Here is a 72,089-nt window from a genome sequence, read left to right on the forward strand (position 1 = left end):
CATATGTTTTTAGAGGCATGAGTCTTTAAGCTAGCTACCAATGCTTGGTTACATGTGTCAAGGCAAGTAGTACGGCAAATCCTGGGGAGGAGGAGATCAGGTGAAGAGTAGCAGTAACAGAGAGCGATTTCTGCTGGACACCTACCTAAATAACTTCCTATACACCCACTATCCCTTGTGGGTTTGTGTAAATCCATTGTATGGTCCTCAGGCTGATGTCAGTCATATGCTAATTATGTTAATGGCCCAATAGGTTCTTATTCTGGTGAGATAAATTTAACACTTACCTATGTCCCATTGCCCAGAGCAAGTCAAAATTAATGAGATGGAGACTATGCTTTGCCTTGAGAGAGAAAATGAGTATCTGGGAATAAATAATGCAATCTATTACACAGACTGAATGGTCATGGAATCTGGAGAACTAGGACTCTTAGGAAAATGTTTCCTGACAGGAACTTTGCTTTGAGGAAACAGCCAGTCAGGGAGACACAGGAGGAAACTTGGGAGGTAAATGCTTCCCGAGATGGAAATCTCTGGCTAGTTTCCCACATGTATTTAGTTGCTCAACTGGAAGCTAGAAATCAAGAGAACCGAGTCTTGCAGTGCATTCCCTAAGACAGAGAGTAGGGTGCAAGTTGTAAGAGAGTACTTCTGGAGAGGCAAATTGCAGATGATTTGGTTTCTACTTAAGGACATTACATCTGATTCATAATAAGGACATCACGATTGCAGAAAATTCATCACAAATGTTCTTTAAAAGATCAGCAACTTCTCATTCCTAAATGACTTAGGAGGCATTCCAGGCTGAAGTTTCATAAAGATGAAATGGGGGAAAAATTAAGATGGCAATAAATCTTTCTTGAGATTACACTGTAAATCCAGGGGAAAGCCCTTTTGGGTGACATAAGGCACAACTTCTGACAGTTAATAGTCTAGAAACTGTGTGTCTCTGACTCTTCTAAGTTCCTAAGTGGTTTCCATTGCAACATTGTCATTTATCTTGTGATATTTACTTTATTGTGGTAAATTGTGATATTTCTTTTCTCTGAGAGTCGGATACAATAAACTTACCAGAATAAGATGAATACCATTTTTTTTTTAAAAAAACAAGTACTACTTATAAAGGAGTGGAGCCAAGCTGGCTCAGTAAGATGGTCAAGCTTTTCACTTCTCAATATCAATCTGCAGAAGACAGGCATCTCTGTGTATTCAAGTTGTTACGATCACATTGTAAGTGTTCTAGATTCTGAAAGATTCCTGAGCATTACAGCAAAAGAGGACAAAGGATATTTGCAATACCTTCTACCTTTCTGTCAATTGTCCTCTCACCAATTCTTTCAGGATATGATGTCCTTATACTTCCCCAGGATGTCTAGATATTTTAGATGCAGAAACTAGAATTCTTCATCGAGTCTACTCTGTAAGAGGAGGAGAATGCTCAGGTATACATATACATATACATATACATATACATATACATGTACATATACATACACATACATACATATATATGTATATATATATATATATAATTTTGAGGATGGAGAGACAGAAAGAAAGAAAACACCAAAGCTTCCTTCAGAGTGGGCTGGAAACTGGGTTGTAGATATTGCTAGCAGTGCACTATCCAAGTTAGTTATTTTGCTCATCTCCTCTGTCCATATATTTTTTAAGACTTTATTTATTTATTATTGCGACAGGAGAGAGAAAAAGAAATAGAAAGAGAACCAGAACATCACTCTGGTATATGTGCTATGAGGACTGAATTTGGGATCTCACCCTTGAGAATCTGCAAAGGCATGCTAAACCCAAAGGTTTAGACAAAAGTCATTATTTGTTCTTCCTTCTCCTCTCCTCTCCTCTCCTCTCCTCTCCTCTCCTCTCCTCTCCTCTCCTCTCCTCTCCCTCTCCCTCTCCCTCTCCCTCTCCCTCTCCCTCTCCCTCTCCCTCTCCCTCTCCCTCTCCCTCTCCCTCTCCCTCTCCCTCTCCCTCTCCCTCTCCCTCTCCCTCTCCCTCTCCCTCTCTCCCCTCTCCCCTCCCCTCCCCTCTCCCCTCCCCTCCTCTCCCCTCACCCCTCTCCTCACCCCTCCCCTCACCCCTCCCCTCACCCCTCCCCTCCCCCTCCCCTCCCCTCTCCCCTCCCCTCTCCCCTCCTCTCCTCTCCCCTCACCCCTCTCCTTCCCCCTCCCCTCCCCCCTCCCCTCCCCTCCTCTCCCCTCACCCCTCTCCTTCCCCCTCCCCTCCCCCTCCCCTCCCCCCTCCCCTCCCCCTCCCCTCCCCTCTCCCCTCCCCCTCCCCTCCCCTCCCCTTCCCTTCCCTTCCCTTCCCTTCCTTTCCCTTCCCTTCCCTTCCCCTCCTCTCCTGTCCCCTTTTTTAATCCTCCCCTTCCTTCCCCTTTGCTTATGTTTGTGTTGGAAATTGAATTGGGACTTCAGAGTCTCAGACATGAAAGTCTTTTCTGTGTAACCATGTGTTGTCTCCCTGTCCTCTGTCCATTTACTTACCTTTGCCCAAAGGAGGGGAATAATTCTACTTGCTCTTTCATTATTCTTTCTACCCACTCTCTAGCTTGCTCTTCTTCACCTCATTACAAGAGAATATGGGGTCCAGGCAGTGGTGCACTTGGATAGGTGCTCACATTACAGTGATCAAGGACCCAAGTTCAAGCCCCTGGTCCCCACCTGGAGGGGAAACTTCATGAGTGGTGAAGCAAGGCTGCAGGTGTCTTTCTGTCTCTTCTCCTCTCTATCTCCCTCCCCTCTCAATTTCTCTCTGTATCTATCCAATAAAAAATGAAAAAATAAAAATATTTAAATAATAATAAAAAGAGAATATGATCCCATTATGGATGGTCAGAGCCTGAGACATGGATGGAACGCTTCTGTTCTCTCTGTGTCTGACTTCCATGTTTACGATAAAGTTTGGGTTCCTGCTCCTGTGCAGTAACCACCACATCAAAGGGTCTCTGCTACTGCTGGCCAACCTCGTTCTCTTTTGTTGGGCCTAGGAGCTTGAGATTTTTGTTTGTTTGCTTGTTTGTTTTTTCCACCAGTGTTATCACTGGGGCTCGGTGTCAGAACTATGAATCCACTGCTCCTGGCTGCCATTCCTTTCTTTCTTTCTCTCTCTCTTTTTCTTTCTTCCTTCCTTCCTTCCTTCCTTCCTTCCTTCCTTCCTTCCTTCCTTTCTCTCTTTCTCTCTCTCTCTCTCTCTTTCTTTCTTTCTTTCTTTCTTTCTTTCTCTCTCTCCCTTTCTTTCTTTCTTTCTTTCTTTCTTTCTTTCTTTCTTTCTTTCTTTCTTTCTTTTTCTATTTGACAGGACAGAGAGAAATTGAGAGGGGAGGGGTAGATGGAGGAGGGGAGAGAAAAATAGACACCCGTAGACCTGTTTCACCATTTCTGAACTATTCCCCTTGCAGGTGGAGAGCAGGGACTCAGACCCAGTCCTTGAGCATGGTGATATGTGTGTTTAACTGAATGTGCCACTGTCTGACCCCCTTGAGTTTTTTTTTTTAATTTCTTTATTGGGGAATTAATGTTTTACATTCAAAAGTAAATACAATAGTTTGTATGTGCATAATATTTCCCAGTTTTCCATATAACAATACAACCCCCACTGGGTCTTCTGTTCCTTTTTGGATGTGTATTTTCTCCCCTCACCCCCCAGAGTCTTTTACTTTGGTGCAATACACCAACTCCATTTCAGGTTCTACTTGTGTTTTCTCTTTTGATCTTGTTTTTCAAATTCTGCTTGAGAGTGAGATCATCCCATATTCATCCTTCTGTTTCTGACTTATTTCACTTAATATGATTTCTTCAAGGTCCATCCAAGATCGGCTGAAAATGGTAAAGTCATTATTTTTTATAGCTGAGTAGTAGTCCATTGTATATATAGAACACAACTTGCTCAGCCACTCATCTGTTGTTGGAGGTTGCTTCCAGGTTTTGGCTATTACAAATTGTGCTGCCAAGAACATATGTGTACACAGATCTTTTTGGATGGGTGTGTTGGGGTCCTTAGGATATATCCCCAGGAGAGGAATTGTAGGAACATAGGGTAGGTCTGTTTCTACCCTTCTGAGAGTTCTCCAGACTGTTATCCACAGAAGTTGGATCAACTGACATTTCCACCAGCAGTGTAGGAGTGTTCCATTGTCCCCACAACTTCTCCAGCATTTGCTGCTGTTACCTTTTCTGATGTATAACATTTTCACAGGAGTGAAGTGTTATCTCATTGTTGTCTTTATTTGCATTTCTCTGACAATCAATGACTTGGAGCTTTTTTTCATATATTTCTTGGCCTTTTGGATCTTTTCTGTGGTGAATATTCTGTCCATGTCATCTCTCCATTATTTGTTTTCTTGCTGTTGGGTTTGGCAAACTCTTTATATATTTTGGTTATTAGCCTCTTGTCTGATGTATGGCATGTAAAGATCTTCTTCCATTCTGTGAGGGATCTCTTGGTTTGGGTAGTGGTTTCTTTTTTTATTTTATTTTATTTTAGTTTCTTTATTGGGGAATTACTGTTTTACATTCAACAGTAAATACAATAGTTTGTACATGCATAACATTTCTCAGTTTTCCATATAACAATACAACCCCCATTAGGTCCTCTGTCATGCTTCTTGGGTCTGTATTCTTCCCACCCACCCACCCCAGAGTCTTTTACTTTGGTGTGATACACCAATTCCAGTTCAGGTTCTACTTGTGTTTTCTCTTTTGATCTTGTTTTTCAACTTCTGCCTGAGAGTGAGATCATCCCATATTCATCCTTCTGTTTCTGACTTATTTCACTTAACATGAATTTTATGTCTTTGATGTTGTCTAGACTAGAGAAATTCTCAGCTATCATGTCCTGAAGAATGCTTTCTTCTCCTCCCTCTTTCTTCCTCTGGTAAGTCAATAACGCATATATCATTTCTTTTGAAGTCATTCCGTAGGTATTTGTTGTTGTTTTCAGTATCTTTTAATCTCCTTTTGAGATCTCTTACTTCTTTTTTTAGTTGTCTCTAATTCGTCCTCGATTTTGCTAGTTCTGTTTTCAGCCTCATTCATTCTATTCTCTCTCCCCTCTACTGTTTTCTGGAGTTCATCTATTTTGTTACCCTGTTCTGATACTGTTTTAGCTTGTTTAGCTATTTGTGTTCTTAGCTCAGCTATTTCAGCTTTCAGTTCTCTAATAACCTTGAGATAATTAGTGTTTACTTCCAAAGTCTCATTTGTTGTTTCTGCATTTCTGATGACAGTTCTTCCAAACTCTTTACTCACTCCTATAATTATTTCTTTAACTAGTGTTTGGATGTTGACCTCATTATTCTGTGCTTCACCCTTTGGGGGGCTTTTAGCTGGACTCTTGTCCTGGTTCATTTCTCCAATATTTCTTCTTGTTGCTTTAACCATTCTATATCATTCTATATAGTATGTTATGAGTTCCCTCTCTCAGTACTTTTCAAATTACTGATCATTCTTGCCTGGATTGACTTGTGTCTAAGTAAGGTAATTGAAGGTTTCACAGTTGTGGAAATTGACAGTTGTTTCAGTATTATTTTAATCCTTGAGTTGGAGCACAGAGGCTTAAAAAACCTCTTTTGTTCTTTTTCTTTCCTGTAGGCTATGGGAGCCTGAGGGCTTTTAAAATATAATTAGGCTTCTTAGCTTAATCACTGACTCCTGACCAAGAGATAAAGCAGGGTGGTAGAGAGATAATCCAGTGGTTATGCAAAGAGACTCTCACAGAACCACTGCTAAGCCACAAAGGTATAGATATCCTGAGTTTCCTGATAAGTTCTCTGTCCCCTGGTGTCAGCACAGGGCTACTTCCACTACTCTAGCTTCTGAGGGCAGTAGCAACGGAAACTCACCATTGCATTTGGTGAGTCTTAGGGGAGTCTTCTCCTCCCTTCAGCTGTCTTTTTGTTGGTGAAACAGACTGGAGGTGGTGTCTCAACTTGTAAACTGCTGGACTGTTAGCAGCCACTTAATCTAGGCTCCTCTCTGTCCACAAGCAACAGGTATTTGCACTCACCGGTGATTTGGTGGGTTCCTGAAGTAGTTCTAGTCCTGTCTTGTTGTGGTCCCAGATGATCTCCTTTGGTATTCCTAGTTGACCTGGGAGAGGAGAGGAGAGAAACACAGCTGCTGCTGCTGCTCTGTAGCCCAGCCCTCGGAAGTCCTCCTTGAGGTTTTTTTTTTTTTTTTTTTTAATGTTATTTTAACAGTGGGATAAGATAGGGCACAGTAAATTCATTAGATTTCTGTATGTTTCTTTACCTTTTCCTTTCAGCCCAGACTGAAAAGTAGATGAGGAATGCAAATGTGTAGCATGTGCTATGGACTCTGGCCCTTACCTGCTAAGACTTGGAGACTCATGCTTCTTGAAGAATGAAGCCTGGCTTCTGCTCAGTGACTACCCAGTGCTCTCCAGAACCAGAAATGCTGTAAGTGCAGGTGCTGCCTATCTAATTCCCAGTTTTCTGATCCCACAAGGGGGCCAGAAATGTGAGGTGTGTGTATATCTGTCAGAGAGGGAGAGAGGGAGGGGGAGAGAGATAAAGAGAGAGAGAGAGAGAGAGAGAGAGAGAGAGAGAGATTTTTTTTTTTTTTGCTTCCAGGGTTATCACTGGGGTTTGGTGCCTGTGCTAGGAATCCACTGCTCCTGGAGGTCATTTTTTTCCATTTTTGTTGCCCTTGTTGTTGTTACTGTTATTGCTGTTGTGAGAGAAATCAAGAGAAGAGAGAAAGACAGAGGGGGAGAGAAAGACACCTGCAGACCTGTTTCACCGCCTGTGATGCGACCCCCTGCAGGTGGGTTGTGTGTGTGGGGGTTGGCTCAAACCCGGATCCTTACTCCAGTCTTTGTGCTTCATGCTATAGGGCTTAATCCTGGCCCCGAGAAAGAGATGCTTTGCCTGAAGCCAGAAGACGATCACCTATCAGCCTGTAGGGCACAGGACAGACTTTCTGGAAGGAGTAATGTTTGAATCTGAAAACAGAAGCTAACCAATTGAGAATGGGGGTGGGGAGTAGAATCCATGCAGACAACATCATGTGTGTATTAAATCATAAGCAGTTGTGTTACTAGAAAAACAGTTGGTAGGCTAGCAAAACAGCTCATCTGGATAGTGTTCTTGCTTTCTCATGCATATGACCCAGGTTTGAGCATTGCTCCCACCATACTGGAGGAAGATTTGGCACTGGTATCTTTCTTTCTCTTTTTCTGAGAGGAGCAATGGTGCAGCCCTGATGACGATTCAACAGAAAAGCTATCGCCGAGGTATGGTTTCAGAACTATGGTAGTTCCTGAAATCTTTTCAAGGAGTCCATAAGGTCTCAATATTTCACAGAATTTTCCAAATGTCATGTGAAGTGTGATATTAGAATAGATTAAATACAGAAATAGATGTGAGAATCTAGCTATCTACTACCTAGACATTTAAGAGATTTGTAGGCTGTAAAAACAATACCATTCTTTTCACAATGTTTTTTTTTTCTGCTTTGCAAAACATATTTATTTTTCCTAAAACATTTGTTATTTATTAAACATGTAATGAATTCATTATTTTATACTCAAAACAATCAAAATGTTATGTAACTTCTCAGTTTGAATCTCAAGTACAGTGATAAATGGATAGAATTCATATAAACAATAGCTCCTTGAAATCTTTGACAATTTATATAGTGTAAACATGTTACATTACATTATGAAATGTTTATAAGTGTTATTAAGGATTTTGCAATGAGTTTTTCCTGGATTGTCTGGGTGGCTCCAAGGTAAGCATAAGGGTTCTTATCAGTGACAGGCAAAAAGGTCAAAATCAGAGAGAAGAAATGGGATAATGGAAGCAGGCCAGAGGGATGTGCTTTTGAGACAGAAGAAAAGAGAACAAAAGATTACAAGTGGTTCCTAGAAGCAGAAAAAGGCAAGGAAACAGAGCCTTCCCTTGAGCCTCCAGAAGGAATGGAGCCCAGCTGACATCTTGAGCTTTACCTATAAGACTTATTTTTAAAACTGCAAGATATTCAGTTCGGGTAACTTTAAACCTCTATTTCTGTAGTCCTCGATTATAGCAACAGTCAGAACCTAGTGCACCTGTTCCATAACTTTACCCATACTGAATCTAACATTACCTCCAGTGTCTGAGGGACTAAGCAGTGCTCAGATCTAAGTAGACTGGAGAATTCCTGTTACCTAGTTCCTGTTTATAAATATTTCCTCTTTGTGGAATCCCACATACCTTTAAATTCCATTGTCTGCCAGATTTATTTACACTCCTATCTTACACTTAGTTTATCTGAACAATAAAGTGATAATCATCAAGAATAACTGTAGAGTATGAAATTATTAGCAGACTTTTAAAATTTTTCTTCTTTTTTTAAAAAAATTATTTATTCCCTTTTGTTGCCCTTGTTGTTTTATTGTTATAGTTATTATTATTGTCATCGTTGTTGGATAAGACAGAGAGAAATGGAGAGAGGAGGGGGAGACAGAGAGGGGAGAAAAAGACAGACACCTGCAGACCTGCTTCACCGCTTGTGAGGAGACTTCCCTGCAGGTGGGAAGCCAGGGGCTCGAACCGGGATCCTTACACCGGTCCTTGTGATTTGAGCCACCTGCGCTTAAGCTGCTGTGCTACTGCCCAGCTCCCCAAAATTTCTTTATTGGGGGATTAATGTTTTACAGTCGACAGTAAATACAATAGTTTGTACATGCATCACATTTCCCAGTTTTCCACATAACAATACAGCCCCCACTAGGTCCTCTTCATCATGTTCCAAGACCTGAACCCGCCCCCACCCAAGTCTTTTACTTTGGTGCAATACACCATATTAGCAGATGTTTTTGAAAATCTACTCTACCCCAGGTTCTTGTCTAGGCACTGAGGATAAAGGAGGGGAAAAGACAGTTCTGGGTTCTGCTCTAGCAGAATTACATTCTAAGAATGAGAGACACAAAGCCAGTGAACTCATATATAAATAACATCACATCATGGATGGGGGTAGATAGCATAGTGATTATGCAAAGAGACTCTCATGTCTGAGGCTCAAAGTCCCAGGTTCAATTCCTTATACCACCTTAAGAGCAGAGCAGTATGCTGGTAAACAAAATAAAATAAATAAAAAATATATTTAAAGAAATAACTTTACATCAGACTGTGAATATGTTCTGTGAAAGATACTGATGTGATGGAGGGTGGATTGGCGTAGCATTTTGATTATGGTTTCAACATTAGACTTCTTTGAGCAGGTGACAATTAAGTAAAGACCTAGTGGCTGGAAAAGGACCAGCTACTGGAGAGATTGAGTACCAGTAATCCAGATAGGTGGACCATAAAATATAAAAAGCCTTGAAAGTTTAATAGATCCTGAGGTGTTTGAGGGACATAAAAAAGACCAACATGGGGGAAACAGGGACTTACCAAGAAAGAATCATCCTACTAAGTGTAGTTTTCTGTCAGGAAATGGTCTTAACGACAGACAGGCAGGATAAGGAACTTGTATTTTATTTTAACTGCAGTGGGAAGCCACTGGGATCTTTCACACAGGATAGTGAGATAATCTAGGTTTTGTTTAAAATTATTACTCTGGCTTCTCGGTAGAGAATGGATCATGGCAAGGCAAGAATGGGAGTAGGGAGACACATTCAGCTAATTTATAGTAGTCCAGGGAAAATGATAATGGTGCTTTGGAATAGGAGAGTTACCAGGGAGGTGATTATAAATGATCCAGTGCATGATGTCTTTTAGAGAATAGGCCTACGGGCATAGATTACAGATTGGATATGTGCATGGGAAGTGTGGGAGAAGTGAGGGCACAGGAGAGGTGGAGGAGGATTCCTAGGGTTCTTGATGCATGACAGCTCCTTTTATTAAGATGGAAGCAGAACAGAAGATCATGAGTTCTCTTTTGGAAGTAGTGAGTTTGGGGTAGCTTGCAAGAGATACATGCCAAGATGTCAAGTAGGGAGTTGTACAGATGGTTCTAGCTTAGAGAAGAAATCAGGTCTAGGCACCAAATTTAGGATTTAAGAAGACTTTGGCTCTGTTTAATGTCCTAGGTTTGAATGAGATCACCAGTGAAGAAAAGTGCCGACCAAGAGGCCAGATTGTAACAGAGGTGGGTGAGTTGGCACTTAGAACCCAGGCATTATGAAGACATGCCAGATGATGTGCTGGTGGTTGGCAGGCATTATTTTATTTAACCACTTAAGCCTCATTTCATTCCATAGTATGTATTGTTGGTCATCTTGACACTCTGCTTCTCATATCTGACCATAAATGGATAATCTCATCTACCCTGCTCAAGCATTTTTAACTGTTGGCTGAATCAAACAAAGGATAAAACTTTTATGACTCCAAGTTTTTCACTTTAGAGCTGCTTCCTGGAACTTAATGTGAAAAGAAAGAAACAACTGGGGGAGGCTGGGAGGTGTTTGATTAAGTGGAAACCTCCTCACCTCATTTAATAAAGTACTTGACAGTGAACTCAGGAAGATCAGGAGCATTTTTTTTGCTGTTGGAAATATATGGGATGTGCTTCCTCAGGTTGAGTCTTTTTTTTAAAAATTCATTTATTATTGAAAAGAGACAAATTGAGAGAGGAGGAGGAGTTTGAGAGGGAGAGAGACAGAGATACCTGTGCAGACCTACTTCACCACTCATGAAACTTCCCCTTCTGCAGGTAGGGACCAGGGGCTTGAACCTGGGACCTTGTGCACTGTAACAGGATTGAATCTTTAATCTAGCCACTGACTTGACACCAGTAAAGTAAGTAGACAAAAGGTCACTGCAGTAAATGTGACAGATCAAAGAGGAAGGGAAGTTTTGCTTCTAGCTCACTTCCACTCTTTCAGGATGGTGCTATAGTTTAGGTCAGTAGTTCTCTGAAATATCTATATTTCCCGCTTGTTTTTACTCCCCAAAATTTCTGAACTCAGAAGTAGAAGATCTGGGTTCTTTTCTTATTCCTCTTTCTATCAGATCACCTAGGATAAGTCATTTGACCGGCCACCATGTTAGATACTAGAGAAGAGAAGACAGTTATAAGATGCTGGACAACATTCCTGCCTTCATAGAGATGACAGAGAAGAAAAGGTGGTGGGAGAGTGCTCTAGAGAGAAAATTCAGAGGAATAAGCCCAATACAGATGTTTAGGTAAATGTATCAAGAAAAGTATCTCAATCAACTTGTGCTATGATAATAAAGAATCAGTGAGAGGGTGGTTTAAACAATAAACATATTTTCTCACGGTATCACAAGTTTTAAGTCCTAGGTCAAGGTGTTCTGGCCAATTAAGTTCCTCCAGGCAGGTGGATAGGTGCCTTCACACTGCTCACATGGATGGGGTGGAGAGAAATATAGAGGTAGAAAGATAAAGCTAGAGAGATAGACTTGGTCTTCTTGTAAGGGCATTAATGGTAATGTGAGAGTTTTATCCCTCATGATCAAATAATAATAATAATAAACGGGCTGGTAAGTAGTGCACCCAATTGAGTGCACATATTACTATGCACAAGGGCCTAGGTTCAAGCCCTCAGTCCCCAGCTACAGGGGGAACACCTCACAATTGGTGAAGCAGGATTGTGGGTGTCTCTCTGTCTTTCTCCTTCTCTATCTCTCCTTTATTTCTCAATTTCTCTTTGTCACTAACAAAATAACATGAATAAAAACATTCAAGAGAGCTATAGTGGTTATCTTTGGGGATGGGGAAGGAGACACAGATTTTTGGTGATGGGAGTGGTGAGAAAAAAAAACTATACTTTAAACCAGTAACCCCTCAATAAAAAATAAGTAAAAAAAGAAATAATAGAATAACAAAAAAATTATAAACATTATCAATTAAAAATTGGAGAGAGAGAGAAAGAGAAAGGGAGAAAGAAGACACACACACACACACACACACACACACACACTGAGAGAGTGTGTGAGAGAGAGACCATAGCATTGTCCACGCATGGTACTCCCATGGAATGCCAGAGTTTGCATCCAAGGCTTTGTGCTTGGTAAGGTATCTTTATGGTACAACCAGTGGTGTCATAAGCTGACATAGGAGAGAAGAAATGACAGAATAGACAGTGAAAATCAAGTTCGTTGTCTCTTTTAAGAACATACTTACTGGGAGTTGGGCAGTAGCACAGCTGGTTAAGCGCACGTGGTGTAAAGCACAAGGACTGGGGTAGGATCCCGGTTTGAACCTGGACTCCCCACCTGTAGGGAAGTTGCTTCACAAGCAGTGAAGCAGGTCTACATGTGTCTTTATTTCTCTCCCCTCTCTGCTCTCTGTCTTCCCCTCCTTTCTCCATTTTTCTCTGTTCTATCCAACAATGACAACGACATCAATAACAACAACAATAACTACAATAGTAAAACAACAAGGGCAACAAAAGGGAATAAATAAATATTATATATATATCATATTTACTGGGTGAGTGATCTTCTAGATCCCCCTCATCTAATTATAATAATCTCCCAAGAGATCCATCTCCAAATACCATGATTTTGGGAGATAAGACTTGACCATATGAACTTTTGGAGGACACGCTTTCATCCATAAGCGAGATTTTTGGAAGAAGTAAAGTCTAAGCTCAGACCACTTGGTGGAGTTCATTGGGTGGGGTGAATTGGCTAGGGCAAAGCTAGGGATAAGAAGTGAGTACTGTGTCAATGGAGCCTCCCATATGACTTACTAGGGTGACTTATTTTTCCTCCTTCCTGGGTTTCTAAGCAAGATGTTCTGAGCCCCTAGGGAGCCTTTCTTCCTCCTAGCTTTGTACTTGTGATCACTATACCACAATTGCATGATGTCCTCTTCTCCAAGTGCCTCACCTCCACTTCAGGCAAAGTTCACTTCACTGTTCTCCATGCTCCTTAGGCAGATGCTTTGTTTTCTGCAGAACTCATTTTTGTTCCTCCTGACTCATATTTATTTCTGCATAACCATTTCCTTCACAGTGTTGTACGGAAGTAAATATGTGATGAGATGGACCAAAGTGAATGGAGGCAAGAATTCTTTTTGTTTCTTTAGGTATATCTTCAAATTTATGTGTCTATATATTTTTTAAATTTAGTAGTGATTTAATATTGATTGACAAAATTATAAGACAACAGGGGTACAACTCTGAACCATTCCCACGACCAGAGTTCTGGATCCCCATTCCCTCCATTGGAAGCTACAGCAATTCTCATAAAGTTGCAGATGTGGGTTGACTATTATTTCTACAACTATCTGTCTATATTTGTAGGTATTTGTCCTTTTTTTTTTTTTTATGGTCCCATCTTCTCTTCCTTTCCAAGTCACACATACACCTATTACTACATCCAAATGTCCTTCTCATTTTCCTCTTTTCTCTCTCTAGTTCCTCATGGAGTTGGAGTTCAGAGCCCTTTGGTCACCTTCTATTATTTCTCCCCCACTGGGAGAATGGATCAAAAATATTTTGGGCATGAAGAAGGTGGGAGATCTGGTTTCTGTAACTGCTTCTCCACTGAACTTGGGCATTGGCAGGTTGATCCATATCCCTAGCTTTTTCCTGTCTTTCCCTAGTGGGGTACAGCTCTGGAGAGTTGGGGTTCCGGGATACACTGATGAGGTCATCAGCAATTGAGGGAAGTCAGAATGGAATCATGATAGTGTCTGCAACTTGTTGGCTGAAAGGCAGCAAGATATAAAGCAGGGCAAAATGATTTATGAACAGAAACCAAAAAGTAGGGACAGAGCAGATGAGAATAGGGATCTTAGGGTAGAAAGAATCTAGGAAGTCCATCTTAGGCATGTTCCTAGGGGCCCACAATTACCATGGTTTAGACAAAAACATTGTCTGAGAAGATGGTATCAAAGTAGAGAAAAGGGCTAGAAAGTTGGATTAGGGCAGGGAGTAGGCAAGTACTTTTTTTTTTTTTTTTTTTCCAGTTGTAAGATTTATTTATAAGGGAGAGAGGAGAGAGAAACAAGAGCATGATTCTGGTACATGTGATGACAGGGAACAAACTTGGATTCTCATGTGTGATAGTCCAATGCTTTATCCACTGGACCATCTCCTGAACCACTAAAAGGTCTTTTTCTTGTGTATGCCTCCCCCAAAGCATCAAGCAATCTTCAGGATACTTGTCAATTTGTTCTTGCTTAGCAACAAAGCATCTTCCATACTTAGTGGCTTACAACAACAATACCTTTATTTAGCTCTTGTTTCGTGGTTGCCTGGGAGGCTCCTCTGGTTTGGGTGAGGCCGGATGAGGTTTGCTGTGCACTTTCACATGACTCTGGACAACAAGCCTGCAGACTGATGGCTGGCTGATAAAGGGCAGCACCACTCACATATCTGGTTATTAATAGTTGCAAACAGGGGCATCTTAAGTTTTGTCTGTGTGATCCTTTATGAGCAACCTCTGATGACCTTTTCCATACTTTGTCCATGAATCATGTGGGTTAATTGTTCTTATTTGTCCGTGGTACCTTCAGAGGGCAGACACCATGTTTGTTTTGCTAGGTGCCATTTGACTTTTATTGAATGAATGAATGAATGAAAAGTCTTTGTTGTGCTGCCCGGAAAAAGCAGTCCTTATTGACGGGGGCAAGATTGAAGACCCTAGTGTACCATTTTGCACCTCTATAACAAAGGGCCCACACCCAGTGTTTTACACCCCCACTGCCTCATCTTGAACCGTCCAGTTCAGATGTCATCTCTTTGAAAGCTTTCCACTGTTTCTTAGCCAAATTAATCAAACTGTCTTCCATGTATTCATAGCACTTTGGACAGACCTTTATTGTTACTTGAGTAATATGATTACACACTCATTTATTTACTTATCAGTGTTTTGCTCATCTCTGGCTTATGGTGGTGCTGGGGATTGAAGTTGGAACTTTTGGTACCTCAGACGTGAGAGGTTTTTTGCTTAACCATTATACTATGACCTCAGCGTTATTTATTTTTAGATAGAGACAGACAGACAGAGGCAGGAAGAGAAGATAGATAAATAGGTAGATAGATAGGTAGATAGATACATGCATACATACATACCACATCACTGGAACTTTCTTCAGTGAGTGAAGGTGGGACTCAGACTTGGGTTTGTACATACAGCCAAGTAACCCCCTCTCTAGGAGAATAATCTTGCTGCCCCCTGAGCTGGCCAGTTGTTTGAGTCCCACAACTAAACCTGAGGTCCTTGAAGTGATGTATTAAGGGGAAATCTACCCAGAATGTGTCATTAGTACACCTGCATTTAAATTCTGAATTAGTTCAGTTGCTTATTGCTATGTGTCTCTAGAAAATGGGATTCACTCATCAACATTTATTTGATAACTTTTTATTGAGTTCCCACTGTGAGCCAGGCACCAGGCTGGCATGAGGGATGAAAGGCAATATACAAATTGGAGAGAGCACACCTCTTCCCACAATAGGCCCTGCTATGTGGGGAGCAAATCTGTACTTTTGTCTCCTGTTGCCTGGCCACTGTTTAATGGAACCCTTTCTCATATCCTTCCATACTCACCTGTCTCTGAGAGACAAAATGTGAATGACAGAACTTGGTGCTACACTCAGAACTACATCTGTTTTCCTTCGAGGAAGGCTTTGTCACTGGGCCAAGCTTGTCTGTTGACCCTCTTTGCACTTAGGAAGGGAGCTTCCCAGGAGATTTCTTAGTTTCTTATGCATATGTCCTGCTGGCAGCCCACTCCCAACAGCTTCTTTAATCTGTTAGATGTTATTCGAATCCCAGAGGTGAACATAGCTTAGACTAAGACAGAAATGCTCTGTAGGTCTAAGTCTGCTTTCTGTGCTTTTCCTTCCTTCCTGCTCAAAAGCCTTTGTTTTCTCTTCCTTTGGTAAACAAGTCTGGCAAAGGCATTTGAGATATGGATTATTGATGCAACATAATATTTTACATCTGCAAGAGATGAAACTTGAAGTCAAGGGAATGACTCCTGGAATGTGCAAAGATGCATATTTTTGGGTGCTCTTGAGCTCATGGGAGTTATATCTCACCCATGCTTAAAGCTATTATTCTTTTGTGATCTATGCACTTAGAACTGCCAGGGCAGGCACTTGCTGGGAGCAAATCCCATTGAGTTCATCATAAGCTAAATGCAACAGGGTTGCTCTGTCAGTTTATTAGTCGTGACAAGGTGAGCTCTGCAACAGGGCATGCCTGGTGTGGAATTCCACTTGGCTATTTACTAGGTTTATACACACAGGGCATTTCCATTCTCTGTGCCTTGAGTCGTAGTCACCTGTGAAAAGGAAAGGATAATAGCTGAGAGTGATAACTTTAGAGTCAGCGTCTAGCACATATTTATTCTTAGAACATTTGTTTATTAATGAAGGGAGAGAGAGAGAGAGAGAGAGAGAGAGAGAGAGAGAGAGAGAACCAGACCATCACTCTGGCACATGCAACACCATGCACTGAACTCAGTGCCTCATGTTTGGGAAACCAATACCTTACCCACTTTCCTACCTCCTGGCTTGCAACTAGAGTTGCACCACTTAGTGAACTGGAACAAATTATTTCACTTCTCTGTGCCTCAGTTTCTTTGTAAAAAAAAGTGTAACTACTTTATAGGTTTGTTTTAAGGATTATATAGGTTGTTATACAAGAAGCACTTGAACAGTTCCCAGGGGCTGGGGAAACAGTAGAATGGTTATGCAAATGACTTTCATGCCTGAGGTTCTGAGGTCCCAGGTTCAATCCCAAGCACCACCATAAACCAGAATTGAGCAGAGCTCTGGTGTTTCTGCCTCTTCCTTCTTTCTCTGTATTTCTCTCATTAAAAATAAATAGCATATTAAGAAATAACAGCACCTGGAGCATAGTAAGCACTACACAAATATTTTCTTTCATTGTTGACATTATTGCTATTAGTACCCATTTCAAAAGTCAGGTAATATATAAAGGCTGTCAAGACCTTGTCAGTGCTGGATGAATTTCAGTCAACACTCTTATTGGTAAACAATGCCGCACACTTAGCTAGCGCCTTGCCTGCACTAAATTCTATGTGCGCTTTTCAAGGTGAAATTTAAAAGTTTAGGAGGGGGTGGCCTCTCAGACTTGCTTTTTCAGTTTGCTACAATCACTCAAATGACTTAGTTTAAAAAAATTTTTTTTTTAACCAAAATCTCTTGTGAAGAATGTCAAAATCTTTCATGCATGTAGAACTGCCTTTAATCCCTGATAAGGGAAACAGAAAGCACAGCCAAGCTGTGGTTGATCCAGGTGGGCTTAATATGTCACAGAAGGGTGTTCCGACTTCTCTGCTCTATGAAGCACCCTGTATAAACTATAAAATATTAATATTTTTATATACCTAGAAGTACTTGGTGGTGAGAGTGAAGTGATTTGCTTGATCTCCAAATCCATGAGGCTTCAGGGGTTCTGGGTTCGTTTCACCTGATGCAAACCGATAGATAGTCTGTGGATTCTACAGAAAGCACATTTTTCTGCTTAAGCTATTCTTTTTATTTTATTTTTTATTTTTTTCCCTTTGTTGCCCTTGTTATTTATCATTGTCATTGTTATTATTGTTATTGCTGTCATCATTGTTGGATAGGACAGAGAGAAATGGAGAGCAGAGGTGAAGACAGAGAGGGGGAGAGAAAGATAGACACCTGCAGACCTGCCTCACCGCCTGTGAAGTGACCCCCCTGCAGGTGGGGAGCTGGGGCTCGAACTCGGATCCTGATGCCCATCCTTGCGCTTTCCGCCATGTGCGCTTAACCCACTGCACCACCGCTTGGCTCCCTTAAGCTTTTCTTAGTGGTGGCTGGAGATCATATTGACTCTGGGAAAGCTGGAATAGAGGCTGCTGTGGCACTCTGAGTGAAGTGTCGCTCAAGTTTTTGGTATCTAGGGTGGTGGGGGAGGTGTGTATATCTACATATATATATAAATTAATTTTTCTGTTTATGTAAAAGGAATTTTAAAGGCATGCAGCTTCTAAAAATTTCTACATGCAGCTGGTTAGTTTTCTGAGCCACCATGAAGACAGAGCTAACAGCCTGCCAAAGTGTAATCATGAACTGATAGCTGTAGCTTGGAATGGGAGAAAAAAAAAAATCTATCTGATTTAATAAACTGACAGATAAGTCAAACACCCACAAATGGTAATTCACAATTGCAAAGTCACCCCCACGAATTATATGTTACTGAAAAAGTAACTATGCATCTGAGAAATTATGTTCTTGGGTAGCACTTTAGACAATATTTTTTTGGCTGTGTCACCTCACTAAGGTTATAAATAACCCGCCTTTCTGCTTTTATTTTCCTAGATTAGCTAGTTGCCATTAGCTTCAGTTTTCAGTGACTGAACTGCATTCTGTTTAGCTATAAAAGCTTGATCGTTCCTAGTATGACCTTGAGGAGATGTTGTGGGGTGTGACTGTGGAGACCCTCACTGATCCAGTATTCCCCTGTCATTCTCCCTTACCTACCCAATAGACCACAGAGTTGACAGGAAAACATTTGTTCTTAGGTGCTAGTTTAATTAGTTTTTTTTTTCCAAGTATGCTGAGGATTGAACCCAGAGACATTCTCATGTAAACCAAGAATTCTATTTTATTTATTTATTTTTAAATTTTTAAAATTGTTTTTATTTATTTGATAGAGACAGCTAGAAATTGAGAGGGAAGGGGGTGATAGAGAGGGAGAGAAACAGAGAGATACCTGTAGCACTACTTCACCACTCGTGAAGCATTCCCCCTGCAGGTGGGGACTGGGGGCTCGAACCTGGGTCATTGCACATTGTAACATGTGTGCTCAATAAGGTGCACCACAACCTGGCCCTTAATCAAGAACTCTACAACTGGGCTACACTCCTGATTTGTCTGTCATCTTTTTACCGTAGGCCTATGCTATGTGGAGCATTATGCTCAGAAGTAGATTGTAGCTTTTCAGGAAGACATCTTGTAGGACTCACCTAGGCTGTGTATCGACCTGGAGAGAAAGACCTTATATCTGATTTACACACACTAGCTTCACTGGCTAGTGAAAGATCCTAGCTCAGAGTGCTGAGAGCCTGTGGGAGAATTTTCTTCCTGAAGGAATATCTTCACTGCATTGTCATATAACCATCAAACACCACGAGGATGGGATTTTGGGTTTCCAGACTTTTCTGCACTCTGCTGTTTTAGTTTGCCTAAACAGGGATTCTTCTTCATTTCTAAGTGCAGTCCCAGGAGAAGAGACTAGGACCTCATATCTGCAAGGTAAATGCTTCTCTGCCAAACTATTTCTCCAGTTCCTAAGAAGCTTTCTTTCTTTCTTTTTTTTTTTTTTCTTTTTTTTTTCCTCCTCCAGGGTTATTGCTGGGCTCGATGCCTGCACCATGAATCCACCACTCCTGGAGGCCATTTTTCCCCCCCTTCTGTTGCCCTTGTTGTAGCTTCGTTGTGGTTATTATTATTGCCCTTGTTGATGCAATTCGTTGTTGGATAGGACAGAGAGAAATGGAGAGAGGAGGGGAAGACAGAGAAGGGGAGAGAAAGATAGACACCTGCAGACCTGCTTCACCGCCTGTGAAGCGACTCCCCTGCAGGTGGGGAGCCGGGGGCTGGAACCGGGATCCTTACGCCGGTCCCTGTGCTTTGCGCCACATGCGCTTAACCCACTGCGCCACCGCCCGACCCCCCCTAAGAAGCTTTCTTAAGAACAACAATATTTTGGCTCAGGAGGTGCAGTGGATAAAGTGTAGGATTCTCAAGCATGATGTCCCAGCAATACATACACCAGAGTTTTCCTCTGGTTCTCTCTCTCCCCCACTATTCATAAATAGAAAAATCAGTCTTAAAAAGAAAGAATAATACTAACAGCATCAATGATGACAACACTAACAACAAACAGAAGCAGATTGTCTGTTACAAAATTGGCTGATCCTTTGAGCAGTTCCAAAACACATAGTTGCCATGCCCTATTATAAAGATGGAACCTTTGGGTCCCCTTAATGCTTTGACCAGCTGGATCTGATGGAAGAGACACTGCATGTATGTGAGAAGGCTGGCTCCACATTCACCTTTTTGGAGATTAGTTGTTATTTCTAGAGTGAACTTATCCCGTAACCACCAAATGCTGAGAAACCCAAGCCATTTGGGAAAGGTCAGGAGAATAATAGGTAATATGCCAAGGGTCACAGCAAGGAAGGAAATGCAGACACATGTTTGAAATAGTATCTACCAATAGATGTTCTGGAGACATCAGATGAACCTAGCTATAGCTACCCTGCCTGTGGCTGCTCTTCAGAAACATCATCTAGCCAGACTTGTCCAACTGAACTTGGTTGGTACAGAGACTCATGAGATAGAAGACATCTCCTCCCCCTCCCGCATTTTAACTAGAGAACCCCGTCTGCCTATTGTCCATATCAGGGAATAAACTTGGGACCTCTGGCACTACTGCTTCACTGTCTAACCTGACATTACTGTTTGAAACTCCTCAGTTTGTGGTGCCTGATTGTACCAAACTCTCATTCTGCCACTTCTTTGAAAAACAAAACCCCATTTTTAAAACTGACTACTTTTTTCTTCCTTTCTTTCTTTCTTTCTTTCTTTTTTTTTCTTCTCACTATTTTATTGCCAAGAATTAGAGCCCAAGAGAGGAAAAAGAAAAAAAAAAGCCAAAAAACTAAAAATATAAAAAACAAAACAAAAGGCGGGGGTAGATAGCATAATGGTTATGCTAAGAGACTCTCATGCCTGAGGCTCCAAAATCCCAGGTTCAGTCTCCTGCACCACCATAAGCCAGAACTGAGCAGTGCTCTGGTTAAAACAAACAAACAAACAAACAAACAAAACAAGTAAAACAACAACAACAACAACAAAACAACAAAGAATATAGAATGTGACAGGATGAACTCTTGTTGCAACAACTACCGGTAAACCGTGTTCAATTTTTTCTCCCAGACAGATATTTTAACTGTTTCCTTTCTTCCCAATTTACCCACTTTTTACCTGCCCCTCTCTGACATAAGGTAGATGAGAACATATGAACACCATTCATTTGTATATTTATCTAATTGTTTGGACCTGGATGTGGCAGTCATGGAGAGTACAGAACTTCTAGCTATGGGGGTGGGACTTATAGAAAAGCTGTCATCCTCCTTACTTTTGAGAGACTGGCCATTGGCTGGGGAGACATGTACCTAGGAAAAGTGAGAGGCATAGCAATTTGCTGCCACAAGACATTTATCTATGAAGTTCAGTAAGTCTTCACCATCACTGACAAACTCTTGCAGAAGGACATCCAATGACACAATGTATAGCAAAGGCAAAGTGCCGAAGACTCTGTTTTGTTCAACATCAGACTTATAACGAAAGCAGGTTGAACAGAGTACTATTCAAGGACTTGCTGTATTTCAGGCAAAGAAAATTATCTCTCATTGCTATCACCTCATGCTCCCACCTATTTCTCCCAAGGCCAATGTAAAAGAAAACTCAAAGAACCTTGACTGGATTGAATCCGTTCTGCCAAACTGTACATGGGACTTTCTGTGAGGGACAATTCTTACCTTATGCTTGTTGAGGATAGTGTAGCTGGACAGTCAGTCAGCTTATTAGCAGTGCTCACTTGGTGACTGGTTTCTACCTTGACCATTTGGAACCATTCTCCTTCCCAGACTACCTCCAAATACCTCTAGGCTCCAACTCCAGTGCCATTTATAGTCTGAACTTCTAGGTTTTCCTTGCTTGGTATTGCTCATTATCTCATACATAGCCCTGTGACTTTAGTGAAACTAGAAGCTTCTGGAGGGTTTTATCCTTCCTTTCTATTCCTTGCATGGGCAGCATTGGGTACCTAGACCTCAATAATTGGTAAATCGTCAGTTGACAAATTTGGAACTGGATTGGGTGGATGATAAAAATTTAGAAATAGTAAGAGTTTAGATACCAAGAGAAAATATTTGAGATATTTAGTCATTTGCAGAATTCTTAGCTTGAGTCAAGGACCGAACACTTTCTGGCTATTAATTTATAGGATCTTCACAATTCAATAAAGTAGGTAGCTATTCTTATTTTGTAATGGAATCCTAAGGTGGTAAATTATTCTGGTCAAGACTGTGGATTATGCATTTCATTAGGTGGTAAACCAGGTTTACAGACCCAATGGCATTCAGCTCTAAAGTTTATGCTTCTACCTTGACCCTCTACTGCCTTGCCTTTGGAATCTGATATGCTAATCACTTAGGGTTGTCTGTCAAGTATAGGGCAGTGTTTATGTGTCTGGTTTGCCAGTTTCCCTGTACTTTCCAGTTCTAAAGCTTATGTGGTTGGGCTTAAATCTAGCAATCTCTAATTTCCAGCTCTTAACTTAGTTTGGATATTATATCCAAAATTTGGATCCAATGTGTATATTTCTTGTGGAAGCAAAAAGTACAAACCTCCTAGCATCTGTTACTTATAATTGCTCTGCATTAAGTTACAATTTTGGATTTAAACTTGAAAAAAATGCTTTTCAGTACAAAGACTTTGATGTGGAAATGAACAAGGGTAGGAAGTAACGGATACCCTCCTTATTTTTCTTTAATAGATGGAGATGTGTAAAGAATTCAAAGTCAAGGGAAGGCATGTTGGTAATTGTTCTGATTCTTTGGAGGAGATTGTGGAATGTCATAATTGTGCTGGTGTTGAGATTCAGAATGTACACATACCTCCTTAAATCTAGACAGGGCAGCCTCAAAATTTTTAACTCAAGTGCTGTCTGGTTCATGCTGTCAGTCTCTGGTTGTTGCTACAATCATTCTCTGCTTCACTGAGGCCCTTTCTGGTTGGGAGATTCACTAAGAGCTAACAACACATGACTTTGTTTTCCAATCTGTGTCCTTTGGTCAACACATCTGTTCTTATAAATCAAGATAAGGTAGCTGGATGTGGGGAACAAATACACAGCAATAAGAAAAAAGGCTAATTAGAACTAGCAAAATAGTTGGATAATGTTCTGCTTTGCCATGTGTGTAACCCAGGTTCAAGCCTCACCACACTGAAGGAAATTTCGGTGCTGTGGTCACTGTCTCACTCTCAGTCTCTGTCTCTGTTTATCTCTTTCTTTGTCTCTAAAGAAAGAAAGGAAGGAAGGAAGAAAGGGAGAAAGAGAAATGTGAGTAAACAACAGAACAGAGACTGTATTCATTTGGACTTCCATCAATGTCAAAGACTTTGTGGATTAAAAAACAAGCAAACAGGATATTTCTTTCCTTTCCTTTTTTTTTTTTTTAATTGATTTAATAATGATTGACAAGATTGTGGAATAAGAGGGTACAAGTTCCATACAATTCCCACCACCAGAGCTCCATATCCTATCCCCTTCATTGGAAATTTTCCTATTCTTTATCTCTCTGGGAGCATGGACCCAGGATCATTATGGGGTGCAGAAGGTGGGAAGTCTGGTTTCTGTAATTGTTTCTGGACATGGGCATTGGTAGGTCGATCCATACTTCCAGCCCAAATAGAATAATTTCTTATAGTTTAGGAACCTGGAGAGTCCAGGATCAAACTGCTAACAGTATATGATTAATTTTAAATCCTCTTGCCATAGAGGTGACCACTATCTTGCTACTTGCTCACTGAGATCAATTATTTGTGTGAAGGGCAGGAAAGAACCATCTTTCTGTGTTTCTTTGTATAAGAACACTAATCCTATCTGATCAGGACCTTCCCCTGTGCCCTTATTTAGCATTAATTACTTCCTGAACACTTGTTTAAAATCTAGTCACACCAGAAGTTAGTGCTTGAACATATAGCTTTGACCATCAAAGATGGTGGTGGTGGTGATGGCGGTGGCTGTCTCATAAACATTGAGCCCACAATACAGGACATTTACAAAAGGAGTAGTGCATGTGACCATTAAACATGTATTTATTTATTTATTTATTTATTTACTTATTTATTTATTTTTACTAGCACTACTCAGCTCTGGCTTATGGTGGTGTGAGGGATTAAACCCAGGACTCTGGAGTCTCAGGCATGACAATTTTTTTTTTTGAATAACCATTATGCTCTCTACTCCCACCCAAGACATCATATTATTTTAAACAACAATAATTACTATATTAATTTGAAGATTATTGTATCCTCAAAGTTGTTCTTAACACTTGCTATCTATTTACTTATCAAGTGCTTATAAGATCTCTATGTCAAGGGAGGATCTGTTATTATCACATTTAACAGAGGAGATACAGAGCAGTGAGGCAATTTGGCTAGGGTCAGACAGACAGGAAATGGCAGCACCAGAACTTAAACTCAAAATCTGACCCCTGACCCTGTGCTCTCAACAACTATCTCAGACACTTAGACTTACTCATAGGTACAAACTAGAATAACACACAAATTTTTAGCCATTTGGATGGACAAAGTAAAATAAAATAAAATAAAATATTGAATATGTCCCAAGTTATCTGTGTTAGCAAGAGTGAGGAAAATAGCACTTCTTACTCACCTTTTTTTTTTTTTTGGAGTGGAAAGTTTTGAAAGGCAATTTCACAGTGTCTATCAAAATTAAGTATGAGTGCATTTATGCTGTGAGCCAGAAATTCTATTCTGAAAATTCACTTTATAGATAAAAACAAATAATGCAAGATATCAATACAAGAGTATTCACTGCAGTTCTTTTTTTTGTGTGAATTAGTAAAATATTTAGAGTCAGTGAAAATGTCAACCAATAGGGCAGAGTTTAAGGAAATAATGATTTGTTTGAGGAAATATTAATACCTATGGCAAATATTGTGTAGTTGGAAAAGTCATGATGTATTTTCTTCTATTAAAAAAGGCATTATGACATTTCCAACAACCCAATATAATGAGATGCATTTATTTTTGAGAGAGAGAGAGAAAGAGAAAGAGAGAAAAGCACTGCTCAGCTCTGGCTTATAGTGGTGCCAGCCACCTTTCTGGCCCTCATAGTCTTATATTAATAACTCAAATTTATTTTATTAGGATTGCCATATCAGATATCACACATGGGTGGCTCAAACAACAGACATTTGTTTTCACATAGTTCTAGAGAGTGAAAGTCCTAGATCAGGTTGTTGTTGGCAGGGTGTAGTGTCCTCTGAAGTATCTCTCACTGGCTTGCAAAAAGCAGCTTCTTCCTGACTCTTCACAAGGTTGTCCCTGTGCAAGTGAGCCCTGATGTTTCTTCATGTGTCTTAGTTCCCTCTTATAAGGCTGTCAGTCATACTGGATTAGTGACCCATTTTACAGCCTTCACTTTATATTAAGCAAATCTTTTTATTTTATTTTGTTTGTTTATTTATTTTTTATTGCCAAGGGATTATTGCTGGGGTTCGGTGCTGACACTACGAATCCATCGCTCCTGGTGGCTGGTGGCTATTTCCCCCCCCCCCCCCCCGTTATATTTGATAGGACAGAGAGAAATTGAGAGGGGAGGGGAGATAGAGATGTAGAGAGACACCTGCAGACCTGCTTCATCAATTGTGAACCTTTCCCCTTGCAGGTAGTAAGCGGGGAAGGGACTCCAATCCAGGTCCTTGTGCATAATATATGAGCTTAACCAGGTGCCCTATCACTGGCCTGAGCACAGTTTGAAAGACACAGTCCTCAAATACTAGCTCATTCTGAGGTGCTGAGAGTTGGGGCTTCAACATACAAACTTTGGGTGATATGACTCATCCTATGGCACTGCTAAAAAGAAAGATGGCTTACTTTGTGACTAGTACTTTCTTTTATATGTGATTTAAAATGGTAAAAGTTGGTGTATACATTAGAAATTCATCTGTAAAGCTCTCCAAGGAACTCTAAACAGATTTACTTTGGGGATAAATGATCTGAAAGAATCTGGAATAAGGTTGAGGGTAACTTCTTATTTTACTTTTTAATTTTTCTGCACTTAATATTCTTTTAAAAAATTTTTTATTACCCTTTTTTATTTATTGGATAGGGACAGCTAGAAATCTAAAGGGTAGAAGGAGATAGAGAGGGAGGCAGAGAGACACCTGCAGCACTGCTTGACCACTTGCAAAGCTTTCCCCCTGCAGGTAGGGACCAGGGACTCCTTGAGCACTGTCACATGTGCACTCAACCAGGTGTGCTACCTCCTCACCTATGTGCTTGATATTCTAATCACATGAGAGCATCATTTTAAAAAATATTTGTTTTCTCTTTTGTTGCTCTTGTTTTTTTATTGTTGTTGTAGTTATTTACTCATTTATTTTTAAAATTTCATTTTTAAAAAGATATTTATTTATTTATTTATTTATTTATTTATTTATGAGAAAAATAGGAGGAGAGAGAAAGAACCAGACATCACTCTGGCACATGTGCTGCCGGGGATCGAACTCGGGACCTCATGCTTGAGAGTCCAAAGCTTTACCACTGTGCCACCTCCTGGACCACAAGGGAGCATCAGTTTTTTTTTTTTTTTAAAAGCTTATTGTTCAAATGTCAGTAAGTGCTGCTGCCTAGACAGCAGGATTATGCTTCATTGATTTTTTTTGTCCTTTTTTGCCTTTAATTTTTTCTTTAGGTAATCTTCAGGAATACTATTAAGATAAATACAATCTACAGAAAGCACGAGAGAAAACGGAGGGGAAACATGCAGCATGCATTTGGAGAGATTTATTGGTTTATAATTAATGTTCATTGTTTTTAGCATGTAGTAATGGCTAGTCAGTCTTCAAAACCAATAGTTTCAGCTCTCTACTTTTGACACTGTTTTGATTTATAAAGTTCTACTTGGGCAGAAGAAATAACTTACCATGTATGGTTTATATCTTGCTTTGTGGATGACCCAGGTCCAGTCATTGAAACAACATGGAAGAAGCAAGATAGCACTGGGTGTTTCAGTGCTGTGGTGTCTTTCTCTCTGGATGAAAAAGTGATCTGATTGTAGTGGAATTGCAAATGCATGAGACCCTTTTCCACACTAAAAAAGTAGTTTTAACGGAGTCAGGTGGTAGCGCAGCGAGTTAAGCTCATGTGGCACAAAATATAAGGACCGGCGTAAGGATCCCAGTTTGAGTCCCCAGCTCCCCACCTGCAGGGGAATCGATTTATAGGCGGTGAAGCAGGTCTGCAGGTATCTATCTTTCTTTCCCCCTCTCTGCTTTCCCCTCCTCTCTCCATTTCTCTCTGTCTTATTCAACAACAACAGTAATAACTACAACAACAAAACAACAACAGCAACAAAAGGGAATAAATAAATATTTTAAGAAAAGTAGTTTTTTTTAAGAAGAGTGCTATGCCTGTTCTTCCTTGGAAAGTCAAAAAAGAAGGAGGAGGAAGAAGAGGAAATCAATTACTATTACCTTCTGACTATCTCCATTCTGTTGATCTGCTTTACAATTAAACGAGGAAACAGAATCAGAGAGGAAAAGGAAGAATTCTATAAAGTCTAGCAACTTGTGTCTCAATGAACTGAGAATCAATTACCAGGTGGATTTGGCAGCCTCCTTCAACAGTTTTCAGAGAAGGGCTCTCTCTGCAGGGCTCTCCAGCTCCTATGCTTTAGGGCTGGTGAGATGGAGCAGAATCTCAGGCATGGGTGTCCTTTGGAAATTGAACAATGGAACAATCTTCACACATCCCAAGGGAGACACCCTTTAGAACCCTCTAGTGAGCTACTTTAGGGCTTTCTGTTAATCCCTTCCTTTTACAAAGGAGGATAAAAGAGGCTCAGAATGGTTAAGTGATTTTTTTCCTTATCTATCTTATCTATCTATCATCTATCTATCTATCTATCTATCTATCTATCTATCTATCTCCAATTTCTTCTTTCTTTTCCTTCTTTTGTAGATTTAAAGAATGAGCTATAGGTAGGGCAATGCAAGGTAGGGCAATGGCTTGCCAACAGATTCTCTGTAGTTTGTGTGGCCTCATTCTTTACCTGCTAGCTGCCTAGACAGACTTTCATATCATGCTGTGTTTTCACTAAGAAAAAAAATCTTTACTCCCCTCCCATAGATCACCATGGAAAAAATTAAAAAGCTATAGACATATAAAACTAGAAATGAAATTCAATGTCATTTCTCATTCTAGAAGTAAAGATCTGGGGCTTTACCTTACAAATATACATATATAATTTTTTCTTTCCAAATATTTTGCTTGATATAAATGAGCATATCCCAAGTCAAACCACATCAAAACTTGAGGCATAAACAAACAGTCAGCAGCAACAAAAAACCCAGCAGTACTGATCTTGTCTTTAATATTTTGATACATCATGGATTTTTAAAAAATTTAATTTAATTAAATTAGTTTATTTATTTATTTATTTTGCCTCCAGGGTTATCGTTTGGGGCTCGGTGCCTGCCCCATGATCCACTGCTCCTGTTGGTCATCTTTTTTATACCATTGTTGTTACTGGTGTTGTTGTTGCTGTTATTATTGTTGCTCTTGTTGCTGCTGTTGTTGTTGAATAGGACAGAGAGAAATCAAGAGTGGAGGGAAAGACAGAGGGTGGAGAGAAAGATAGACACCTACAGACCTGCTTCACTGCTTGTGAAGCTACCTCTTTTCAGGTGGAGAGCCAGGGTTTAAACCGGGATCCTTATGCCAGTCTTTGTGCTTCACATTTTGTGTGCTTAACACACTGTGCTACCACCTGGCCACCTATGGATTTTTTTTTTGAGGGGGGCATACTCTGATTTTTAAAACATCATTTCCAATATTTAAAATATTCTTTATCTGCATTGCTAAATTTTGTGGTTTCTGTTAAACCTTGCTTTTGTGGCACATTCTATTCTGACTCATTTATCTCATTTTGATCCTGGGATTATTAAAAGTGCACTAAGTTATAATTAAATTATTAGTATTATTTTAACTTTTTAAAAACATAAGTACTTTTATGTTTTGCTATCTTTATTTATTGGATAGAGACAGCCAGAAATTCAGAGGGAAGGGAGTGATAAAGAGGGGGAGAGAGAGAGAGAGAGAGAGAGACACCTGCAGCCCTGCTTCACCACTTGTGAAGCTTTCCTCCTGCAGGTGGGGACCGGGGCCCCGAACCTGGGCCCTAGTGCATTGTAACATGCACTATGAGCCAGGTGCGCCACCATCCTGTCCCTATAATTAAATTATTAAGGACACTGGGGCCTTGTTTTACAAAACAAAGGATCATACTATGAGTGGAATTTCCATATGTTTACCAGTCTTTATAGTTCTGTCAATCACTGTTCTTTCTGCTTGATATATTTCTTTGTTTTTCCTGACAATGCAAGGAAGTAGGCTCTTCTTATATTGTTTCCATTTTGCAGGTGGAGAAATTGAAACATAGCCATAGTTAAGTGCACAAGGCCACATAGTTAGTTTGGGGGCTAAACTGGGGCTTGACCTCAGGCAGCAAGACTCCGTGGTAGACATTCTAGCTGATTGTATACTTTTCTCTCTGTATACCACCTACATTTTTTTCTTACTATATCACAAGCAGTTTTAAATTTCACTATGAAAGACTCTCCCCTGTTTTGGATTTCTTATATAAGCAGCAATAAACATATAAGCCTCCAGCATCTCCCAACAGCACTTAGACAACCAACCCCTCTCCTTTAGGTTGTCTCCCCTCCCAACCCCTCCTCCTGTCGTCTGCCTCTCAAATCTGTTTCTCTCAAGATTGGACCTTTGACCATAGTGACTGTGGCTTCTCTCTCTCTCTCTTTCTCTCACCCTCTCTCCGTCTCCCCCCCCCCCGCCCCCTCTGCCAGTGCTCTTATTTTGAAGATAATTGGCTCAAGCCAGCAATCTGGCTGCTGTGTATGCAGAGCAACCCACCTCTTTACAAGCTCAGGGGAAACATTTGGAGCACAGATTGCAAAGCACCTGAATTTGAAATGTTTATTTCTTGGCTGGCTTTTATTTTCTTCCAACTATCAAAGGAACTCTGGCTGAAGTTGATGCATTAATCATTTGTCTAATTTCATTTCTTAAAACCTAGTTATTTTTAAATGATAAGTAACATGATTTACTGCCCTTTTTGATTTAGAAACCTGCTCAAAATGCAGAGTGGTCTCTGCTTCTTTGTTAGCTTACTCTTGGGATGCCTTTTCGCCTCCTTTTTTTTTTGCTGATAATTAAATGTTTATGGTTCATTCACTTAAAGTGCATGTTCATTACTGATGTCGTTCATGCTCTCTGGACCTCTTGATTTAGGTATTGGTTGTTTCTAATAAAATGCAATATGGTTATTGTCTCTAGATAAATGGGCTAAGAGGAATACCTTGACCCATCCTGATTATTTTGTTTTGTGGGTGGTTTGCAAATTCTGCTCACAAAATCACCACCGACACAGTCACCAGTGTTTCAGGTCGATGGTTGAAGCCTGCATTCTGACTCTGTGATATGGAACACTGATCACAAAGAATGTGTGTGTGTGTGTGTGTGTGTGTGTGTGCACTTATTCAAATATTTCACCACTTCTTATGGTCTGAGTAGATCACAGGCCCCTTTAAATAGAGGGAGTAAGGAAGAACAGCTGACTTACTCCCTCAGTACCACAGTGTGAGATTGGGTGCTGGTAGAGTACTGGGGGGAAATTAGGTGGTTTTAAAATCTTAACTCTTAGCTTCTCAGAAGGTGGCTGTATTTTCAGAGAGAATCTTTGAAATAGCAGCTGAGGCCGAAAGGAACACACCCACTCACAGAAGGAAAATTGTGCAAACACAGGATGAAGATGGCTATCTATAAGCCAAGAGGAGGAACTTGGGACAAACCAGCCTTGCAACTCGGTGACCTCAGATTTCTAGCTTCCTGAACTGTGAGAAAATATATTTCTGTTGTTTAAGCCACCCAGTCTGTGGTAGTTTGTGGTGGCAGGCCAAAAAAAAAAAATCTAATTCAGGTAGAAAATAGGCGAAACAGAGTAAACTTTTGAAATGAATTGCATACATTTTTGGTAAGTTGGTCAAGTTAAAGATATTAATTTTACTGTCCCTATAATTTACCTACCTATAAATAGATTTCCTGATCTGGAATTTTTGTGATTCTTCATGTTATAATGAAGCAGCTTTTGTAGTCTAAATGGACTAAGTGTACTAGGTAGCTGAAAAATGCCATGATTCATCTCTAAGGAACGAGCTATGGAGCATTAAGGAGTAGAGCTAGCCTTCTAAGGTTGGGAACGGGAGAGTACTGCTTTCTTTGTGTACAAGAGGATTGATTTACTGCTCTCACATGCTAAAGCTTTGTGCTGTGAGTCTTATACATGAGCACCTTTAATTTTTGCATACTTAAAGATAGAAACAGGCTGGAGATATGGATCAGCCTGTGAATCTTGTCCAGCAGAGAAGCAATTACAGAAGCCAGACCTCCCACTTTCTGCACCCCAAAAAGAATTTTGGTCCATACTCACACAGGGGGAGAAATGTTAGGGGAAAATGACCAGAGGGCTCTGAACTCAATTTTTGTCAGGACCCTGAGAAAGAAGAGGAAAAAAGGAGGAGTCGGGTGGTAGCGCAGTGGGTTAAGCACAGGTGGTGCAAAACATAGGACCAGGCAGAAGGATCCTGGTTCGAACCCTGGCTCCCCACCTGCAGGGGGGGTCACTTCACAAGTGGTGAAGCAGGTCTGCAGATGTCTATCTTTCTCTCCCCCTCTCTGTCTTCCCCTCTTCTCTCCATTTTTCTCTGTCCTACCCAACAACAACAATAATAACTACAACAATAAAACAACAATGGCAACAAAAGGGAATAAATAAATATTAAAAAAAAACAAGGGTAACAAAATGGAAAATAAATATTTTAAAAAAGGGAAGAATATTTGGTAGTTGCAGTAGGTCTAGTTGTGACTTAGAAAGGAAGAGAAGGCAAAAAAAAAGGCCAAATATATGTAAATATAGACAGTTATAGAAATAATAGTCAATCCATATCTGTGATCTTGGCGTAAACCACTGCAGTTTCCAATGTGGGGGGTGTGTGTGGGGACACTGAACTCTGGTGGTAGAAACAGTGCAGAATCATACCCCTGTTATCTCATAATTATGTAAATCAATATTAAATCAATAGGAATTAAAAAAAACTTGTACAATGTGTTATATTATCCTTGTTTTACAGAGAACAAAACTGAGAGCATGGCAATTACAAAAGTTAGACTTGAGCAAGTCTGTTTGTCTGCATTTGGCCTCATATTGCTTTATTGTTGTTGGTACATTACTATTTCTAATTATTATTTCATTTATACTGTGTTTGCTCCAAAAAGAGGGTAAGAGAACAAAATGCTGGAGGCTGGAGAGATAACATAATGGTTCTGCAAAGGACTTTCATATCTGGGTTCAGTTTCTAGGCCCTCCCCCGCCCACCTCCATAACCCCCATAAGCTATAAGCCAGAACTGAGCAGTGCTCTGGTCTCTCTCTATATCCATCTTATTAAATAAATAAATAAGTTAAATATTTAAAATAAAATAAAAAGAGAACAATGTGCTAGAGTACCATTTCACTGGAGAATTAAGGAGTTCATTTTCATTAAGACATGCTAGTTTAGGAGACCATTAGAAGACTTCTGAATAGTTTGGGGGGAGAGGGGAAGCTGAGAAAAGCAGTGCTATCTTTTCCCACCTTATCCTCTATCCACTTACTATGTCAGGAAACCTAGTTGAGTGCACATGTTACAGTGTGCAAGCCCCCAGTCCCCATCTTCCCGGAGTGAGAGGTAAAGTAGTATTTCAGGTGTCTCTGTCTCTCTCCCTCTCGTCCATCCCCTCCCCTCTTAATTTCTGGCTGTCTCTATCCAATAACTAAATAAAGATAATAACAGAAAATTAAAAAAAAATAATGGAAAAGCTGGTGGGAGGGTTGTATCAGTTGAAGTTTAGCAAAAAAGTAGGAGAGTGTTAATTCCCAGAGAAGCATGCCGGTCCACCTTCCTTTGTTCTCTCTGGTACTTACTGCACATTAAGAGTATGGTATGGACCTAAGATTTCATATAGAGAATAGTCAGGTTGCTCAGGTAGCATCTGCAGCTTTATGGCTGAAAAGCATTCAGCCATAAAGCAGAAAAAATTGTTTAATAATCAGGTACCTATATGTAAGAATAGAGCAGATGAGGTTTGAAGTCTCCATGTTGGAAAAAGCTAGTAGGTCTATTTTAGGTATATTCCAAGGGGCCTTTACTAATTTTTGTCTGAGCCCAACAGTTAAAATGCTAAAGGTATTGTCTGGGGAGATGGTGTCAGAGTTGGAAATAGGGCTAGAAAGCTGGATCAGGGCAGAGAGTAGCTCCCAAATATGGGAAAAGTACATAAATATCATTAACTGTAAGCCCCATCTCTCTGATCCAACGATTAAACAAAATTCTAAAAAATTCATTTTGAAAAAAAAGTAATGACATCTATAATCAAAACCAGCTTTGAGTGAGTAGGGCTATGAGGGTAGGGCAATCTATTCGTACCAGATATTAGAGGAGGCCATAAAATCACATGATGCAGACACCACTGAACACCAAGCATTGTGGTCAGTACTGAAGGCCTTCCAGAAGCATATGAAGAAGCTCAGACTCTGCTGGTGACACCATCAACATCAGGAGCCAAGAAGTGTTCTTACCAGTTGGTGCAACAATTTTGCTCCTAGACCTCTATCTCAAGGGAAGAATTTTGCTTGACAAAGGCTACATGTAAGGATACGGTCATTGCATTATTAATCTTTTTTTTTTTTCAATCTGTGTTTTAAGAAGTTCTAGACATATCAGTTTTTCGCCTCTCATATTAATTAAATAGTGGTTTATATAATGTTTACACTTTAATAGGATTGTACATAAACCATTCCCACCACCAAAAGACTGTGTCCCATCCCCACCCCTCCCCCCCCGCACCCCCCTACCCACTGTGCCAGGAAGCCCAATGGCCACCCTCCCCTTCACCACAGGGTTGCATTATTAATCTTAAGTAGAAAAGATGGTACTAAGTTTATAAATAGTTATTCTCTTTAATGAATGACCTTTTTGTTATACATACTCAATGCCTTTCCAGCCACTGGTAAGACTTGAAAAAATAGGATTTTGCTTTAAATCAGTGAGAAAAAAAAACAAACAAAAAACTAAAAGCAGAACTTCACTGTAATTGAATATTGCCTGCCACTGTGGAATCATAATTGTCTATGCAGATCTGAACAGAAGTTTCCTTTTTTCTCCCTGGTCTGGAAAGCTCACTGTGATTATTAAAATGGTTTTCTTAACTCCAAAAAAAAAAAAAAAAAAAAAAACCCTCAATCCTGCTTGCCTTTGGAGATTGTCTTAGAGGAAGAGGAAAAGGATTAAAGTATAACCTAGCCTCACTAATGTTTGCCACTGGCAAGCAGAGGTGCCCCAGGAAGGACACCAGATGAGAACCTGATGAAACTCCACTGTGATTTGTGTGTGCAGAGAACTCTGACAGGGTAAGAATAGCTTAGTTCCTTCTGCAAGTCAAGGGCATCTTTGTTGTTCTACCTTTTGTTTTAAGATGTGTGAGGTGAATGCCTGGATTTCTTTTGTAGAGGTAGGAATAGACCCTGCCTCTTTTTCTTTCCTCCCCCCTCTATCACCTTCTCCTCTTTTTTTTTTTTAAGTGAGCAGAAGCATTGTGCAGAAACTTGAGGGGGGTGGGTGGGGGGCAGACTGAGTATTTGGGCAAACAGTTGTCTGGAGGATGTCTGCTAAGTACATCCACTGGGTGGTGCTGGTGAGCAAAAGAGCAGGGGTGAGGAGGGCTCACCCACCTGAGGTTCTTGTCTTGCAGATGACTGTAAGTCTTCCTCAGGAGGGTGTAACTTTGTCTAGGGCTTTTTCTTGAGTGACCACAAGGAGACCAGGCAGGCTGTCCTCCGAAACTTTTCTTGAGGAGGAGTCTACACAGCAGCCTGGCCAATATATATATATATATTTAAAATGTCTGTCTGTAGAAGACACTTGTGGGAATAGATTTACCAAAAGAAATGGCAATAGAGACAAAAATCATAACAGCAAACACAATAATTATAGGCTTGCTAAAGACACAATAACAAGCCTTTCCCAATGCCTCCCACTGTCCTGGCTGGACTCCCTGTTGCTGGGGCCCTGAGGCCTGTACTTGTAACTGCTGTGGTCCCTGCACTAAGTGCTGGGCCTGCTCCCTGGTGTTTCTAAGGGCCCTGCCTCAAGGCCTGGGCATGCACCCCCACAGTGGTGGTGGGAGCTTTAAATAAACACAGCCCAGGGGAAACGAGAGGAAATAAGAAGCCTGTGTTCTTACACAGCATACAACAAGACTCCTTGTGGCTCCAGCACAGGGAGCTCCCCTTCCAGCTGTCCCAAACATTTTCTCTTCCAAGAAAGCACTTTACAAATGAGACCTCAGACAACAGGAACCGTTTTGAGTCACCAACCACACAAGGAGCCAGAGGTTTGGGAAAGTCCCTTGGCTGCTGGATCCAGATGGGCAGCAACTTGGAAGCTGGGACACGGTGTTCCTATGTTTTCCAGGTGTGATCCAGATGCAGGTCTTTGCTCCTCTCCTCAGGAGAATGCTGGCATGGGTGGTCGGGCCTGGTTGGCTGGCCAGTCTTGGATTTGTGTGTATTTCTTAGCTTTGACGACAGGTTAGCTATAAGTTCTTTGCTCTATCCCTTCCCAGTCTTGGTCTCCCCCCTCCCCTTCCCATCTTATTTTCATTTCTTGAGTATCTATGTACATATAACACTATGCAAGACATTCAGAAACCTGCAGAGAAGTGAGAGGCACTTTTTATTTTTTATCTCCCATATAGTTGAGAGCTTAGTATTAGACACTGTAGACTGGGCTAGGAGTAGAGTCCTAGGTTCTAGAAATTCTCTGTTACAAATCACTGGTATGACCATGGGTCATGGGTAAACCACTACATTTCCCCCTCCCCCTTTATTTTAGTTAATTGGCCAGAGAGAAACTTAGGAGGGGTAGATAGAGAGGGAGAGAAAAAGAGACAGAGAAAGAGACACACCTGAAGCTCTGTTTCACCACTTGTGAAACATTCCCCCTGCAGGTGGGGACCTGGGGCTTGAACCTGGGTCCTTATACATTGTAATGCATGTACTCAACATGGTGCACTCAGCCTGTTCCCCGCTTTAAGTTCAGTTGTTCCAGTTGTAAAATAAGGCGACATATAAAGTTCTTTTTTCCCCTAAACATATTAATTAATTAATTATTGCCACCATAGTTGTGGCTGAGGCTTTGTGCTGGCACTATAGATTCACCTCTCCCATCAGTCATTTTATCTTTTCCTATTTTATTTGATAGGACAGACAGAAACTGAGAAGGGAGGGGGAGAAAAACATCAACACTACAGTCCTGCTTCACTTCTCATGAAGCTTTCCCCTTGTGGTGGGGAGCTGTGAGGCCAGCTCTGGAAGGCCTGCCCTGTCTACCTCATGTCCACCACTCCACTGACCACCAGAGAGGTGTCATAGAGGAGGAAGAGAACAGGCCGTGGTGGGAGTGAGCACGCAGAGTGATTACTCTGGACTCTATGGCAGAGGATAGTGCATTTATTGGGTTACACAGAGGTGTTCTTATACTCGAGAAAGCAGGCAGAAAAGAGCAAGTATTGTCAGACCAATTATTTTAAAGGTCAATATCGTGAAGTGGGAACAGGCTGGGGACAGGGAAGTTGCAGTCCTATCAGAAACAGGTTGGGGCAAAGGCTGATGCAATCTCAGTGGTTAATCTATTTGTGAGATCGCCACACCCTTTTGCCTGTGGGAAATGGAAACTTAACTATAATCTGTGCAGCAGTTTCGGTTAACAGCTCCTGCCCTCAGGGCAGGTGAAGAATGCTGACAACAAGGCTGTCTGAGGAGAGGGATGAGGGGCAGGGAGGCTTTTTTGGGTGAATTCCTACCGGTCTCAGAGAGATGTCTGAGGGTGTCAGCCTTGTTCGACCTGCCATTTCCGCACAGGAAGCAGGGGCTTGAACTAGGTCCTTGCACACGGTAAAGTGCGCTCAACCAGGTGTGCCACCATATGCATTCTCTCATACAAAGTTCTTAGAGCAAGTTTTGGGAAAATAAAGAGACTTAAGTTTCAAAGAATACAGAGGGAGTACTATTAAAGTGAAAACAACCGGGAGTCGGGCTGTAGTGCAGCGGGTTAAGCGCAGGTGGCGCAAAGCATAAGGACCGGCATAAGGATCCCGGTTTGAGCCCGGGCTCCTCACTTGCAGGGGAGTCGCTTCACAGGCGGTGAAGCAGGTCTGCAGGTGTCTATCTTTCTCTCCTCCTCTCTGTCTTCCCCTCCTCTCTCCATTTCTCTCTGTTCTATCCAACAACAACAACAATAATAACTACAACAATAAAACAACAAGGGCAACAAAAGGGAATAAATAAATAACATAAATAAAAAAAGATAAAGTGAAAACAACCTACAAATCCAAGAAAGCAGGGGTGTTTGGGAGGAGGAGCAATGCAGAAGTTGTGGGGTGGGATGAGTGCAGGAGAAAGAACAGGAAGGGGCAGACAGATGAGGCAAATTTTATGAGAGATAGATCTTGGATATGGGAGAATGAGAGAGAGAGAAATCACATCAATTAGTTTTTTTTAAAAAAATGGCAGGCACAAATTATAATGGTAGCATCACCAATAGAAATAAAAGATAATCAAGTGTTTGTCTAGTGGAGAAGGAGATACTGAGTTAAGTTTCAGAGGTGGTAGATTAGAGATGAGAGAAGACATCTGTTGGAAGTGTCCTGTGCACTGTCAGAAAAGGACAACCTACCCTTATGAGCTGTATCCCTTAGGGGAAATGTCATGAATTATCTTTTAATTTTATTTATTTATTTTATTAGTGATTTAATATTGATTGACAAAATTATGAGGTAACAGGGGTATAATTCCACACCTTTCCCACTGCCAGAGTTCTGTGTCTCCATTCTCTCCACTTTAAACTGCACTAGTTTTCCCAAGGTCACAGATATGGGTTGACTATTATTTCTATAACTACCTATCTATATTTATATGTATTTGCCCATTTTTTTCCATGGGTCTGCCTTCTCTTCCTTTCTTTCTTACTCCTACTACTTGAGTGTCCTTCCTTTTTTTTTCTTCTTCTTCTTCTTTTCTCTTTGGGTCCTGATGAAATTGGAGTTCAGAGCCCCTCTGGTCATCTTTCCATAACATTTACCCCTCTGCAAGTATGGACCAAAATTCTTTTTGGGGTATAGAAAGTGGGAGTTCTGGCTTCTGCTATTGCTTCTTTGTTGGACATAGGTGTTGGCAGGTGGATCCATACCCTCAGCCTATTTCTATCTTTCCCTAGTGGGGCAGGGCTCAGAAGAGGTGAGGTTTTAGTACACATTGGTGAGGTCATCAGCCTGGGGAAGTCAGGATGGAATTACAGTAGCATCTGCAATTTGGTGACTGTGGCTTAGTGAGTTTCTGAAGAAATTCTGGTTGTGTTTTGTTGAGTTTTTAGGCGAGATTCATTTTTTTTCCCCTAGCTTATCAAGAGAGCAATCTGAAACAGCTCCTATTCCATAGCCATGCCTTATGAATGACCTTTTAAGACTGAGTAATTGCTTTCTAAAGTCCATGTTGAAGTGATGTTGTTGGATCAGAACTTTGATGAAAGGTGAGAGAAGGAAAAGCTGAAGTCAGGGGATGAGATTGGGTGACTAGCTCCCATTCAAGGAAACAACAGAGGAGATAGAGAAATATTCAGAGACAGGAGAAAAGAAAGGTGGGTGATTTCTAGGCACGTAAAATGAAGGAACTGAGAAATACTTTTGGGGTGGCCAATGTGCCATACTTTGCTAATTTTGTAGTGAGTTCTTCCTTCATCTTTTATGGAAATATCTCCTGGGATATTCAGGGAGGTTTGGTAGAATTTATTTCTCTAAGGGTCTTATTACTCTTTCATTTCTTTTTAATAACCAGAGGGAATTGAGTTGAAATGTGGAAAAGTTATTTATTTATTTACTTATTTATAAAATGGAAATGTTGACAAGACCATATGATAAGAGGGTACATTTCCACACAATTCCTACCACCAGAAATCCATATCCAATTGCCTCTCTTGATAGCTTTCCTATTCTTTATCCCTCTGGGAGTATGGACCCAGGATCATTATGGGGTATGGAAGGAGGAAAGTCTGGCTTCTGTAATTACTTCTCCGCTGGACATGGGCACTGGAAAGTCAATCCACACTCCCAGCCTGTCTCTCTTTCCCTAGTGGGGTGAAGCTCTGGGGAAGCAGGGCTCCAAGACACATTGGTGGAGTTGTCTGCCCAGGTAAGTCCGGTTGGCATCATGGTATCATCTGGAACATTGTGGCTGAAAAAGAGTTAAGATATAATACAGAGAAAATTGTTGACTAATCATGAACCTAAAGGCTGGAATATTGCAGATGAAGATTTGGGGCTTCCATTTTGGAAAAAGCTAGTAGGTCTATTTTAGGTATATTCCAAAGGGCCTATGACTTTACTAGTTTTTGCCTTCTCCTGACATCTAATATGCAGGTGGACTGTCTGAGGAGATGGTGTCATAGTTTTAAAAAGGACTAGAAAGCTAGATCAGGGAAGAGAGCAGCTGCCAAATATGGGGAAGGTATATAAATATAACTATAAACCCCATCGATTTGATCTGGGGCCCATATTCAGCACAGGAGCCTATATGACCTCTGCATCCCTGTAGGTCTGAGCTCACATTCTGTGGTCACGAGTAGGAATGTTCCAGGTTACACCAATTTCAGAACCCATCTTCTTCAGGTGGTGGGTAGAGTATGTTATTCAACCTCCCTTCAGAGGATGGAATAGTCACTAACATTGTTGATCCTCATTGAGGGCAGGGTCCTATGGGGGCCCACAAAGGGGTCCATTATGTTGTTCTTTATGGAGATCGTCAGTGATAATGGAGAGAGGGATCTATCTATTCGAGGTCTAGGTCCATCATGTCTGTGTGGGAATCCTAGGACTCCCTGACTAGGACCCCAGGTGATTGGGTGGCTTGGTAGTGACTAAAGAGTCATCATTAAATATGCCAGTTTCTTTTCCTTATTCAGTCTTTGTAGTCCCTACTTTGTCTGACAAGGTTAGCTTTGGAGTGATTGAGGGATGTGTAGTAGGATATATAGGTCTAAGTAGAAACTGTTTTATTAGGTACTTTAAGTTGTCTTTTTAGGTCTTTCTGCTTGCTTCATTTATTGACTCAATGCAAACTACTGTGCACTTTTGCTTTTACGTATGGATACATGTGTACATATGCCCTATCTCATGGACCCTGGTATATATCTAGGTTTTGAGTTTGTTAGGAAGTGCGCCACCCAAAATGGAATTAAGGAGTCCTATGAGCTAGGAAAAGTCTCACCAAAGTAATGAAGCTGAAGAGTTGACATTCCATGCCTGACGTCTCTGGTCAGTTAGAAGTGAAACATGCTGAGGTGGTACTGGTTGCATTGCTTAAGCTGGATCAGCAGATGCAGTATCAGTACTGGTTGCATTGCTTAAGCTGCATCAGCAGATGCAGTATCAGTTGGTATGAACTGAGAGAAGCATGAAGGAAAGTGAGCCCCATCTTAGAGGTTCTAGGCCTAGGAAAAATATGGGCTTTATAGAGAAAGGGAAAGCTTCCTGCTGTCTAAGGGGTTAAGAAAGCAATAGGGGATATATCCTAAGGAACCCAACACATCCATCCAAAAAGATCTGTGTACACATATGTTCTTGGCAGCACAATTTGTAATAGCCAAAACCTGGAAGCAACCCAGGTGTCCAACAACAGATGAGTGGCTGAGCAAGTTGTGGTATATATACACAATGGAATACTACTCAGCTGTAAAAAATGGTGACTTCACCATTTTCAGCCGATCTTGGATGGACCTTGAAAAAATCATGTTGAGTGAAATAAGTCAGAAACTGAAGGATGAATATGGGATGATCTCACTCTCAGGCTGAAGTTGAAAAACAAGATTAGAAAAGAAAACACAAGTCAAACCTGAAATGGAACTGGAGTATTACACCAAAGTAAAAGACTCTGGGGTGGGTGGGTAGGTGGGGAGAATACAGGTCCATGAAAGATGATGAATGACATAGTGGGGGTTGTATTGTTAAATGGTAATCTGGGGAATGTTATGCATGTACAAACTATTGTATTTACTGTTGAATGTAAAACATTAATTCCCCAATAAAGAAATAAATTATTAAAAAAAGAAAGCAATAGATAGTTATTGCTATAACCAAATTATTGGCAGTTGGGTTAACTTTGAAAATCTCATTGTTAGCATTTGCTGTATCATAGAAGTCCTCACCATAATTTATGTTCTTTTATGCTATTTACATATAGCTGTATCTTATAAAGTAATGCCATGAGTTGTTTCTGTTCTTCCAGATCTAAGCTTTTAGGAGATTTAATATTTTAAGAATAAGTCATTATTAGAAATGTATTAATAATTTGAGCCCACTGTTAAAATTCAATCTGATTACCAATTTGAAGTTGTTGTTTTTTGCCTCCAGGATTATCGCTGGGGATTGGTGCCTGCACTATGAATCCACTGCTCCTGGAGGCCATTTTTCTCATTTTTGTTGCCCTGGCTATTATTATTATTATTGCTGTTTTTGGATAAAACAGAGAGAAATCGAGAGAGGAGGGGAGATACAGAAGGGGAGAGAAAGATGGACATCTGCAGCTTGTCAAGTGACCTCCCTGCAGGTGGGGGTTTGGGGGCTCAAACCTGGATCCTTACGCTGGTCCTTGTTCTTGGTGCCACATGCGCTTAACCTGCTGCTCTACTGCCCGACCCCCAAATTTGAAGTTTTAAGTGTTTAGATTAAAGGAACATATACTCAGAGCTATGGTCTATGTATCAAAAAGTTTGAGACATTTGATCCATTTCCATCCTCTCATGTTAAATAGTAATTTTTGAGACTATAAGTTAATAGGAGTGATATTAACACCATTCCCACCACCAAAGTTCTGTGTCCATCCTCTCCCCAGTGAAGCTGAACATCTACCCTCACTCTCCACCCAGAGATTTTTACTTTGGTGTCATACTCTAAACTCTGTCAGATTCTGCTTTGAGTTTTCCTTTCTGTTCTTCTTTCTCAACATATGTTTATGAGAAGGATCATCTCATACTTGTCATTGTCTTCCTGACTTATATAACTTAGCATAATTCCTTCTAACTCCATACAAGATGGGTCAGAGAAGGTGGGTTTATTGTTCTTAGTAGCTGTGTAGTATTCCATTGTGTATATATACCACAGTTTTTCTCAGCCATTCATCTGTTGTTGGGCACCTGGGCTGCTTCCAGGTTTTAGCTATTATGAATTGTGCTGCTATGAACATAAGTGTACACATATCTTTTTGGTTGGGTCTTATGGAGTTCTTGGGATATATCTCTAGGAAAAAAATTACTGGGTCATATGGGAGGTCTATTTCTAGCCTTGTGAGTTGTCCTTGAGGTTTAGGTGAGAAAGTGTTCCACCAGTGTTTTCCTCTAAGTATATGATAGCTTCTGGTCTAATGTCCAGGTCCTTGATTCATTTGGTGTTTATGTTTGTTTCTGGTGAGATGAAGTGATTCAGTTTCATTCTTCTGCATTTTTCAACCCAGTTTTTCCAGCACCATTTATTGAAGAGAGCGTCCTTCCTCCATTTAATAATTTGGGTCCCTTTATCAAAAATTAGATATACATAGGTGTGGGGGTTTAGTTCTGGGCTATTAATTCTATTCCAATGGTGTGTGTACCTATTTCCAGTACCAGGCTGTTTTGATGATGATGGCCTTATAGTATAGTTTGAGATCTGGGAGTGTGATACCTCCATTTCTGTTTCTTTTCCTCAAGATTGTCTTAGTGATTCTAGGTATTTTCTAGTTCGAGATAAATGACTGTAATTTTTGTTATATTCTCTTAAAGAAATTTGATGGTACTTTGATGGGAAAATTCTTATTTTACAATATTATTGCCTGATTTATATCATATGGTGTCTGCTTTCTTCCTTAAATATCAACACCCAAGTTGAGATTAAAACATGTAATATATGTTAAGTTTTAAGGGCCAGGGATGTCACAGGCCACCTTCTATATCTGAATGAAGTATGACCCTTCTCCAACACACACACACACACACACACACACACACACACACACACACACACACACACTCACACAACCAGCTTGCAAATTTCAGTGCAGTTTCCTATAGATATGTTTCTAAATGGAGGACTTTTAACATAGCACAGCTCCCTACAATATGTAATCTCTCTGTGTCCATTTTTCTTATCTGTAATATAAGGTAATCCTTTGTATATTGAGGATTAACTGAACAACTGCAGGACCTATACTATCCCTCCCCCCCCCCCCAACACACACACCCCAGAGTCTTTTACTTTGGTGCAATACACCAAATCCAGTTCAGGGTCTAATTGTGTTTTTTTCTTCTGATCTTGTTTTTCAACTTCTGCCTGAGAGAGAGAGCATCCCATATTCATTCTTCTGTTTCTGACTTATTTGACTTAACACGATTTCTTCAAGGTCCATCCAAGATCAGCTGAAAATGTCGGAATCACCATTAGCTGAGTAGTATTCCATTGTGAATATAGACCACAACTTGCTCAGCCACTCATCTGTTGTTGGACACCTGGATTGCTTCCAGGTTTTGGCTATTACAAGTTGTGCTGCTAAGAGCATAGGTATACACAAATATTTTTGGATGGGTGTGTTGGGTTCCTTAGGATATATCCTCAGGAGAGGAATTCCAGGGTCATAGGGTAGGTCCATTTCTACCCTTCTGAGAGTTCTTTCTCCAGACAGAAATGTTCTCCACAGAGGTTGGACCAATTTACATTCCCACCAGCAGTGCAGGAGGGTTCCTTTGAACCCACACCCTCTCCAGCATTTGCTGCTGTTACCTTTTCTGCTGTATGACATTCTCACAGGAGTGAAATGGTATCCCGTTGTTGTCAGTATTTGCATTTCTCTGACAATCAAGGACTTGGAGCATTTTTTCATGTGTTTCTCAGCCATTTGGATCTATTCTGTGGTGAATATCTGTCCGTGTTCTCTCCCCAAGATTCATTTTCTTCATATATTCACTCATTCACTTTCTACTAAAAATAATTTTGGGGTGGGGGTTTGGCATTGGTGCACCCATTTTAGTGTGCATATTACCATGTGTAGGGACTTGAGTTCAAGCTCCCATGCACTTCACTAGTGGTGAAGCAGATCTGAAGATATCTTTCTCTCTCCTCTATTTCCCTGTCCCCCTCTCAAATTTTCTCTGTCTTATCAAATAAAAATAGAAAGAAAAAAAGAAAAAGGGAAGAAGTAGCTGATGGGAGCAGTGGATTCATAGTGCCAGCACTGAGTCCCAGAGATCACTCTGGTGGCTATTATAAAATAAATAAAATAAATAAATTATTCTAGGATCTAGGGAATTAAAGAAAACTTGTAATCTCTATTATAAAGAAGCCCTCAAACTATAACATGTAAACAGACATTTTCTCCCAAAGACTTAAAAAATAAAGTTTCAAATAAGAAAAGGACAATGAAAATATTTGAGATAGAAGTCAGCATGGGTGAGTTCAGTAAGACTACGGAGGAAAGGGCCAGGTGGTGGTGCACCTGGTTGAGCACACATGTTATAATGCTCAAGGACTCAGGTTTGAGCCCCCATCCCCACCTGCAGGGGGAAAATTTACAAGTGGTGAAGCAGTTTCTCTCTTTCTCACTCCCTCTAAATCTCTCTCTACCCTCTTGATTTCTGGCTGTGTCTATCCAATAGATAGATAAAGACAATAAAAAAAATTTTAAAAAGACTGCATAGGAAGAACAGTATGATATATTACTTGCACTGACCTTTTCTGTGTTTGGAACTCTCTCATTTGCAGTCAATAAAAGTGGAATTAAATTTTATTTATACTAAATAGTATTACCTTATGATATTCTTTTTAAATTATTCTTTTTTATTTATTGGGTAGAGGCAGCCATAAATCTAGAGGGAACTGGGAGAAAGAGTGAGCGGCAGAGAGAGAGATAAAGAGACACCTGCAGACTTGCTTCACCACTTGCAAAGCATTTCCTATGCAGATAGGGACCACGGGCTTGAACCTGGGTCCTTGTGTACTGAAATGTGCTCTCATCCAGGTACACCACTTTCCAGGCCCCTTCTATAAGCAAAGTAATAATATGCAGACCTATGGAGACTGAGGAGGTGCTTTGGTAACACTCTGTTTTCATTTTTATTGTGGCATTCTGAAATGTAGTATTGGCATGACTTGTTTACGTTAGACCATGGGCTATTTAAGGGCAGGTATCTGACCACTCATTTTTGTTCCTAATACAGACTAATTGCATGCATGATATATTTAAATGGGAAATATAACTTTCCCATTCACCTTTAGTGCTATTTTAGCAGAATACATTTACATGGAACTCATTAAGGCAAATTACCAATGATTGTCTGCTCATTAAGATGTCTACCTAGCAAGCACCTTGTTAATCTACAATTTGTATTATTATAGCAAGTACCATGTAAGTTTAAATGCATTGAATAATTGAGAAGTTTCACCAACTCAGAATGATCAGACTCAGCCAGTATGATATTCACACTTATTCTCTCAGAAAAGTTTTTCTCTCAGAAGGAATATCTGAGAACTTACTTACCTTTGATGCCTCTAGGGGTTAAGAAAGGCTTAATAAAACATTTTTTAATTAAAATTAATTTGAAATAGTTTTATGTACCACTTGAGTCCCATTATGTATTTTTTTACATTAAGCTTGAACAGTCTTCTTAATATGAAATCAAACTGAGATTTTTCTCTTGCACATTGTAAAGGGAAAAAAAGACACCCCCCCCCATGATTGTATCTATGTTTTTTAGGAAAATGTACTTTGGGTTAAAACATTTTTTCACCAGAACTGAAGCAAGCTACCCCATTTTACTGAATAAGGCAAATCTTCACATTTTTGGCCAGGTTTTTTAAGGCCAGTGTTCAGATTCAACTCACTTAATCTTATTTTTAAACAAACAAACAAACAAACAATTTATTGGAAAGAGACAGAGAAGGGAAAGACAGAGTTAGAGAGAGAAAGAGAGATGCCATCAATGCTGCTTCACCATTTGTGAAGCTTTCCCCCTGCTAGTGGAGACTAGGGGTCTGAACCTGGGTCCCTGCACACTGTATTATGTTTGCTCTATCAAGTGCACCACTGCCAGACCCCTCTTCTTACTTTTTTAAAGATTCATTTTTCCTTATTTCACATGAGGTCTTTTGATATGAGGGATAGAAATAAAGATCGAAGCCAGAGCACTGTTCTGGTATGTGCAGCACTTATATCCAACTGGAAAGCTCAGTCTGGTAAATCCTGGTAAATACCACTTCAGTTATTTCCTTGGGCTGCTCAACCTATTTTTCCAGACCCCTCCCTCTTTTAAAATGTTTTTAATTTAGTTTTTATTGGGTAGAGACAGAGAAAAATTTAGAGGGGAGGGGACGATAGAGAGACAGAGACATACCTGCAGCCCTGCTCCCCCACTCATGAAGCTTTTCCCCTTGCAAGTGGGGACGAAGGACTTGAACCAGATGCGCCACCAGCTGGCCCTTGTGAGAACTACATTGATTATTGTTGAGAGGGTGGGAGCACAGAATTTTGGTTGGGGATGTGGTATGAAATTATACCCTATAATCTTATAAACTTGTAAGCCACTATTAATCACAAGTAAAACGTGACAAAAAAAACACTAAATATGTACACCTATGTTTGTAACAGCACAACTCATAATAGCTAAAACCTAGAAGCAGCACAGGTGCCCAACAACAGATGAGTGGCTAAGAAAGCTGTGGTATATATACACAGTGGAATACTACGCAGCTATTAAGAACAATGAACCCACCTTCTCTGACCCATCTTGGACAGAGCTAGAAGGAATTATGTTAAGTGAACTAAGTCAGAAAGATAAAGATGAGTATGGGATGATCCCACTCATCAATAGAAGTTAAGAAAGAAGAACAGAAAGGGAAACTAAAAGCAGTATTTGACTAAATCTGGAGTAGGGCACCAAAGTTAAAACCCTGGGGTGAGGGTGAGTGTGAGGGTGGATATTCGGCTTCCCAGGGCAGTGGAGGGCTGGGGTGGGTGGGATGGGACACAGTATTTTGATTGTGGAAATTGTGTTTATGTAAACTATTAATTTGTAGTCATATAAATCACTATTGAATTAATATGACGGGAAAAATTGATTGTATGTCACAAACTTTTAAAAGCACAGACTGAGTGTTTTAAATACATAGGCTGAGTCTTTGATATGTTGACTCTCTCAAGAGCCTAGACCAGGGAGAACAGAAGCAACCAGTGGCACAGCTATATACAAATAATGTCAAAGTACATAAATCTCTCTTTTTTAATATCTCACTTTGGATTTAGGCTCAATTCCTTTAATAAAAGTGATGCTTGGGAAGTACTTTGTGAAGAAATAAGAGTAAAATAGACTGATTAGAATGAAATGGATTTCTGAAATCTTAAAGTTTCAAATTAGCCCACTGGTTAAACTGTTTTTCCTCAGAGAGTGTCTTGGACCGAATCTGTGTTCTCCAATAAGCATGTTGTAGACAGTAGGGAAATTGTGAGGATATGGCAGAGCCTGGCAGCGCTTGATCTGAGGGTTGTGTATATCCTGTTAATCTCTCTCTACTGAGAGGTTGAGCAAGGGGGACACAGGAACCTTAAAGGGTTGCCTTGTCTTATCAGACTCCCTGCCTCACAAAGTACTCTGTATTTTTCTGCCTCCAGGCACCTGGCATGCCTTAAAACATTAAGCCAGTTCCCCCTGCTCCACCCTGCATTCCTTGATACTATGGCCCACAGGACATTCTTAATCCCACCAGTTAAACCCCTAGCAACAGTTGCTAAGGAAGTCCCTACCTTTTTCACCTTTCTCCGCCCCTTTCCTAACCATGTATGGTATTGTCAAGCCACTTCCGTTTCTGACTTGTTTCTTCCCTTTTCTGGCTGGAGGAAGCACACTGCAGATGGGGAGGCTGACGCCGGCCATTGCAGTCTTTGCCACATGGCTTAACCAGGTGTGCTAACACTGGACTCAGGTATGCTCAGATGAATAAAGATTTGAATGGCCTTTTCTCCACGAGCTTGGTTCCTGGGTCATCTCTCTCTTGTGTTGCTAGCCCAGCAGTAAAGGTAACTCAGTTTACAGGCACTCTGCTGAACTGAAGATTGCATGAGAACCATATAGTGACTTTGAAAAGAGGATTTAATAAAGTAGGGATGGGGAGGAGGAGCACAAAGTGAAACATGGACTGGATGTGGTGTACTGCACCAATGCAAAGGACTCTGGGGAAGGAGAGGGAGGGAGGGAGGGAGGGAGGGTAGGAAGAAAATTTGGGGAGCTTGTTACCTGTTGAAATTGTATGCATATGTCAATGACTGCACTTGTCAGTGCCCATGTTCAGTAGGGAAGCAATTACAGAAGCCAGACCTTCAACCTTCTGCATCCCACAATGACCTTGGGCCCATATTCCCAGAGGGTTAAAGAATAGGAAAGCCATCAGGGGAGGGAATGGGATACAGAGATCTGGTGGTGGGAATTGTGTGGAGTTGTACCCCTCTTATCCTATGGTTTAGTCAGTGTTTCCTTTTTATAAATAAAAAATTTTAAAAAATAAGGGAAAAAAAGAAGGAAAAAAGAAAGAAAAGAAAAGAGATGTGTCATCTCCATGGTGTTTTGTTATGGCAGTAATGAGACAAAACAGAAAAGACTTCTAACATTACTGTAATATACGTAAACCCATTGACCATTGTTCCAGGTTTATCTGCATTTGGTCACTTGGTTCCTTTAATAAAATTAAGACATAGACATTATGATGAATTTTCATTTTTATAGATGAGGAAGTTGAGGCAAGGTGAGGATATATATATATATATATATATATATATATATATATATATATATTAAATGATACATGACGATAATACATGACAGAGTTAAAATTGAATCCACAGAGATTTGTTCTAGAGTGTGTGCTTTTAGTCACTCTCCTTTATAGCATCAAGAAGAAAGGATTGAATCCAAACTCCTCTCTTTGGATGTATTTCAAAGCAAAAGGATTACTGGTTCACTATTTCCTAGAGAAGAATAGTTTTGGAAGCAACTATTTCTGTCTCACCAAATATACCTCTGACTCTTCCTCGGCCTCTAAATCACTTACAGACATTTGATAGACTGATTATTTTAGTGAGAGCATGGCATAAGGAAGAGTGAGAGAAAAAAATACAATGGGTCTGAACATCAGTCCTTATAGATGTAGGGTTGGTTAGGCTATGGTACACATACAAACTCTCCTTCCATCACAGTACCTGAATGGAATTTATTCTATTTATCATGTTCCAAGTATATTGGTAAGTCTTTAAATTTTTTTAAAGTAATTTTTTTAGGGAAATAATGACTTATTTTTTATTGTTGTAGATATCATTGTCGTTGTTGTTTGATAGGACAGAGAGAAATGGAGAGAGGAGGGGAAGACGGGGAGAGAAAGATAGAAACCTGCAGACCTGCTTCACCACCTGTGAAGTGACTCCCGTACAGGTGGGGAGCCAGGGGCTCAAACCGGGATCCTTGTGCCTGTCTTTGCCCTTTGTGCCATGTGCACTTAACCCACTGTGCTACCACCTGACTCCCGGAAATAATGACTTCTAAGGCTGGTGTCAAATGAGTACAATCTCTTTACTTTATTTATTTTTTATCATTTTATTGAGGGCTTAATGATTTACAGAACAGTTGTTGATACATGAGTATGGTTTCTTATCTTCCAGTGATAGCTGTCTGCAAAATACTCTTACCCACAGATTAGGTCCATATTGACCATCATGCACCACACTTAACACCTTTTCTATCCTCTCTCTTCCCTTCCTTCCCCGGAGTCCTTTGCTTTGGTGCAATTTGTCACACCCAGTTCATCCAGTAGTTGTTGTTTTTGTTTTGTTTTGTTTTTGGCTTCACATAATTCCTATAAATTCCATCTGAGGCCAAGGAGATGATTTCATTTTTAACAGCTGAGTTGTATTCTACTGTCACACCACAACTTTCTTAACTGGGTGTGGTTTATTGCATTAATGCCAAGAACTCTGGAAGTGGGGTTGGGGATGGGGTAGAGAAGACATTGGGGACTCAGTGCCTAATGGTGGAGGAGGACTTCATAGGGAAATAAGGAATCATAAGGGAGATAAGAAATCATACTCACATGACAACTGTCTTATAAATCATTATATCCTGAATAAAATTATTAGAATAAGATACCTTCTTGGGAAAGTGACCAGAGTACTCTCAACCCCAGTTCTACCAGACCCTTTATTTTTGCACAATCACCGAGAGGGAAAAAATTTCAAAGGACACCTGAGGAAGTCAAGCACTGTTTCTCTTATCTGAGATGGAAGAGGAAAAAGAAAAGAAAACCATAGGATGGTTTTAATCATGGGTAGAATATAGAGAACTGAAACAAATGAACTTGAAACAAATATAATATACATATATTGTCAATCAATAACTATGACCTTGGTTGGACTATGATGGTTACTACTGGAAGGGACAGACAGAACGTTGATTGTGAGTGATGTAGAATTATACCCTTATGTCTTATAATCTTGTTAATCACTATTAAATTACTAATATGAAAAAAAGACATCTTCAGGGGCTGTGTGGTAGCATAGCAGGTTAAGCACACATGGCGCCAAGTGCAAAGACCAGCATAAGGATCCCTATTGGAGCCCCTGGCTCCCCATCTGCAGGGAGGTCACCTCATGAGTGTTGAAGCAAGTCTTCAGGTGTCTATCTTTCTTTCCCCCCTCTGTCTTTCCCTCCTCTGTTGATTTCTCTCAGTCCATCCAAAAACAATGGTAGCAATAACAACAATAATAGTAACAATAACAACAATAAGCAACAAAAGGGAAAAAATGGCCTCCAGGAGCAGTGGATTCGTAGTGCAGGCCCCCAGCTCCAGCAATAACCCTGGAAGTGAAAAAAAAAAAAAAAAAGACATCTTCACAAAATTTTATCAAGTGTCAGCATCAAGATCCAATTTACTTGTTTCCCTATAAGAGTAGTCTTGTGTTATTTTTCTCTGCAAAACTGGAGTTAAGAGCCCTTTTTAGATTGATAAGAATACATTTCCCCCAATTTGATTAATGAGTGCTTTTCAATTATGTTTTTTTTAGAACTGGAAGCAAAGTTGCTTTAAAAGTTTTCTGATGTTTCTTTGCTTATTACAAATTTATGAAGTTAACAAATTTGAATTAGTCTTCTCCTCTGTTCTTCTCTCTCTTATCTTCTCATTGCCCTAACTTCCTTTTGCTTTGTTTTGTCTTTCTACCTACTTCTCTCTTCCTATCTTCTGAGTAGTTGCCATTTTAACAGTGCACATCAGCCACCTTTCTGACCAACTCATACCTACTTCTATGGTCAAATTCTAGTGGCATTTTCCCAAAGCCCCCCTTCCACCTTTAAAAAATTTATCTATTTATTTATTTATAAAATGGAAACACTGACGAAACCATAGGATAAGAGGGGTACAATTCCCACCACCAGAGCTCCATATCCCATCCCCTCCCTTGATACCTTTCCTATATTTTAACCCTCTGGGAGTATGGACCCAGGGTCATCATAGGGTGCAGAAGGTGGAAGGTCTGGCTTCTGTAATTGCTTCCTTGCTGAATGTGGGCATTGACAGGTTGATCCATATTCCTAGCCTGTCTCTCTCTTTCCCTAGTGGGGAAGGGCTCTGGGGAAGCAGAGCTCCAGGACACATTGGTGGGGCTATCTGCCCAGGGAAGTCCAGTTGGCATCACGGTAGCATCTGGAACCTGGTAGCTGAAAAAGAGTTAACATATAGAGCCAAAAAATTGTTGACTAATTATGAACCTAAAGGCTGGAATATTGAAGATGAAGATTTGGGGTCTCTGTTTTGGAAATAGCTAGTAGATCTATTTTAGGTATATTCCAAAGGGCCCATGACTTTATTAGTTTTTTGCCTGAGCCTGACATCTGATATGCAGGTGAACCCAAGTTATTGTCTGGGGAGATGATGTCATGGCTGGATACAGGCCTAGAAAGCTGGATCAGAGAAGAGAGTAGCTCCCAAAGATGGGAAAAGTGTATAAATATTGTTGACTCTAAACCCCACTGATTTGGTCTGGGGCCCATATTCAGCACAGGAGCCTATGTAACCTCTGCATCTCTGTAGGTCTGAGCTCACATTCTGTGGTCATGAGTGGGAAAGTTCCAAGCTGTTCCAATTTCAAGACCCATCTTCTTCAGGTGGTAGATAGAGTATGTTATCCAGCCTCCCTTCAAAAGATGTAACATTCTTTACCATTGTTGATCCACATTGAGGTCAAGGTCCTATGGGGGCCCACAAAGGGGTCCATTATGTTGTTCTTGATGGAGATGACCAGTGATAATGGAGAGAGGGATCTAATTGAGGTCTAGGCTCATCATGTCTGTGTGGGAATCCCAGGATTACCGACTAGGGCCCCAGCTGATGGGGTCAGTGGCTCCTTCTTGTCCCTCATACTAGCTTGTCTTTCTGAAGGGAACTTTTCTACATGCCAAGTACTTCCCTTCAAATTTCTTATGCAAATGTAGTGCTGTGATAATGTATGAAATTATTTGGTTAATGTCTTCCTCCCAATTAAATTTCAAGAATTTTGAAAGTAGGCACAAGAATCTTCTTATTCACTGCTGTGGCCTTATGTCCTAACAGGACACTTAAGCCATGACAGGTGCACTACTACTAGTTTCATATATGATTAGTGGGCAAAGTTATTAGTTTCCCACATTCTTATATTTGGATAACTTGGTGGATTTTTATTGGGTTGAGAGATGCAGACCAACTCCGATGGGAATGAACTAAGAGCAGAGAACCCCTGTAAAAACAAGCACAGTGGCAACAAAAATAACTGGTCAACGTCTACCTGCTTTCTTTAAATACTCGTGTTGGGTGGATGGCCGTCAAGGGACATGGGGGAACAATATTAGCTTATTGCTCCAAAACCATGAAGTTTAAACATGATATTAATAGGGTGGCATATAGGATAAAAAAAAAGAAAGAGAGAGAGGGGAAAAAAATCCTCCATTTTCCCCACCAGTTACGTAAAGTTCAATTCTGCCTGCCAGCCTGTCTGATATGATAGACTGAAAGCACCATTTTCTTGGTAAAACAAACACAGACTTCTCTTTAAAAACACCTTTTGATACTTTATGAGCAGGACTGGTGTATGTAACTGATCAAGACCAACATATGGCTTATTATGACATTGAGCTGATTAAAATAGTCTAGACATAAACTTGAGATTTCAGAAATGTTTAAGTTAACCAAGAAATACATTCTAACGTACAGTAGATATATACTTAGTCCTGGGCCACCTGTATCCCTACAGGAATTACAGAGCAGGAAGTACTTTTGACTCAAGAAGTGTGTCTGAAAATTAAGGTTGTAAATTAACAACAGCTTGTCTATTAGATTATTCCAGTCATAAAGGACTCAGTATTTTTCAAAATGTGCAGGATTTTCAATACATTTCTGTGGCTCGATTTAATAAAGAGTGATGTTGGGAATGGTTTTGGCTTGAAAGTCTGCAAAAGTACATTTTTAGAAAATCCCAGAGAATAAATAGTAGCTGCTAGTCAGGCTGTGGTAAAACACACCTGTGGCTAATGGGAAAGGAAAAGTTTGAGCCACTCCTTGGCACTGGTCTCTGGCCCACATGGTGGGGGGAGGAGTATGTGTGTGTGTGTGTGTGTGTGTGTGTGTGTGTGTGTGTACTGTGGCTAAGTGGTCTGTGCCTGGCCTGGGTCTCAATGCCAGGCTGGCCAGGGCTCTTGTTTTTCTTCAGTACAATAGCCATTTTCTCTGCTTTTTATTTATTTATTGAATAGAGACAGCCTGAAATTGAGAGGAATGGGGAGAGAGAGAGAGAGAGAGAGAGAGAGAGAGGGAGAGGGAGAGGGAGAGAGAGAGAATGAGAGAAAGAGAGAGAGGGAGAGGGAGAGAGAGAGAGAAAGAGAGAAAGAGAGGGAGAGAGAGAGGGGGAGAGACAGAAAGAAAGAGAGAAAGAGAGAGAGAGGGGGAAAAAGAGAAAGAGAGAAAGAAAAGAGGGCACTGTAGCCCTGCTTCATCATTTCTGAAGCTTTCCCTCTGCAGGTGGGGACTGGGGGCTTGAACCAGGGTCCTTGTGTAGTAGAACATGTGCATTCAATCAGGTGTGCCACCACCCAACCCCTTCTTTCTGCTTTTATTTTCCTAGTCTAAACTCTTAAATAAAGAGGCCTAATTAGCACATGGGTGGCTGTGAGGATTAATTGGGCAATGTTTGAGGCCAACCACTTTGAAGTAGAACATTTTATGCTTTGTTGTAGGGCAATCCTGAAAATAGCTTTTGATTGTGATTTGTGAATAGCTTTTCTGTCAGGGGGACCTCTTTGAACATGTAGAGGTAGGAAAAGTCAAAGAAAGACATAGGGGGTGGGCTGGAAGACATGCTTTTCTAGTTTTTTGAGAGAGGCGAGAAAGATGGGGGGGTGGTGGAGAGGTAGAGAGAGAGACTGGATATGGTAAAGTAGGAGAGAATTAGTAAGAGAGGAGAGTGGGGGAGAGAAAAGAGAAGAGAAAATAAGCAAGAGGGAGGGAGAGAAAGAGAGAGGAAGAGAGAGGGAGAAAAAAATAGTTGTCAGGTCTCTGGGGTGTAGCTCCCCAGTAGCATCTGAGTTTGGGAGCTACTAGAATTGACTGGGTTAGAACCAAGTTAGAACATGGCATTTTTGCTTTTCTCCTGAAAACATTTGAGCTGACATGGAGATTTGTTGCACCTGAAGCCTGTGTGGCATAGTTCTTTTAAGTATTTACTTTGGCTCATGTGCATGAATTATTTTCCTTTGACAGACAGACAGACAGATAGAGAGATAGATAGATAGACAGACAGACAGACAGACCACAGCACCAAAGTTGCCTTCTGTGCAGTCGGAACTGGGTTTGAACTTGGATCAAACACATGGAATGCTGCCCACTATTTAGGTGAGCTATATTGCCAATCTGTGTGTACCGTTTTTAACCTTTTCTTTCCTGAAGTACTCAGGGGCTAGGACATAGGCCAGGTATGGGGTGGAGATTCTCTTTGTTCTTTCTTTTCCTTTCCTTTTTTTTTTTTTTGTCATCACCAGGGCTTCACTGCTCTAAGTGGACTTTTCAGACAGAAAGAGATAAAGAGAGACATGACAGTACTGAAGCTTGTCCCAGTGTTGTGGGAGCCTGGGACTCAAACCTGGGCCTCTTACATGCCAAAGCAGGCAGCTTCACAGGCAAGTTCTCTTGCCAGCCCCCTTCTATTTTGACTGACTTCCTGAGAGACTCTAAGTGGCGTCCTTTGTCTACCTCATTGACTTTCTTACTTGAAAATTGAGAAGGATGAGCTAAGCTGAGGTGTAGCAGTTAGTTTTTGCTGCATGACAAACCACCCTGAAACTCTGTGGCTTGATACAATAAACATTTATTTAGCTCAGAGTCTTGCGGGCTGGCCTTTGAGATCAGACTACGTTGGGTGGTTTTGCTGGTCAGAACCGGGTGTTGCTGACCTCGGCTGGTCTTACTCATGTGTTTGTGGTCAACTGGTTGGGCTTCTGGAGCCGACTCATTCATGATGGCCATGTCTGGACCCGGGAGTGACTGGAGTCTTTCTTTATGAGCTTGCTCATTACCCAGGAGACCAGCCCAGCTCAAGCAGCCAGTGGTCAGTTTCTAAAAGAGGACAAAGTGCAAGGTCTCTGGAGGCCAGGGCTTGGATCTGGCACAATGAAGTTGCATACTGGTCCAGACTGGAGGGAGGAGAACAGGCTATTTTTCTTTTTTTCTAAATATTTGATTTATTCTTAAAGCTTACTTAGTATTGAAAGTGAGAGTTCAGAGCCCTCCCTGCTCCAGCGTATGTGATACTATAGTTCCCCCAAGGTCACAGATGTGGGTTGATGACATACGTGTAGAATTTTTTTTTTCAAGTTCATAGGTTTCAATTTTCTATATTTCACTTATGAGTGAAATGATCCTGTAGTTGTCCTTTCCTTCCTTCCTTACTTCACTAAGCATAATCACTGCTAGTTCCATCCATTTGGTACTAAAGGACACACTCGGGTCTTCTTTAAAACTGTTGAGTAGTATTCCATTGAGAGTATTTCTCATGACTTTTTTTTTTTCTATTTCTAAACCTGAAATTAGTAATTTTTTCCCCAATTGTTAAAACTCTGAGTATTACTCATGGGGGTTTCTTTCCTGATATTTTACACATGTCATCAGGAAAATAAGAAGGCATGCACCAGAGAAATACGTGGGCCATTTTGGAAAAGATGACTGACTCCACGTGGAAGCTGATGCCTGTTTCTATTCACCTCTAAGGAATTTCCTTCACTTAATTCCTAAGCTAAACCTACACCTATTACTATTTCTTTACCATGCTATTACTGTTTCTGGCCTTTCTTTTTCCCTCTTTCCTCTCAGATAAAAGAAGCAGTGCCTAACTTTCTTAGGTGTTCTCTAGGTTGTCTTCCGTCTCAGTGATGATGAAAAATAATTTTCTGGTCACAAAAGTTCCAAGTCCCAGTGGCATAGACACTGGTGAGACTGAATCTGGTTATATCCTGGGTCCATAGATTTGTAAACCATGTGCTCTTCCTGCTGAGTTACTTTCCCCAGCCTCTGGAGCACACATTTAGAAATTTATAATCACTATAGAAATTTACAAAAGGAATACAAAGAGTTGAGAGTGAAGTCATCTTTTAAAATTTTATTTTATTTTCATGAGTTATCATTGGGGCTTGGTGCCTTCATAATGAAAAATACTCTGCTCTAGGCAATCATCAATTTTTATTTTTATTTAAAGATAAAAAATTTTTATTAAAAATTTTTTAATAGTGATTTACAAAGTTATAAAATAACAGGGGTATAATTGCATTCTGCTTCTACCACCAGAGTTCTGTGTTCTCATTCCCTACACTGGAAACTGCAGTAGTGCTCCCACTGTCACATATATCTAGACAGTCCTTTCTTCTTCTTCTTTTTAATTTGATAGGACAGAGAGAATTTGAGAGAAGAGGGACATATATATATATATATATATATATAGAGAGAGAGAGAGAGAGAGAAAGAGAAAGAGAGAGAGATGCTTGTAACACTGCTACCCCAGTCCTGAAATGCTCCCCCCCCAGCAGGTGGGGACTGGGGGCTTGAACTCAGATCCTTGCACATGGTAATGTGTGTCCTCATGAAGTCATCTACTACTCCATCACCTGAGGTGGCAATGTGCATTTATTAATTTTGGGGGTAAAGTATTCATTTTATATATATATATATATATATATATATATATATATATATATATATATATATATACACTTCTGTTTTAAACATGGGATTGTACTGTAACACTTTTATGATCTGATTTTTCACATTGATAAATACATGGGTTTTCATTTTGGTATTTTCCTTAAATTTTTTTTTATTATCTTTGTTTATTGGATAGAGACAGCCAGAAATCGAGAGGGAAGGAGGAGAGAAACAGAAAGACACGTGCAGCACTGCTTCACCACTCTCAAAGCTTTCCCCCTGCTGGTGGGGACTGGGTCCTTGAACCCAGGTCCTTGCATACTGTAATATGTGTGCTCCACCAGGTGTGCCACCACCTGGCCCTGATAAATACATGTTTACTGCCTCATTTTTATGACTGCACTGAATTCTTGTGCACACCTGCACTTACTTTACTGACACCAGCCCCCATTGTTGAACACTTGAATAATTCCTGCCCTTTTGTAAAAAAAAAAAAAATTGACATGCACATTTTAGCGATGAATTTCTATGGACACATTTGTGGTATAATATGAGATATATTTTCTCTTTGACTCCTGCTCTGGCATATGACTTCTCAAGCTCTTGGAATTTCTGAAGCAATCAGGATGTTTTTCACCCTACACCAGGAGCCTCTTTTGAGCACATCTGTGTGTATGATAATAAGCTAGAGACTCTACATGACCTCAGGGGAGAGCTAGTTATCACTATTACCAAGTGATTAGAAAGCTAGAACTCTTCTTGTCTTACCCTCTGACCACTGGGTAAAGGAGGCGAAGTGGAGGTGGCAAAGATTAAGCTGTCAAGACTCTTGAGTAACCGGGTTTGCTGAAGTCCCAGGTTAGTGGACGCAGCCACATGCTAGAAGGCTGGCATACCCACATTTCACGGCAAATGCCTGTGTCTCCACATCATTTCAAATCTTGATCAATGGATCTTTTCATCTGGTGGTTCCTTTGAAGTTTTGATCTTCTTAGTAGTCAAGTAAGTGCACTGTGATTCTTGAATTGTGTGAACTGTTGTGGTTAAGGAACTGAACCTGAAGAGAGCTCTGAGAACCTCTGATTTGTAGTGATACTGCTCAGAAGCACAGGCAACAACCTAAACTTACCACACCTGGAGGGACAGGCAGTCTCTTGGAACTGAGCCTTGAATCTGTGGTATCTTCTGCTAACTTCAGGGGGATAGTGTAAGGATTGAGTTAGAGCAGTGTGATATCAGTCAGAGTCCTCGGTATTGGAAAATTGCTTGCTGTTATTGAAATACATTCTAATATTCTTACATGTTTCTTGGCATTTCTAGAAGGGGTATTTTTGTATCAGGGGATTAGTACCTTTTTAAGATTCATTCTGGAAAAAACAAAAGCAAAACTCAGAGGAGTCTAGCCATTTGCTCAAACACTATTGGTTGATAAGTGGCCCACATGCCTCAGTATACCATGCTGAGAACTAACTTATAGATGATTCTGAACCCCTCTGTGATGACTATGTCTCTCATTTGAAGTTATACAACTCCCAAGATAAACAAACTGTAGAACTAGAAAGACTCTCACAGGTCATTAAGTCTAACCTTACAGGTAAAGTTCAAAGGCTAGCACCTTTGTGCGATATTTGCTTAAAGGTATTTGGTTTAAAGAAACACAGCAGACACAATGTCTCTGTGTATCTGCTCAACATCAGCCCCACTTAGTGCTGTTGAGTGTGACTGAGTTTCTGTTCTTCTTGTGATGTGGGGAGAAGGGAGAACAAACTTCATAATGGTCCCTGCTTTCTATAAGGAAGAAAGCAACTCCTTCCTCAGCTCAGTTCTTTATGTCTTTCCATACAGTCTATTAAAATAATTAGCAAAAATTCTGCTCCATGCTGGAATTTTGAGAAAAACTAATGCAGAGCTACAACAATCTATCAGAAGGGAAAAATCAGGGGCTGTGGAGGTGGCTCCGTGATAGAACCCTCGCCACTATGGTTTCAATCACTGACACTGCATAGGAATAGCAAAATACTCTGTGTGTGGTAGAACAGTAGGTTTTCTTTTCTCTTTCTCATGGTTTTCTCTCAAAACAGAAAAATCCTTGTTTAGAAGGGGAGTCCTGTAGTAATGAATGTGAGTTCAATCTCTAGTACTAGAGAAAATAAAATAAAAAATTAGAAGCCAAGGCAACTACTAATTTTTAATTTCCTTTAGTATTCACAGTTCTTTTTTCTTTTATTTTCAGTTTTATTCCCTGATAGATTTTTTTGAATTTGATTTTTTATATTACAGAATTACATATTGACAGGGGTTTGAATCCACACCATTCCCACCACCAGAGTTCTGAATCTTCACTCCCCCCACTGCAATCCACCACAGTTCCCCTAAAGTTGTAGACATGGGCCAACCATCTTCTCTACAACTATCTGTCCACATAGTTGCCCCTTATTTTCCTGATTCAATCCTCTCTTTCCCTCTAAGCCACTCATGACATCATAACTACCTTTATATGTCCCTCTCCTTTTCCATCTCTCTCTCTGGGTGCTGATGTAGCTGGAGTGCAGAGTCCTCTTATCTTCATCCTATCACTTCTCCCCCACTGGGAGTATGGATCAAGATTGTTTATGGGGAGCAGAAGGTAGAAGTTCTGGCTTCTGTAGTTGCTTCTCTGCTGAACATGGTCATTGATAGGTCGATCCATACCTCCAGCCTGTTACTATCTTTCCCTAGTGGACCAGATCTCTGGAGATGTGAGGGTCCAGGATATATTGGTAAGGTCATATGCCAAGAAAAGTTGGGGTGGAGTCATAGTACCATCTGCAGCTTGGTGTCTGGAAGGTGGCATGACCTAAGTTGAGACAAGATGGTTAATAAACAGGAACCAGAAAGTAGGATCAGAGCAGATGAGATTAGGGATTTTAGGGTAGAAGGAAGCTAGGATAACTCTTTTTTTCTTTTTATAAAGTTTTTGAATTTATGTCTTTATTTATTGAATAGACAGACACAGAAAAATGAGGGTAAGGGAGATAGCTTAATGGTTATATAAACAGATTCTCATGCCTGAGGCTCCGAACTCCTAGGTTCAATCCCCTGTACCACCATGAGCCAGAGCTGAGCAGTACTCTGGTGTTTCTCTCTGTGTCTATATGCATCTTTCTAAAAAAAAAAAAAATTAAATTAAAAAAAAGAAAGAGAAAAATGAATAGGGAAGGGAGAGAGAGAATGAGAGAGAGAGAGAGAGAGAGAGATTCAGAGCACAGCTTGTGAAACTTCCCCTCAGCAGGCAGGAGCCAGGGACTTAAACGTAGTTCCTTGTGTATTGTAACATGTATACTCTACTGGGAGTGCCATGGCCTGGCCTCCAGTATGCACAGTTCTAATCTTTGGTTGGTATACAGTTCAAGACCAGGCCATGGTTTATAAAAAGATCAAAACAGAAGCACATCTATAACCATATAAGTCCCACTTTTTTTCTTGGATCCTTCTTCTTCTGGCCTCTTTATCCCTTTTCCTTTTCTGGCTTATAAGGTAAATAGAAGAAAAAAGTTCTCCTAGTTCTCAAAAGTCCTTTAAAATATATTCTGCAAGCTATGATGAGTCAGTGTTTTGCACATAAGCATATCAAAGAAATTGAAAAAGACACAAAGAAGTGGAAAGATATTCCATGTTCATGGGCTGGAAGAATGAGTTGGAAGAATTAACATCATCAAAATGAACATACTGCCCAGAGCCATATACAAATTTAATACTATCCCCATCAAGATCCCAACCACATTTTTAGGAGAATAGGACAATTGCTACAAATGTTTATCTGGAACCAGAAAAGACCTAGAAATGCCAAAACAATCTTGAGAAGAAATAACAGAACCAGAGGCATCACACTCCAAGATCTCAAATTGTATGATAGGGCCATTATAATAAAAACTGCTTGGTAATGGAACATGAATAGACACACAGACCAGTGGAATAGAATTGAGAGTCCAGAAGTAAGCCCTCACACCTATGGACATCTAATCTTTGACAAAGGTGCCTATACTATTAAGTGGGGAAAGCAGAGTCTCTTCAACAAATAGTGTTGGAAAAAATGGGTTGAAACATGCAGAAGAATGAAACTGTATTTCATTCATGTATTTCACTAAATACAAAAGTAAATTCCAGGTAGATCAAGGACTTGAATGTAAGACCAGAAACTATCAGATACTTAGAGAAAAATATTGACAGAACTCTTTCCCGCATAAATTTTAGACATCTTCAATGAAAGGAATCCAGTTACAAAGAAGACTAAAGCAAGCATAAACCTATGGGACTACATCACATTAAAAGGCTTCTACACAGCAAAAGAAACCACTACCAAAACCAAGAGACCCCTCACAGAGTAGGAGAAGATCTTTACATGCTATACATCAGATAAGAGTTTAATAACCAATATATATAAAGAGGTTGCCAAACTCAACAACAAGAAAACAAATATCCCCATCCAAAAATGGGGAGAGGACATGGACAGAATATTCACCACAGAAGAGATCCAAAAGGCCAAGAAACACATGGAAAAATGCTCCAAGTCTTTGATTGTCAGAGAAATACAAATAAAAACAACAGTGAGATACCATTTCACTCCTGTGAGAATGTCATACATCAGGAAATGTAACAGCAGCAAATGCTGGAGAAGCTGTGGGGACAAAGGAACCCTCCTGCACTGCTGGTGGAAATGTAAATTGGTCCAACCTCTGTGGAGAACATTTCTGTCTGGAGAAAGAACTCTCAGAAGGATAGAAATGGACCTACCCTATGATCCTGCAATTCCTCTCCTGGGGATATATCCTAAGGAACCCAATGCACCTATCCAAAAAGATCTGTGTATATATGTGTATATATGTGTATATGTTCTTGGCAGCACAATTTGTAATAGCCAAAACCTGGAAGCAACCCAGTTGTCCAACAACAGATGAGTGGCTGAACAAGTTGTGGTCTATAGACACAATAGAATACTACTCAGCTATAAAAAATGATGACTTCACTGTTTTCAGCCGATCTTGGATGGACCTTGAAAAATTCACGTTAAGTGAAATAATTCAGAAACAGAAGGATGAATATGGGATGGTCTCACTCTCAGGCAGAAGTTGAAAAACAAGATCAGGAGAGAAAACACAAGTAGAACCTGAACTGGAATTGGCATATTGCATCAAAGTTAAAGACTCTGGGGTGGGGGGGGAGAACACAGGTCCAAAAAGGGTGACAGAAGACCTAGTGAGGGTTGTATTGTTATATAGAAAACTGGTAAATGTTATTCATGTACAAACTACTGTATTTACTGTCGATTGTAAAACATTAATTCCCCAATAAAGAAATTTTTAAAAAAGAAAAGAAATAGAGCAAGCCAAGCAAAGATTAGTGAAGTCCTAGGCCCCAAGGAACATATCTAGAACAGACATCGAAGCTTCTTTCTACCCCAGGGTTCCTAATCTCCTCTGATCTATTTCTACTCTTTGATATTTGTCTATTAAACACTTTGCCCTACTTTAAATTATTGCTTTTCAGCCACCAAGTTGGAGATGCTACTATGATTCCATCCTGTTGTCCCTGGGCAGATGACAACATGTCCTAGAGCCTCACCTCTCCAGAGCCCTCCTCCACTAGGGAAAGACACAGAGAGGCTAGAGGTATGGATTGACTGGACAATGCCCACGTTCAGCAGAGAAGCAATCACAGAAGCCAGAACTCCTTCCTTCGGCTCCCCCCCCCCAAATAATTTTGGTCCATACTCCCAGAGGGTGAAGTGTTAGGGGAAGATGACCAGAGGGTTCTGAACTCCAATTCCACCAGCACCAGAAATATTTGTCACCAGGAACCTTTATTTTTATACCATCACTGAAATGGAAGAGAATCTGGAAACACCAAAGGAAATCAGGCACTATTTCGCTTATGTGAGGGAAGAGGGAAAATAAAAGATACCTAGTAGTAGTAGTAGTAGTTATAGGTGTGACTTAGAAAGGAAGTAAAGTGAAGGCAGAGACATAGAAGTGAATAAAAATGGGCTAGGTATATGACATATGTACAGGTACAGATATAGATATATAGTCACCCCATATTTGTGAACTTGTAAGTAATATTGCTGTTTCTGCTGGCATGGGGTAGGGACACAGAACTCTGATGGTGGAGTTGTGTTCATTTATTATCTGATAATTTTGTAAACAATTATTAAATCACTAGTAAAAATATATATAAAGGAAATGGAGCAAGGATAAAGATAGGATGGGACATGAATAAATCCTTACTCTAACTAACCAATCTGAGGATACTAATGGAAGAGGGGAGAGGGGCTTAAGGGGGGGGGGTAGGATCACTGTACCTGTTGGTGCAGAAAGATGTACTTTGGTGGTAGGGAAAGTGTGCTGGAACATATCTTATGGGAGATGTGAATTCATACCACTCGACAACTATTTTGTAAAAAAACCTGTTCTCTAGTAAGAATTTAAAAAATTTCAATTTTAATATGCTCTTTTTCTTCTTTCTTTTATTAGTGATTTAATAATGATTAACAAGATCCTATCCCCTCCATTGGAAGCTTCCCTATTCTTTATCCCTCTGGGACTATGGACCAAAATTCTTTATGGGTTTCAGAAGGTGGGAGGTATGGCATCTGTAATTGCTTCTCCAGTGGACATGGACATTGGCAGGTTGATACATACCCACAGCCTCTCTATCTTTCCCTAGTGGGGTAGGGCTCTGAAGAAGTGAGGTTCCAGGACATATTGGTCATCTGCCCAGGGGAGTCAAGATGGTGTCATGGTAGCATCTGCAACTTGGTGGCTGAGAAGCACTAAGATATAAAGCAGGACTAATTGTTTAATAAACAGGAACCTAAAGTTAAGAATAGAGCAGATGGAACTAAGGTCTTCATGTGAGAAGAAGCTAGGATGTCTATCTTAGGTATATTCCAAGGGGCCATCACTGTAGAACAGCAATGGTAGGGACTGCCCAACTCTCTGAAGAGAGAGCCTACTCTGCCACTTGAGGAAGACTAGTCCTGAAATTAATGCAGCCTAGAATGTTCCCAGCTGTGACCATGGACTGTGAACACAGACTGACAGGGACTCAGAGGCTACACAGTGCTAAATATGACTATATATGAGCCCTTGATCAGATCAATGGGGTTTATAGATAATGGTATTTATATACTTTCCTCATAATTGGGAACTATTCTCTGCCCTGATCCAGCTTTCTACTCCTAGTCTCAACTCTGACACCATCTTCCCAGACAATATCTGCATATTAGCTATGGGACTCAGGTAAAAACTACTAAAGTCATGGGCCCCTTGAAATATGCCTAAAATAAACTTCCTAATATATATATATTTTTTTCCCTTAAGGAGAGCTTTGTCAGTAGAGGAGGAAAAAAAAAAGCCAGAAAGAATAGTCAGTAGAAAAACCATGATAAATATAATATGTGTTCAGTCATATTTGTTACCTTGTTTAGCACAGTCCTCAGAAGGGGGATTTATTGTATTTGTATCTCTGATATATGGAAACTGAGGTTTACATTGATTAAGTGACTTGTGTTAGGCTTATGAAAAAGAGCTTGTATTTTAGTTTAGGGGTAAGATTACCTTGTCTACAATTCAACTGTTGTATTGAAATAGAAGAATTATATTATAATCATCCACTACTCATAACACCCACACATCAAATATTTGTGGATATACACAGTGTCAAGAGATCTCCAGGGGATGCCATTGGCTTTAGACTCTAACTTCTAGAATCAAAAGCCAGTGGAGGCTTTTGAAATTGTGTGATGCACTTTGCCTTTATAAAAAAAAAGGAAGGGGGTACTGATTTATCATGAGATGAATAATCTGTGAAAACAATCAGCCGTGTGTTGTACCCATTTCCATAAAATCCTATCTATAAAGGTCCTGTTTCCACAATTACTGTTCTGTAATTTTGAAGCTATTCATGTGTTGGTCCTCCTGGCACCACTCTTGTCTTTAGACTTCAGCACATCACTGTGTTGGGGAAAGGTTTTGCCTCTCTAACGCCACCATGTCTAAAAGAAATGGAGACTCCATATGCTCACAGATACCTGCATCTGAACACAGAGATTATTCTAGAGGAGGTAGCTTGTCATGCTGCGATGCAGAGGAGAGTGAGAGAAGATCCGGAGTGGAGAGGGTATCACCCTGGCACATGCAAAGCTGGAGAACAAACTTGGGACAGCACACTTGCAAGTCCAATACTCTAGCCACTACTGCATCATCTGAACTGCTTAATCTCATTTGTGGATGAAGAAATCAAAACCCAGAGAACTTAAGTACATTGCCCAAGGTGAAGTCAAGCTTGGACCCCTGGTGGATCTAATTTAGAGTTCATGCTAGTAAGCCCATTGGGCAAGTCTGGATTCTATTCTCTCTCTCCCCTTCACTTATTGCCAATATATTTAGAAGGTGGCTGATACCACCACGTAATTATTTTGGTTTTTTTACTCTCCCGCCTCCCCTGCCCCATATATTTCACCTGGTGCCATGAAACCAGTCGTTTCTTTTATCTTTTAGTGACCCCAGCCCCCCACACAAATGCCCCACATCAAGGCATTAAATGAATGTGACATCCAATTCTGTGCTCTTAAAAACCAGACATCCCCAGACATAAATACAATAACATCACACACACCTTTCAAGGCAAGAGAAATGAAGGAAACAATTGGTTTTGTCCCTTCCTTTCAGGTTTATTAACATGGCCCAAACAATCTATAAGTGATTTTTATAATTCCTACTTCCCCCTTACTCTACTTCTCTACTTGCTGCTACATCTCTACTTGCTGAGCATCTCCCTCCCTACAAAATGTACTTTTTCTTTTTCTTTTCTTTTCTTTTCTTTCCTCTTTTCTTTTCTTTTCTTTTCTTTTCTTCTTGTTTTGTTTTCAGGGTTATTGCTGGGGCTAGGTGCCTGTACTAAGAATCCACTGCTCCTGTGGCCATTTTTTTTTTTTTTTTGGGTATGAGAGAGAGAAATTGAGAGAGGTGGGGCAGATCGAGAGGGAGAGAGAAAAACAGATACCCGCAGACTTGCCTCACCGCTTGTGAAGCAACCCCCTGTAGGTAGGATCCTTGGTACGGGTCCTTGCGCTTCGTACTATGTGTGTTTAACCCAGTGTGCTACTGTCCAGCCCCCAAACATGTTTTTCTATATGCTGTCTTGTAACATTCAGCTAGCCAAGGATGCAGCTTTGTAGCATTCAACTAGCCAAGGCCAGCCTGCCCTGGGACTTGCTATGGATAATTTTAGCATATGAACTTTTGTTTATTTGCTATTTGGGATTAGAAACTAAGCAGTTAAAAGATGTTTGCCCTTGTTAACATGTTAGAGAATTAATTGCTGGTCTGAGATGCTGTCAGTTCTATTTGAGCCCCAACCACAGTTTATACCTGAGTTAAGTCTCCAAAAATAGGGATTTGGTAATTGAAGCACTAACCTGATAGTATCTGATAGTAACAGGCACAGCTCTCTGAGCAGGGAGAGCTTACAGAATGCAGAGAGTGTGGAGCAGGGGACTTTGGAAAATTTGAAGAAACATTCCTTTAGACAGATCTCGCATCCACGCCCTCAACTGTACAAAGTTGTAAGGAGTAGTTTCCCTTCCCCCCTCCTTTGAGTCTGTACTTCTTTTAAAAAATCTTAATCAGAAAAATCATACCATTCAAAATAAAATTCAGAGATTTATTTACCAAAACAGCAACACAGAGCTCAGATTGATGAGGAACAACCCAAAGGCCTCGTCTTTGATTGTGACATTTAATTCTAGAATTTTACTTGTTTATTTATTTATTTTTTCATAACTTCTGTTTTCATTTCCTTTCCTTTCTCACAGGAAAGTCCTGAAAACTAAATTATATCTTAGGCATTTGAAATAGCTTCAAAGCAAGAGCCTGAATTAAAAAAAAAATAGCTCCATCTTCTCTGAAGGTGGGGTGTTGGAGTTTATTTCAGGCTTTGAGGTAGGAAGTATGCATCTTAGGATCACAACCAGGGGTGGTAGCCAACAGCCTGGAATTCCTCCCTTCCCTTCTGTCCTTTCTCAGATGCCCGCTAGGAATCTAGACTCCATGGCCCCTCCCCACCATAAAACTGTGTGTTACTTTTATTCAGAAGTCCTCTCTGTCTTCCTGCAAGAGCCTGTTGTCCCTAACTCTGTGGATTTTCATTAGTTTTGGTTTTGTTTTGCCCTCTCCAGGGCCATCTCTGTTAGACACTTTCCTCTCCCTGGGGGCCTGCTTAACAGGTTAATAGACTCCCACCTCACCCCTTGTTCCTAAATGGTCCTCTTTCTTGTTGCCTCTGCTCACCGGAACACATTTTTGTGGGCCAGGCCAACAGAAGCACCAGCCGGCATCCCAAGCCTGGCACCTAGCTGGAGGAGCTGAAGCAGAGCACCACAGATACATTATGTTTCTTGGCAGCTCTTTCCCACAGACAGAATGACGGCCACCACTAGCCTCCTATGAGACTGTCCAAACAAACAAACAAGCAAACAAAAATGCCAAATACAAACATGAATGCTAGAAACCACACACACACTGACCGACACAAAGCGAAAAATAAAGAACACTGTTGTCTGGGGCTTTCACCAGCTGTGTGTGCCTTGGTGTCCCAGAGAGCTTTTGGGGCGGCTGCGTGGTTTTGAGATTCCTGTGGTCTGGTCACACACCCTCTCATCTCTAAGATGTGCCTGGAAAAAAGCAGTCATAGTACAGGCCTCTGATTTACTTCCTGATAAAATAATCTTTCCTCTTGAGGTTGAACTTCCCATCCCAGCTTTCAGAGAACCTGTCTTTATTTTTGTCCACCACAGCCATTTGCAAATTAGGTCATTCTGTCTGTGGCCCTGGAGTCGCCCAGCTCCCACCCCACCCTGCCAGCCCCGGGGCTACACCAAATGTTGACGTGGAGGACAGGACGGTCACAGAGAAATTATAGAATTTCTTTAAGTGGAAGGAATTAGTTGTCATTTGGATTCAACCAGAAAAACCTTGTTTGGCATTGGAAAATGATAGACTCTGATAGGTTATCTCCTTGTCTAAGTCCCCATGTATTTTTCTGTCATCTACTCTACATTTCATGTCTAATTGGAAGCCTGGCTCAAATTAGCTCAAAGCCACAAAAGATGACCCGTGTTGGCTGGACCTCACAGTGCCTTCTCAATCTCACTGCCGTGTCAACATCCTCTTTTAATTAGTGCTACTTCATTCTCATTGCAGTAACATTCCTCATCTCACAGATAGGTGGAGATAGAAATTCCACTTAGGCAGTGAGGACATGGATATCTTTTCCTTTGCTGTGTCCATTTCCCCAAGTATATGAACTTAAGTGTTGCTGTTGGATAAGGCCTATATAAAAACCCCAGTTCCTTGTTGGGACATATTGGGTGCTTGGTTCCTCTCTCCTCCCTTCCTCTTTCATACCCTCTCATTTCTTCTCATAAAAATAAATAAAACTTTAATAAAAAAAAATGCCACTTTCTGGGAGTCGGGCAGTAGCGCAGCAGGTTAAGTGCACATGGCGCAAAGCATTAAGGACAGGCATAAGCATTTCGGTTCCAGCCCCTGACTCCCTACCTACAGGGGAGTCACTTCACAGGCGGTGAAGCAGGTCTGCAGGTGTCTATCTTTCTCTCCCTGTCTCTGCCAGCCCTGATGACAGAGCATGCAGTGATCTGCACAAACACAATGGGCTGTGGGGGGTTCCGGTCTGTGCAAATGCACAAAGCATTGTGGGTGGGCTGAATAGACTTAGAAATGCAGCCAGCCAGAAGTCTGCTCTCTTTGGCTGCTGATTCTTCTCCTGGTCAGACATATCTCAGCTGAGGATGTTCGAGGTGCCCACCATGGCTGCTACTTCTGGGAATTGAACGCATGTGACTCAGCTAGCCGGTAAACTCTAAGACTCTTCTACAATCATGAGCAACCTATACCTCGGCTGATACTTGTTTATCTCATGGGACTGAACTTTTGATAACTATTTGTAGACTTTATGGACATAGCATATTCTTAACCCCTGATGATAATTGCTTATTTTGAAGTATCTAAAATAATGTCCAATACCTCTGTACTGTCCTAATAAAACCTTGATTCCTTTAAACCTACTCCCAGCTGTCCCTCAGCTGAATCCATTACATGCCAAGCCAAAGCCTGCCCCGGCCTGCGGGGTTATCGACGGAAACCTAGGGTAGGGGGCGAGAGAATTGAGGGGACAAGAGACACAAAGAACGAGAGCAAGACAGGTTTCTGATCAAGCTCTGAAAATTTTATTTTACAGCCGCATTTTAAGCACACACCATGAGGAAGTTCTGCTAAGGTAGTGGGGGGAGGGAGGTGGGTGAGCAACTTTCCAAACAGTTAGATGGTAATCACAGTTACAATGATCGGAATGTCCGTTCACCGGTTATGTGAGAGACTTAGCTAAGGTTTTGGCTCCCGGCAAAAGCCCCAATAATTTTTAGTTATAACAATTGAGTGGTGGCATACTAGGTTAACTGCACATAATACTAAGTACAAGGACCTGCTAAAGGATCTGGGTTCAGCACTTGGCTCCCCAGCTCCAGGAGGGATGCTTCACAAGTGGTGAAACACATCTGCATATGTCTATTTTTCACATTTTCTCCCCCACCTCTCTCAATTTCTCACTGTGTTATCCAATAAGATGGAAAAAATGGCTACCAGGAGCAGTGGATTTGTAGTGCAGGCACCAAGCCCCAGCAATAACCCTAAAGGCAAATAACAATAGTAATATAAAAGGAAGGAAAGAAAAGTAGGACTAGGATGCTGATGGGGGGTTCCAGGATCAAAAAAGCCATATATATTACCATACAAAAGTCACTGGCATTGTTTTATGCACACTAAGTTGGAAGAAGAAGAAAACCAGAAATCAATTCCTTTCATTATAGCAACAAAAACAATAAAATATCTAGGAATAATTCTAACCAAAGAAGTGAAAGACTTGTATGCTGAAAATTATGAGTCACTACTCAAGAAAATTGAAAAAGATACAAAGAAGTGGAAAGATATTTCATGTTCATGAGTTGGAAGAATTAACATCATCAAAATGAATATACTACCCAGAGCCATCTACAAATTTAATGCTATCCTCATGAAGATCCCAACCACGTTTTTTAGGAGAATAGAACAAATGCTACAAATGTTTATCTGGAACCAGAAAAAGACCTAGAATTGCCAAAACAGCCTTGAGAAGAAAAAACACAACTGGAGGCATCACACTCCGAGATCTCAGATTGTATGATAGGGCCATTGTCATCAAAACTGCTTGATACTGGAACATGAATAGACACCCTGACCAGTGGAATAGAATTGAGAGCCCAGAAGTAAGCCCCCACACCTATGGACATCTAATCTTTGACAAAGGTGCCCAGACTATTCAATGGGGAAAGCAGAGTCTCTTCAACAAATAGTATTGAAAAAATGGGTTGAAATGTGCAGAAGAATGAAACTGAACCACTATATTTCACCCAACACAAAAGGAAATTCCAAGTGGATAACTTGGCTATTAGACCAGAAACTATCAGATACTTAGAGGAAAATATTGGCAGAACTCTTTTCCACATAAATTTTAGACATCTTCAATGAAATGAATCCAATTACAAAGAAGACTAAGGAAGAATAAACCAGTGGGACTACATCAAATTGAAAAGCTTCTGCACAGGAAGAGAAACCACTACCCAAACAAAGAGACCCCTCACACATTGGGAGAAGATCTTTACATGCCGTACACCAGACAAGAGCCTAATAACAAAATATATAAAGAGCTTGCCAAACTCAACAATAAGAAAACAAATAACCACATCCAAAAATGGGGAGAGGACATGGATAGAGTATTTACTACAGAATAGATCCGAAAAGTCCTGAAACATGAAAAAATGCTCAGTCATTGGTTGTCAGCGAAATGCAAATAAAGGCAACAATGAGATGCCATTTCAATCCTGTGAGAATGTCATACATCAGAAAAAGTAGCAGCAACAAGTGCTGGAGAGGTTGTGGGTACAAAGGAACCGTCCTGCTCTGTTGGTGGGAATGCAAATTGGTCCAACCTCTGTGGAGAGCAGTCTGGAGAACTCTCAGAAGGCTAGAAATGAACATACCCTATGACCCTGCAATTCATCTCCTGAGGATATATCCTAAGAAACCAAACACAACCATCCAAAAATCTTTGTGTATAGCTATGCTCTTAGCAGCACAATTTGTAATAGCCCAAACCTGGAAGCAACCCAGGTGTCCTACAACAGATGAATGGCTGAATAAGTTATGCTTTATATTCATGATGGAATACTACTCTGGTATTAAAAATGGTGATTTCACTATTTTCAGCCCATCTTGGATGGCAGTTGAAAAATTCATGTTAAGTTAAATAGGTCAGAAACAGAAGGATGAATATGGGATGATCTCACTCACAGGCATAAGTTGAAAAACAGATCAGAAGAGAAAACACTAAACAGAACTTGGAGTGGAGTTGGTGTATTACACTAAAGTAAAAAGAATCTGCGTGGGTTCAGGTCCTGGAATAATGATGGTAGAGGATCTAGTTGGTGTTATATTGTTATGTGGAAAAAAATGGGAAATGTTATGCATGTACAAAGTTTTGTATTTATTATTGACTGTAAAACATTAATCCTCCAATTAAAAAAAAGCCATATACAGAGTGGGATATCGGAATACTAGGGAGAAGAGACATATTGAATATAAGAAGGTGTAATCAATGGGGTTTACAGTTAGTGCTATTTATAAACTTTTCCCATATTTGGGATCTACTCTCTGCCCTGATCCAGCTTCCTAGTTCTATTTACAACTCTGACACCATCTCCCTAGACAATACCTTTATTCCACTTGCATG

Source organism: Erinaceus europaeus, chromosome 1 (genome assembly GCF_950295315.1).
Source record: "Erinaceus europaeus chromosome 1, mEriEur2.1, whole genome shotgun sequence".
NCBI classification, from domain to species: domain Eukaryota; kingdom Metazoa; phylum Chordata; class Mammalia; order Eulipotyphla; family Erinaceidae; genus Erinaceus; species Erinaceus europaeus.